Source organism: Amborella trichopoda, chromosome 1, assembly GCF_054954075.1.
Source record: "Amborella trichopoda isolate Santa Cruz 75 chromosome 1, AtrichopodaSantaCruz75HAP2 v2.0, whole genome shotgun sequence".
In the NCBI taxonomy this organism is placed as follows: domain Eukaryota; kingdom Viridiplantae; phylum Streptophyta; class Magnoliopsida; order Amborellales; family Amborellaceae; genus Amborella; species Amborella trichopoda.
The window spans coordinates 55,717,530-55,787,644 of NC_142336.1; the positions used below are offsets into that span (position 1 = coordinate 55,717,530).

The 70,115-nt window shown below is 33.7% G+C and overlaps 1 protein-coding gene, 2 non-coding genes and 1 pseudogene across 3 annotated transcripts; 3 read left to right on the plus strand and 1 right to left on the minus strand.

Annotated features, from left to right (window-relative positions):
• Window positions 1-26,288: 26,288 nt before the first annotated feature.
• Window positions 26,289-27,806, plus strand: LOC18440852 (malonyl-coenzyme:anthocyanin 5-O-glucoside-6'''-O-malonyltransferase). Its single transcript, XM_006850989.4, has one exon. It carries the CDS (start codon window positions 26,328-26,330, stop codon window positions 27,627-27,629), a length of 1,302 nt encoding a protein of 433 aa, XP_006851052.1. The 5' UTR covers window positions 26,289-26,327; the 3' UTR covers window positions 27,630-27,806.
• A 10,281-nt stretch (window positions 27,807-38,087) lies between these two features.
• On the plus strand, window positions 38,088-46,925 carry LOC18440851 (gamma-glutamyl peptidase 3-like; annotated as a pseudogene).
• On the minus strand, window positions 38,850-38,954 carry LOC148783935 (U6 spliceosomal RNA). The gene has a single exon (XR_016047810.1). It is a non-coding gene; the product is annotated as a U6 spliceosomal RNA (small nuclear RNA).
• Window positions 46,926-49,827: 2,902 nt separating the features above from the next.
• On the plus strand, window positions 49,828-51,138 carry LOC110007822 (uncharacterized). Its single transcript, XR_016040078.1, has 2 exons — window positions 49,828-50,305; window positions 50,804-51,138. It is a non-coding gene; the product is annotated as an uncharacterized LOC110007822 (transcript).
• The last annotated feature ends 18,977 nt before the right edge of the window (window positions 51,139-70,115 follow it).

Here is a 70,115-nt window from a genome sequence, read left to right on the forward strand (position 1 = left end):
ACATGCTTAACTTCAAGCCTAATCCATGCTTCATTTATGCCTAATTCATGAAAATTCATTGCTTAAATTTCATACTTTCATGCTTAAGAATCATGCTTCATACTATGAACACATAACAACATAATCTACTTACCTTGTGCTTCAATGGTGATTCCAAATCCTTCACACAGGTCACTCTTCAAGCGTCTCAACAGTGGGCACAAATGGCTATAATTTCTAAGGGTTTAAAGGGGAAAAAACGTGGAGGAGAGAGAGAAGGTTAAAACTCTTGAGAGGGATGGGGTGGGGGTACTTATAAGCAAAAAGGGGAAGTAACATGCAAGTGATAAGTGTCATTCATGCAAGGGCTTAATGGCATGCAACTGCCATGTTGTGCTCATGCTCATGCAGATGTCATGTGATGCTCATGCTCATGCTGGCACAACATAAAATGGTTCTCCCTTGGCATGCACGTATTGCGTTACCCATGCCACGTACGATGATAACTCTCTCTCTACACTGACGACGCTACCCCTCTCTCTTCACAGCTGGCACTGTCTCTCTCTTCACAATCGGCATTGTCTCTCTCTCTCTTCACAGCCATGTAAGTCTTTTCCTTTCTCTGACTCAAAAAAATTTTGGGTCATGACATGGTGAAACTTTCCTTTTTGTGATTTGTGATTTCTATATTTCATGGCACTTAGCAAATTACCCATTTTTGGTATTTGCACAAACATACATTGTGGGATATTTTTACCTTTGATTCACACATAAAAGGGAAGTACATTGCTTCCCAACAATTGGTATCAGAGCATACCAGGTTGGGTTTTTTTTTTTATTCGTGTGTGAATCAAAGATGGATGCAAATACCTCTACACGGATGATTAGTTTGAATGAGGGTAATTGGTCAATTTAGAAGGCCAGGATGGAAGACCTTCTCTATTCAAGAGAACTCTATTTGCCAATTGAGGGGATAAAGAAGAAGCCGGAAACCATCACTGATGATGATTGGAAGAAGTTAGATCGGAAAGCAATTGCTTGCATCCAGCAATAGTTGGATGAGACCGTGTTCCATTATGTATCAACGGAAACTAGTGCAACTTCCTTGTGGAATAAATTGTATGATTTGTATGAGAGAAAGACGGTCAGAAATAAGACATTTTTAATTAGAAAACTTGTAAACATGAAGTTTAAGGAGAACGAATCGATTGCAGAATACTTGAATGAAATGCACAACATTGTAAATCAATTGGCGGCTATGAAAATGGTGCTAGATGATGATCTGCAAGCATTGTTGTTATTGAGCTCATTGCCTTATACTTAGGAGACCCTTGTTGTATCCCTTAGGAACTCGGCACCCAATGGGGTTTCTACCATGAGCCAAGTTACAAGTAGTTTGTTTAATAAAGAAGTGAGAAGAAAATCTTCAGATTTCTCCCACTCACACGCATTAGTTACTGAAGAACGGAGAAGACCGAAAATAGAGAAAATCATAATCGAAGCAAATAAAAAAGGAGATCCAAGTCGAGAAAAGGAGTGACGTGTTACTATTGCAAGAAGCCAGGACATATGAAGAAGGAGAATCAAAAATTCAAAAGAGATCAAAAAGAAAGGAAATGTAGTGATTGAAATAAAGAACATCAGAAAACCACTACAATTGCATCTGGTGATGTTATAATCTTATCGACGTGTGGTGAAGGTTGTGTTAGTGCAGCATATGATGATTCAAATTGGGTGATTTATTCAAGAGCATCCTTCCATGTTACTTCACATAGAGATTTCTTTATCATGTACAAGTCGGGAGACTTTGGTTCATTAAGGATGTGAAATAATGGAGTATCTAAAATTGTTGGAATGGGTGATGTTTGTATTATTACTAATACTGGTTACAACTTGGTCCTCAAGAATGTGAAACATATTCCAGAGCTTAGATTGAATCGCATCTCAACAATAATGCTTGATGATGAAGGATATGAGTCACAGTTTGGCAATGGAGAGTGGAAGTTGAAAAAAGCCTCTCTTGTTGTGGCAAGAAGCAAAAAATGCTGCTCTCACTACAAGACCGAAGCCCAACTATCCAAAGGTGAGGTGAACATTGCCTTTGAAGAATCTCTATCTGACTTGTGGCATCAGCGACTTGGTCACATGAGTGAGAACGGTTTGGAGATTTGGGTGAAGGGAAATTATCTTCTAAGTCTCAAAGGTATGTCCTTAACCCCTTGTGAAGAGAAATTATCATTGTCTAGTAAGAAAACATCATAGAGTTTCTTTTTCACATGCTAAAACTAAACGGGATACTGAAATACTTGATTTAGTTTACTCTAATGTAGGTGTTCCTAAGACTGTGAAAACTCTTAGTGGTGTTTTGCATTTTGTCACCTTTATTGATGATGCATCCAGGAAAGTTTGGAGCTTTGCCACGACGAGAAAAGACCAAGTATTTGAAATTTTTCAAAAGTTCCATGTCATGGTTGAAAGACAAACATCAAGGTCATTGAAATGCCTTTGAGGAAGTTTGAAGACTATTGTGCTAAGCATGGCATACGACTTGAGAAGACTGTTCCCTCGACACCGCAACATAATATTGTTACAGAAAGAATGAATCGTACCATAATGGAAAGGGCTAAAAGAATGCTTTCCTCAGCTAAGTTACCAAAGGAGTTTTGAGGTGAAGCTATGAATACGATATGCTATGTGATAAATTTATCTCCTTCAACTTCATTGGAAGGGGATGTACCAGAAAGAGTGTGGACCGGCAAGGATGTGTCCTACATACACTTGAGAGTCTTTGGATGCAAGGCTTTCATACGTATACCTAAAGAATATCGAAGCAAGTTAGATGACAAAGCAACCCAATGTGTATTTCTGGGTTATAGAGATAATGAATTTGGATATATGTTATGGGATCCCAAGGCCAAGAAGTTGCATAGAAGCCGAAATGTGATCTTTCGTGAAAACCAAACACTTTTTGATTTTGATAAGGAGGAACCGCCAAAGAGGCTTGTAGATGAGCTGCAAGAAGAACAAGCCCTTTACCCATGCATGATGATGATGGGTAGCAAGTTCAAGATGAAGATGACCAAGTTTGGGGTGGTAAGACTCCTCAAATAGATGATGTGCATGGTAATGGTGATGTACATGGTGATGTTGAGCAGGGGGAGCAACCTCCTCAAGAAGAACCACCTCATAAAGGGAACGAAAAGCCTCAACACAATATCTATCATCAGAGTACGTCACACTCACTGAAAGTGGTAAACCAGAAAGTTTTAAAGAAGCTATAGCACATGAGCAAAATGTACAATGGAAGAAAGCCATGCAAGAAGAACTTGAATCCTTGCATAAGAACAAAACCTATGAACTTGTTGAGCTACTAAAAGGATGAAAAGATTTAAAGAATAAGTGGGTATTTAGGTTGAAAAATGAAGATGAAAAGAAGAAAATGAGGTACAAGGAAAGGTTGGTTGTCAAGGGATTCGGGCAGAAAAAAGGTGCTGATTTTGATGAAATCTTTTCTTCGTTGTGGAGATGACATCTATTCGCACTATCCTAGGTCTAATTGCTAGTCAAGACTTGGAGATTGAGTAGTTAGATGTCAAGACAACATTCTTGCATGAAAATCTAAAGGAAAAAATATATATGGAACAACCAGAAGGTTTCATAGTGAAGGACGAGGAGCACATGGTATGCAAGTTGAAGAAGAGCTTGTACAGGTTGAAGCAAGCGCCACAACAATGGTGCAAAAAGTTTGACTCTTTTATGATGAGTCATGGTTTTACTAGAACCACTGCAGACCACTGTGTTTACCTTAGAAGGTATTACGAGTCTTCATTTATTATTCTCATGTTATATGTTGATGATATGCTTATCGTCGGTCAAGATGCTAATTTGATTGGCAGGTTGAAAAAAGAATTGAACAAGGTTTTTGATATGAAGGACCTAAAGGTTACAAAACAAATTTTGGGCATAACAATTAAGCGTGATAGGAAAAACAAAAAGTTGTGGCTATCACAAGAAAAATACATTGAGAAGGTACTTAAAAGATTCAACATGAAGAATGCTAAGGCAGTTAGTACACCCTTAGCTAGTCACTTCAAGTTGAGTGCTAAGTTATCTCCAACTAGTAGTGAAGAGAAGAAGGCAATGGAGAAGATCCCCTATACATCAGCCATAGGGAGTTTGATGTACACTATGGTGTACACAAGACCTGACATAGCACATGCCATCGGTGTAGTCAGCAGATACTTGGCAAATCCAGACAAGCAACGTTGAGAACCTGCAAAATGGATTCTAAGTTATCTAAGAGGCACATCTAAAGTTTGTCTATGTTTTGGAAACTCATCACCCTTGGTAGAAGGCTATACGGATGCAGATATGATAGGAGATCTTGATAGAAGAAAGTTTACTTTGGGTTACTTGTTTACTTTTGCATGATGAGCAATTTCTTGGCAATTAAAGTTGCAAAAATGTGTTGCACTCTCGACTACAGAGGCAGAGTATATTGCTGCCACAGAAGCTTGTAAGGAGATGCTATGATTGAAGCGTTTTCTTATGGAGTTGGATTTGAAGCAAAAGGAGTATGTAGTTAGATGTGACAGTCAAAGCGTCATTGATCTGAGCAAGAATATTACATTGCACTACAGGACTAAGCACATTAAGGTGTGGTACCATTAGATTCGAGATGTCTTAGAAAATGAGTTGATGAAGATTTGCAAAATCCATACTAATCGGAATCCATCAGACAAGATGACGAAGACAGTGACAAAGGGGAAGTATGAGCTATGCAGAGCTTTGGCAGGCATAGGTGCCATGTGAGTATCCAGTATGGGGGAGCCCTTCTCATGGGTCTGGAGGGTGAGTTTCTTACGGTAATTGCCTTGTGGGGTCAAGCCCCATAAGAAGACAAAAAGGGTTAGAGAGAGAAAATGGTTAGAGAGAGATTTTTTTTAGAGAGAGAAAAACAATGGTGTTTTAAGACAAAGAAAAGGGGGTTCGGTTGAGAGACTCTCTTGCAATAACAAAAAATAGGGTTTTTGAAGGCTCTTGGAGAGAAGAAAGTGCAGGGCTGCAGCAAGGTTCCTATCACCATTTTAAGCCATTCTAGAAGCCATTTTTACTATATCTCATACTCAACACTCAGCTGGAAAACCGGAACAGTTGATGTGCTCTTCGATTGCATCTCCTAGCCATCGGAAGACCCTTTTTTTGGGCCTTTTTGAGGTGTGAAAGAAATGATCTTGTTGGTGCTTATGAGGTAATTTTTTTTTTTCTCCAAGTTATTGTTGCTCTTTCATTTGATTGTAAGCTTCAAGTTTTTGGAAAAAACTTGAGAAGAAATTCATATTGTAACCCTCATTTGATTTTAGTGGATTCCTCTCTCGGATTTTCCCCGTGGTTTTTCCTTTCACATTGAAAGGTTTTCTATGTTAAACCTTGCGTTGTGATTGTGTTTAGTGGAACTTTCCTTTTTGTGATTTGTGATTTCTACATTTGTTGGCACTTAGCAAATTGCCCATTTTCGATTTTTGCACAGATATACATTGTGGGATATTTTTACCTTTGATTCACACATAGAAGGGAAGGGCATTGCTTCGCAACCAGTGTTGGCAAAATCGAACCGGAACGGTTAACCGGACATGGGCCTGGAAGCGGTTTAACTGGCATAACCGGTAAACCAACGGTCCAAAAAGTGTTGGAAGAAATACAAAAAAAAATCTACTAAACTATGAAAAGTATATAAAGAATGACTAAAACAAAACACATTCAAATGAAGTTGAAAATTAATGAAAAAAATGGATTTTAACCCATTTTATATGTAAATTGGAGCTTATTCATGCATGCCTTATTTTAAGGCTCCGCGCCAGATCGTTGAGTCAGAATTCGTTGATGAAACGATTCTGCTCCTTCTTGTATAATATAAAGAAAGTAGTTATAGACTGGTTTTCAGGGGGCTAGAGCTTTCAGGCTACAAGTTGACTTTTCTAATGGCTATTTTTAAAATTTTATGAAAAAGATGGAAAAATATAAAAAATGAGTATTAATGACCAAAACAATTTTTAATCTTTACCATAGTGTAAAGAATATTTAAAAATGCATTACAAATCAAATTCCTTATTATTGAGAATTTATATACATTTTTTTTAAAAAAAAAATACCTGTTGATCACCCTAACCGCTTAAAACTGGAACCGGCCACTGGTCGGTTCCGATCTTACGGGGCAGTTAGCGATTAGATCGGGTGATTTTGCGAACAATGTTCCCAACAATGGCCTCATGTCAACCACATAGGATTTCACATATCCTATACAATATGGCTTTTGTATCATTATTAAAAAATAAATTTCCAAGATAAAAGAGCTTGATAGGCCATATTTTCAACAATAACATTCCAAAATGTTAGCATGTTATGAAAAAAGAAGAGATTCACTTGAAAAAGAACATGTTAAAAAAAAAAAAAAAGAAAGAAAGAAAGAAAACTAGTGGAGATCAAATTGTGAACCAAAGTCACCTAACCCATATATGGATTAAGACAAATCAATACATTTACCCAGTGGTTTAAAAAACGGATCGATGCCCTAGATCAGGCACCCTAAAAACCCATCCGGATTGGTGAATCGACGATCTGGATCGGAAATCGGTTTAATTAAGCCTTAAAAAAATCAAAAAAGTTATTAAAATTCATTATAAATGTTGTTTTTTAAGAATCCAATAAAAAATACGGGTATTACGTTATTAACTTTCATTTTTTATCAATTTGCGAATATTGAGATGTTCTTTCCCTGTATGAAATTATGTTAACCATTAAATTTGCATCACATAAAACAAAAAACATAGACTTATCATAGATAAAGTATATAATCATACATAGACTACAATAAATAATAGATTAAATCGATGAAAAAATGGCCACTAAAATATCGAATTGGCGAAAAACCCTAATCCGCTAAAAACAAACCAAAGTATTGCAACCTAACTAATGATAATCCAAAATTATTACGACCTAACTAACTATAAAATTATATATTGAGATTAAAATTGTTGGTTTACATTTTATTAAATAAATAATAACAAATTCAAAATATCTTATAATATCATTTAATTTAAAATGTATTATTGACAACTGTAAGAAAAATAGTACATTACAAAATTTATAATGCAAAAACTAAAAAAAAATAAAATATTTGGTTAATATAGAAATTATTAGAATGCACATTAATTTTTGAAATAACACTTCAATTTTCAAAAACATAATTTTTTAGATTTCGAGAATAAATTTAGTGGAAGAGATTGTTAGAGACGGAGAGATATTTCAACCTTGTATGAATAATATCTTAAAATTAATATTCCTAAATTTATGTTAAGATTATCATATTATAAAAATAAAAATTATAATTAGATCAGTTATTCCTAGTTTATATTAAAAAATATTTGTTGCATTAAGAAATACCTTTTATTGACAAGAAATACTTGTTGTATTACCTTTTTTTTTTTTTTTTTGACGAGAAACTATGATACTTGTTGTATTACCTTTTATTTTTATTTTTTTGACAAGAAAAAAAAAGATATTATAATACCTTTTTTTTTGCTTGTTGTATTACTTTTTATTTTTTTACAAGAAAATAAGAAAACGATGCTGCCAGTACCTTTTATATTTTATGCCTTTTATTTTATTTGTTTGACAAAAAATACTTGTTTTATTACCTTTTTTTTTTTACCTGAAAAAAAGAAGATGTATTGTCTTTTTTGTTTTTTAGCAAGAAATGCTTGTTGTATTACTTTTTTATTTTTGTATTTTTTTGATGATATTCTTTTTTATTTTTTTGAAGACAAAAGTAAAAAATCTATCTTCTTTTTATTTGTTTTTTGTTTTTATGATATTATTTTATTTTTTTATTTGAAGACAAAAGTAAAAACCTATCTTCTTTTTATCTGCCGTTTTTTCTTAATGATATTATTTTTTTTTTCTTTTTTTTTGAGACAAAAATAAAACTGCACAATAGCGTCGTCCCAAGAAGAACTCTAGTTGATAAACACCGCAACCCTTAACACGCTGTTGAACACTTTTTTGTAATAATTGTTTATATTGAATAACTTTTCAACATTATATCACTTGGCGCAAATCTCACATTGAAGAATCAAAAAAAGTTTAAGCGCTATAAATACCTGTACAATAGCATTATTGTTAGTGTGATTGAGAGAAGGGGTACACATGCTGTCTTACCTTTTAAAAGATATTTGCAAAATATCCTCAATTTAAAATACGCCGATTTTTAAAACCCAGCATTTACCCTTTGGAGAAGTTTCCCCTTTTTCCAATAATAATAAATGTTGGAAAATTCTCACCCATGGAATGGACACCCAAAAACCTTTTTCAATAATAATAAATGTTAGAAAATTCTTGTTGGAAAATTCTCACCATGGAATGGATAGCCAAAAACCTTTTCCAATAATAATAGATGTTGGAAAATTCTCACCCATGGAATGGATACCCAAAAACCTTTTCCAATAATAATAAATGTTGGAAAATTCTTGTTGGAAAATTCTCACCCATGGAATGGATAGCCAAATAGAATCGTATGAGATGAATGAACTTCATATCCTGATAAGCCTCGTCCTTCACGCAATTCTTCATTTGTGACAATGAAAGCCATTTCCCTAGTCGGCCATAAGGCAAACCCCCGAGGTCGACATCATTTTCCCTTGAAAAGGATTTGGTGATCCAACAGGACCAAGTTGTAATTTGGTCACCATAACACGGGTTGTTTGCTTAGACTCAAAACTCTAAATCAACTTTCGAGTTACATGGTCACTTTGAGGAAAACAAAAGCTCATTGAAGGTTTCAATTTTCATATCAATTCCCCTCTCATGATCATGATCAGAAAGTTCCAAATCACTTCCCCCTTCAAGTTGTCTCGTGAGCCTGATTGCTAATTACATCTAGTGCTTTGCATCCGCGATGACTTGCTCTCTAGCGCCGGGTGGTTAGTGTAGTGGGATGATGACTTGCTCTCTAGTGCCGAGTGATCAAGGTAGTGGGTATTCAGATATGACGTATTGAGTTCCATTTCTACCAACATCAAGATTAATATTAAAAAAAGATTATCTTTAATCAAATATTTTTAAATACTTTAGAATTGATAATGGATAAATGAATGATGATTTTTAAAAAAGTGCGGTTTCTATAAGGTTGCAACCTTAAACAATCTAATTAAGGCGCACCTCCAAATTATATCACAGCATATAATTTTGCTGTAAAAAAATACTATGATTATCTTAAAATCTATTTTCATATCTAATTAGAAAATTTTAAACTTAAAAAATGGTTAAAATCAAGTAGATCTATAAACATATGAAAATCTTTAAAATGGACGGTCTAGATATGTGTTACAAGATACACTATTTCTGAGACTCCAAAACTTTTTTTTTTTATAGTCATACATCTTGATGTCGAGATGATTAGTTAGAGGGTTTTTCAACATTAAAACAATCTGTCCCATAGATTTTTGATGTGCATATGTGATTCTACATTTTCTTCCTTTAAAAAATTTGAAGTCATAAAAGTCCATTTTAGTGTTTTGCCCGGCGAAACAAGTATGCATTGAACTTGTGGATGACACATTAAAGGAAAACGTTTATAAAAGGATGCAACTTTATTATGTAGAACCACATATGCACTGCAAAAATCCATCGAAAAAGGTAGTTTCAATGTTGAAAAACTGTTTGATTATGTTGTGCTCAAATACAACTTGTAGTACTTTGATACCACTTCTTATACGCGGAAGCTCTTTAAACCCGATGGGTTAATATTTGGCAAATAAATAATGAAAAATAAAGCATAAAACACATACAATAAGAACACAGATATTTATGTGGTTCACCCAAGAGGCCTACATCCACGGGCACGGCAAACTGAAATCCACTGCACTGAAAGTTACATCAAAGATTTTGGAACAAACCTCGACAAAAAACCCTAAGTCGAGCAAACCCATTTAAACAACTCTTCATTCCTTCTCCTAACTTCTGGCCATATCGACAACACCAGATAGAGACATGAGAGCAACGAGAAACTGAATTTTTCTCTAACTAAAAGGGGAACCACCAAAAATCTCAATGGGAACCGCTTCTTTACAAGAAACAAGCCTCTCAATCTTCAGGAGCTCAAAGAGGCACATCACAATGTTTATGTCCAAATAAAGCTCTCTTCTCTAGGAGGAAATCGCATCTTATGCGCAGGAGGCTCTACCTTCCTCTATCTCTAGAGGAATCACCATTCCCATATGGTGACCCAAATTGGGCACACAAAAATTTTCTTCACTTTTATCCCATATATATAATAAGCAATCCACTCAAAATAGGAAACTTCCTATTGAAATAACATATATTTCAAAAGTCCAAGAGATATATTCAACTAAGAGTTCTAATCTTTTTAGATTTTTATTTTCTTTTAGTAAACTTATCAATATCAATCCCACAATATGGGAATATCTCAATCTGAAAAACTCAATCAATCCCATAAAATAGGGGAATATCTCAATCCCACAAAATATGGGAAAATCTCAATCATTCTTACAAAATATGAGATTTCTTTATGTGGGTGATTTTGGATAGCATCAAATCCAACAATCACCACCTTGATATCAAAATCACCTGGTCGCCATGGTAACATCCATTGGATAACTTTATGGATTCTTCATTTTTTGCCAAATAAATTCTTCCATCATTCTTCCAGAAAAATAACGTTTACCATCAAATTTCTCCATATTGAAAACCTCAAACCAGACTCTGATACCACTTGTTGTGCTCTGATACAACTTGTAGTGCTCCAATACCACTTGTTGTGCGTGGAAGCTTTAAACCCAACAAGTTCATTTTTGGCAAATAAAGTACAAGAAAAAAAATTGACAAAAAACAAGCAACAAGTAACAAAAATAAAGCAGGAAATAAATAACAGAAAAATGAACACCAGGAGTTACGTGATTCATTACAGTTGTGACTACATCTACAAGCAAAGACGATCGATGTTTTCACTAAATCAAAGAAATAAAATTACAAAGCAACTTACTTGAGAGAACCAGAGACTTAATCTCTCACAAAGCCTTATTCTCTACAATGTTCTCTCTCTCTGCAAAACTTCCAAAAGTTTTCTTTTATTTTTTCTCTGTACACTTTATCTCTCTATAAGAGAGGACAAATCCATAAGTGCACATATGTATGACCTATTTTCTCCTTGTAGAAATGCATTTTTTTATAGAGAGAGAAGCATGTGTAGAAAAGTGGGTCATACATAGGTGTGCTTTAGGGTTTGTCCTCTTTTGTAGAGAGAAAGTGCATAGAGAAAAATAGAATCAAACTTTTGAGGGTTTTGCAGAGAGAGAAAATTGTAGAGAAGAATGCTTTGTGGGAGATTGAGTCTCTGGTTCTCTCAAATAAGTTGCCTTGTAATTTTCTTTCTTTGATTTAGTGAAAAACATCAATTGTCTTCACCCGTGGATGTAGTCGCAATTGTGACGAACCATGTAAATCATGATATTTCTTTTTTTTTTATTTATTTCCAACTTTATTTTTGTTGCATGTTGCTTGTCGATTATTTTTCTCGTACTTTATTTGACAAAAATCAACTCGTCGGGTTTAGAGCTTCTGCGCACAACAAGTGGTATCAGAGTCTAGTTTGGGGTTTTTGATATGGCAATAAAGGTTTCGAATGCAAAGTTCGAGGTGGAGAAGTTTGATGGCAAACACTATTTTTCAGCAAGAATGATAGAGGAATTTATTTGGTAAAAGATGAAGAATCCATAAAGCTATCCAATGGATGTTGGCATTACGAGCAAGTGATTTTGATATCAAGTTATATTTTGTGGGATTGAGATATTCCTCTATTTTATGGGATTGATTGAGATTTTTTCATATTTTGTGGGATTGAGATATTCCTATATTTTGTGAGATTAATATTGATATTGATAAGTTTCCTAATCGTTGTTGCCTTGTCTACGACCGAAGTAGAATATATGGCTGTTATTAAAGTAGTGAAAGAAGTCATTTGGCTTAAAGGGCTTGTAAGCGATTTGGGCTTACGACATGATGGGAGTGTCATTTATTGTGACAGTCAGAGTGCAATACATTTGGCGAAGAACCATATATATCATGCAAGAACAAAACATATTGATGTCAGATACCATTTTATTCGTACGATCATAGTTAAAGGTGATATCTTGTTACTAAATATTGATACCAAGAAGAATGTTGCAGATATAAGTTCCATTGCATAAGTTCAAGCTATGCTTGGACTTGACTAATATGTTGTCCAAGTAAGCGCCTATGGAGGCATGTGTGGAGAAGACTATCGATTATAATTTCTTTTGGAATACAAGTTAAGATGGAGATTTGTTGATATTTATCTTGAATATATGAATCCCTAATTTTAAGAAATTGGTTTCTTCTAATTTAGGTTTCCTATTTATTTGGCTGGAGCCTATTATTTAGGATCTAAATAAAGCCTTAGGTCCACATGGATAGGGATAAAGTTTCTTATTTATAAAATTATGAAAGTTGAGATTGGTTTGTTCGTACTTATATTTTAGGCTTTATTCTTTCTATAAAAATATGCTTTTTTAGAGAGATAAAACATGGCTAGAAAAGTATGCCATATATAGGTACACTTATGGATTTGTCATCTCTTGTAGAGAGAGAAAGTGTATAGAAAAAAATAAAATGAAATTTTTGGGGGTTTTGCAGAAAGAGAAAATTATAGGCCTTATAATTTTCTTTATTTGATTTAGTGAAAAAAATCGATCGTTTTCGCCCGTGGATGTAGTCACAATTGTGATGAACCATGTAAATCTCGGTGTTCCTTTTTCTGTTATTTATTTCTTGCTTTATTTTTGTTGCTTGTTGCTTGTTACTTGTTTTTTGTCGAATTTTTTGTCGAATTTTCTTTTCCTCATATTTTATTTGCCAAAAATCAACCCGTCAGGTTTAGAGCTGCCGCGCTCAACTGATTAATCATCTTGACATCGAGATATATAACCATAAAAAATAAAAAGATTTTAAGCCTAAAAAATAGTGCATTTTACAACATATTGTCTATACCATACATTTTCAAGATTTTCATATGTTTATAGATCTACTTGATATAAAATAAATTTTGATTAGACATAAATTTTTTATAATTAGATATAAAAATAAATTTTAAGATAACGCTTAAAATATTTTATATCAAAATTATATACCATGAAGGTGCACCTTACCTCTACAGCTACGGATGCATCCTTATGCCAACTGCACCCATCATCAAAACCTTGCCATTTGAGATTGATATTTTACAGGTAAATCGAGAAAGTTTTCGTTTTGAATTTCGTCTTGTTTTTAGATGACGACATTCATGACATATCTCTACGTAATTAAGTACTAAATGGTAATTTTTTATATTCCCATGGGAACTTACTGTATGTTTATTCTGTCAGGTAAAAGAGCTTCTTGGGCCAATTGTTTTGACCTAAAATTTTGGGATCCATAGAATTATTGGTGGACGATTGTTTTTAAAAATTGACTTTTATTTTTTCAAATTAGATTTTGCCCTCCAGAAATTAGACGGTGGCTGTTCAATCTTGGGATATTATTTTCTTTAGGTTCCGATTGGATTTTCTTCCGACGTTAATGACTAGATCCGAGAGGTTACATTTCTAAAACTTGAGGTCCTAAAAACACTCATGAATTGAGTTTTGCCCAAGGGAGTAAACAGCTTTTCAATCTCTCTTTTCGTCTATTTAAGGTGCAACTACCATTCAACTAAGGTTGCAGTTAGCATACGGATGCATCCGTAGCTGTAGACTAAGGGTGCAGTTGGCATATGGATGCATCCGTAGCTATAGAGGTAAGGTGCATTTTCAAATTTTACCATGGTATATAATTTTGATGGAAAATGTTTTTAGGATTATCTAACAATCTATTTTTATATCTAATTATAAAATTTTAAATTTTAAAAATTATTAAAATCAAGTAGATCTATAAACATATGAAAATCTTGAAAATGGATGGTGTAGATAATATGCTGTAAAATGTACTATTTCTGACTTAAATTTTTTTAATTTTTCATGGTCGTACATTTCGATGTCGAGATGATCAATCAAAGGGTTTTTCAACATTAAAACTACCTTTTTCGATGGATTTTTGAGTTACATCCGTAGTTCTACATTATAAGGTTGCATCCTTAAATAAACTTTTTCCTTCAACTAAAGCATTTTCCTATTTCTTACCTTCTTTAGCATCGGCAGAAAATGAAACTCTGTTGGTTGAAAACCGGCCAAAACGCTATGTTTGGCTTATTTTGGTACATAGCTTATTTTGGTCTATCGAACGGGCTGATTATGACCAATCGAACCGGTTAAACAAAGTTTGTCATTTTTCTTTTAAAATTATTCTAACTATTTTTTTTATTTTTTAAAAACTTGGTCTAATTGGTTCAATCCACGAACCAACCGATTTTGAATGAACCAAACCCTTTACTGGTCTAGTGGCTTGCCTGATCCTAATTAGTAACTAGTTTTTGTAATAATTTCTAATAACATATTATTTACAAAGAGACCATTTAAATTTTATACTAGAAGATCACAATCATTCATATCCCGTAGCTTTAAAAATGGGTTGTTGTAAGAGTGCTATTGATTAGACACAAAGTTCCAAAAAAAATTCTTAAACGAGTGACTCACCCCAAACCATTCAACTGTATTCGGGTGAAAGCCCTAAATAGTAAGAATAATCAATTATTTACCGTGGGATTTTCAAGCTATCCTTTGCCTCATGCTTCTTGTAGCCGAAATATCAGGCATAAATGGCAAAGATGCCTATTTTTTTTTGGTGTTTCTATAGTCCAATTTTCTAGAGGGCCCACAACAAAAAGCAGACCGTATATGTGTTCCAACAGTGCTTGTACATGAGTCATGGGCCCAAAACAAAAAGCAGACAGCATGTGTTCCGAAAGTGCTGTTTGGTTGGGATGAGTACTTGAATGTCTTTGTGCATTCACCGCCGCACCCACCTACTTTTCTTTTTGTGCAGTTTTTGTGTAGGACATCTATTTTTGTTAGTATCAAATTTGATTTTTGAGGCTGTCTTCAAAGATGTGTTAAAAATCTACTGGGTTCAATTAAAATAGAATACATCTTAAGATTGAACATAGACCTTCGAATTTTTTAAGGGTTTTAGAAAACTTAATATTAAAAGATATTAAGATATTGAGAGAAGGGGTACACATGCTGTCTTACCTTTTAAAAGATATTTGCAAAATATCCTCAATTTAAAATACGCCGATTTTTAAAACCCAGCATTTACCCTTTGGAGAAGTTTCCCCTTTTTCCAATAATAATAAATGTTGGAAAATTCTCACCCATGGAATGGACACCCAAAAACCTTTTTCAATAATAATAAATGTTAGAAAATTCTTGTTGGAAAATTCTCACCCATGGAATGGATAGCCAAAAACCTTTTCCAATAATAATAGATGTTGGAAAATTCTCACCCATGGAATGGCTACCCAAAAACCTTTTCCAATAATAATAAATGTTGGAAAATTCTTGTTGGAAAATTCTCACCCATGGAATGGATAGCCAAATAGAATCGTATGAGATGAATGAACTTCATATCCTGATAAGCCTCGTCCTTCACGCAATTCTTCATTTGTGACAATGAAAGCCATTTCCCTAGTCGGCCATAAGGCAAACCCCCGAGGTCGACATCATTTTCCCTTGAAAAGGATTCGGTGATCCAACAGGACCAAGTTGTAATTTGGTCACCATAACACGGGTTGTTTGCTTAGACTCAAAACTCTAAATCATCTTTCGAGTTACATGGTCACTTTGAGGAAAACAAAAGCTCATTGAAGGTTTCAATTTTCATATCAATTCCCCTCTCATGATCATGATCAGAAAGTTCCAAATCACTTCCCCCTTCAAGTTGTCTCGTGAGCCTGATTGCTAATTACATCTAGTGCTTTGCATCCGCGATGACTTGCTCTCTAGCGCCGGGTGGTTAGTGTAGTGGGATGATGAGTTGCTCTCTAGTGCCGAGTGATCAAGGTAGTGGGTGTTCAGATATGACGTCTTGAGTTTCATTTCTACCGGCATCAAGATTAATATTAAAAAAAGATTATCTTTAATCAAATATTTTTAAATACTTTAGAATTGATAATGGATAAATGAATGATGATTTTTAAAAAAGTGCGGTTTCTATAAGGTTGCAACCTTAAACAATCTAATTAAGGCGCACCTCCAAATTATATCACAGCATATAATTTTTCTGTAATAAAATACTATGATTATCTTAAAATCTATTTTCATATCTAATTAGAAAATTTTAAACTTAAAAAATGGTTAAAATCAAGTAGATCTATAAACATATGAAAATCTTTAAATGGACGGTCTAGATATGTGTTGCAAGATACACTATTTCTGAGACTCCAAAACTTTTTTTTTTTATAGTCATACATCTTGATGTCGAGATGATTAGTTAGAGGGTTTTTCAACAGTAAAACAATCTTTCTGATAGATTTTTGATGTGCATATGTGATTCTACATTTTCTTCCTTTAAAAAATTTTAAGTCATAAAAGTCCATTTTAGTGTTTTGCCCGGTAAAACAAGTATGCATTGAACTTGTGGACGAAACATTAAAGGAAAAAGTTTATAAAAGGATGCAACTTTATTATGTAGAACCACATATGCACCGCAAAAATCCATCGAAAAAGGTATTTTCAATTTTGAAAAACCGTTTGATTATGTTGTGCTCTAATACCACTTGTAGTACTTTGATACCACTTGTTATACGCGGAAGCTCTTAAAACCCGATGGGTTAATATTTGGCAAATAAATAATGAGAAACAAAGCATAAAACACATACAATAAGAACACAAATATTTATGTGGTTCACCCAAGAGGCCTACATCCACGGGCACGGCAAACTGAAATCCACTGCATTGAAAGTTACATCAAAGATTTTGGAACAAACCTCGACAAAAAACCCTAAGTCGAGCAAACCCCTTTAAACAACTCTCCATTCCTTCTCCTAACTTCTGTCCATATCGACAACACCAGATAGAGACATGAGAGCAACGAGAAACTGAATTTTTCTCTAACTAAAAGGGGAACCATCAAAAATCTCAATGGGAACCGCTTCTTTACAAGAAACAAGCCTCTCAATCTTCGGGAGCCCAAAGAGACACATCACAATGTTTATGTCCAAATAAAGCTCTCTTCTCTAGGAGGAAATCGCATCTTATGCGCAGGAGGCTCTACCTTCCTTTATCTCTAGAAGAATCACCATTCCCATATGGTGACCCAAATTGGGCACACAAAAATTTTCTTCACTTTCATCTTATATATATAATAAGCAATCCACCCAAAATAGGAAACTTCCTATTGATATAACATATATTTCAAAAGTCCAAGAGATATATTCAACTAAGAGTTCTAATCTTTTTAGATTTTTATTTTCCTTTAGTAAACTTATCAATATCAATACCACAATATGAGAATATCTCAATCTGAAAATCTCAATCAATCCCATAAAATAGGGGAATATCTCATTCCCACAAAATATGGGAAAATCTCAATCATTCTTACAAAATATGAGATTTCTTTATGTGGGTGATTTTGGATATCATCAAATCCAACAATCACCACCTTGATATCAAAATCACCTGGTCGCCATAGTAACATCCATTGGATAACTTTATGGATTCTTCATCTTTTGCCAAATAAATTCTTCCATCATTCCTGTTGAAAAATAATGTTTACCATCAAATTTCTCCATATTGAAAACCTCAAACCAGACTCTGATACCACTTGTTGTGCTCTGATACAACTTGTAGTGCTCCAATACCACTTGTTGTGCGTGGAAGCTTTAAACCTAACAGGTTCATTTTTGACAAATAAAGTACAATAAAAAAAATTGATAAAAAACAAGCAACAAGTAACAAAAATAAAGCAGGAAATAAATAACAGAAAAATGAACACGAGGAGTTACGTGATTCATTACAGTTGTGACTACATCCACAGGCGAAGACGATCGATGTTTTTCAATAAATCAAAGAAATAAAATTACAAAGCAACTTACTTGAGAGAACCAGAGACTTAATCTCTCACAAAGCCTTATTCTCTACAATGTTCTCTCTCTCTGCAAAACTCCCAAAAGTTTTCTTCTATTTTTCTCTATACACTTTATCTCTCTACAAGAGAGGACAAATCCAAAAGTGCACATATGTATGACCTATTTTCTCCTTGTAGAAATACATTTTTTTATAGAGAGAGAAATCATGTGTAGAAAAGTGGGTCATACATAGGTGTGCTTTTGGGTTTGTCCTCTTTTGTAGAGAGAAACTGCATAGAGAAAAATAGAATCAAACTTTTGGGGGTTTTGCAGAGAGAGAAAATTGTAGAGAAGAATGCTTTGTGGGAGATTGAGTCTCTGGTTCTCTCAAATAAGTTGCCTTGTAATTTTCTTTCTTTGATTTAGTGAAAAACATCAATTGTCTTCATCCGTGGATGTAGTCGAAATTGTGACGAACCATGTAAATCATGATATTTCTTTTTTTGTTATTTATTTCCAACTTTATTTTTGTTGCATATTGCTTGTCGATTATTTTTCTCGTACTTTATTTGCCAAAAATCAACTCGTCGGGTTTAGAGCTTCTGCGCACAACAAGTGGTATCTGAGTCTAGTTTGGGGTTTTCGATTTGGCAATAAAGGTTTCGAATGCAAAGTTCGAGGTGGAGAAGTTTGATGGAAAACACTATTTTTCAGCAAGAATGATAGAGGAATTTATTTGGTAAAAGATGAAGAATCCATGAAGCTATCCAATGGATGTTGGCATTACGAGCAAGTGATTTTGATATCAAGTTATATTTTGTGGGATTGAGATATTCCTCTATTTTATGGGATTGATCGAGATTTTTTCATATTTTGTGGGATTGAGATATTCTTATATTTTGTGAGATTGATATTGATATTGATAAGTTTCCTAATCGTTGTTGCCTTGTCTACGACCGAAATAGAATATATAGCTGTTATTAAGGTAGTGAAAGAAGTCATTTGGCTTAAAGGGCTTGTAAGCGATTTGGGCTTACGACATGATGGGAGTGTCATTTATTGTGACAGTCAGAGTGCAATACATTTGGCGAAAAACCATATATATCATGCAAGAACAAAACATATTGATGTCAGATACCATTTTATTCGTACGATCATAGCTAAAGGTGATATATTGTTACTAAATATTGATATCATGAAGAATGTTGCAGATATAAGTTCCATTGCTTAAGTTCAAGCTATGCTTGGACTTGACTAATATGTTGCCCAAGTAAGCGCCTATGGAGGCGCGTGTGGAGAAGACTATCGATTATAATTTCTTTTGGAATACAAGTTAAGATGGAGATTTGTTGATATTTATCTTGAATATATGAATCCTTAATTTTAGGAAATTGGTTTCTTCTAATTTAGGTTTCCTATTTATTTGGCTGGAGCCTATTATTTAGGATCTAAATAAAGCCTTAGGTCCACATGGATAGGGATAAAGTTTCTTATTTATAAAGTTATGAAAGTTGAGATTGGTTTGATCGTACTTATATTTTAGGCTTTATTCTCTCTATAAAAATATGCTTTTCTAGAGAGATAAAACATGTGTAGAAAAGTATGCCATATATAGGTACACTTTTGGATTTGTCATCTCTTGTAGAGAGAGAAAGTATATAGAAAAAAATAAAATGAAATTTTTGGGGGTTTTGCAGAGAGCGAAAATTATAGGCCTTATAATTTTCTTTATTTGATTTAGTGAAAAAAATCGATCGTCTTCGCCTGTGGATGTAGTCACAATTGTGACGAACCACGTAAATCTCGGTGTTCCTTTTTTCTGTTATTTATTTCTTGCTTTATTTTTGTTGCTTGGTACTTGTTTTTTGTCGAATTTTTTGTCGAATTTTTTTTTCCTCGTATTTTATTTGCCAAAAATCAACCCGTCAGGTTTAGAGCTGCCGCGCTCAACTGATTAATCATCTTGACATCGAGATATATAACCATAAAAAATAAAAAGATTTTAAGCCTAAAAAATAGTGCATTTTACAGCGTATTGTCTATACCATACATTTTCAAGATTTTCATATGTTTATAGATCTACTTGATATAAAATAAATTTTAATTAGATATAAATTTTTTGTAATTAGATATAAAAATAAATTTTAAGATAATACTTAAAATATTTTATATCAAAATTATATACCATGACGGTGCACCTTACCTCTACAGCTACCGATGCAACCTTATGCCAGCTGCACCCATCATTAAAACCTTGCCATTTGAGATTGATATTTTACAGGTAAATCGAGAAAGTTTTCGTTTTGAATTTCGTCTTGTTTTTAGATGACGACATTCGTGACATATCTCTACGTAATTAAGTACTAAATGGTAATTTTTTATATTCCCATGGGAACTTACTGTATGTTTATTCTGTCAGGTAAAAGAGCTTCTTGGGCCAATTGTTTTGATCTAAAATTTTGGGATCCATAGAATTATTGGTGGACGATTGTTTTTAAAAATTGACTTTGATTTTTTCAAATTAGATTTTGCCCTCCAGAAATTAGACGGTGGCTGTTCAATCTTGGGATATTATTTTCTTTAGGTTCCGATTGGATTTTCTTCCGACGTTAATGACTAGATCCGAGAGGTTACATTTCTAAAACTTGAGGTCCTAAAAACACTCATGAATTGAGTTTTGCCCAAGGGAGTAAACAGCTTTTCAATCTCTCTTTTCGTCTATTTAAGGTGCAACTACCATTCAACTAAGGGTGCAGTTAGCATACGGATGCATCCGTAGCTGTAGACTAAGGGTGCAGTTGGCATATGGATGCATCCGTAGCTATAGAGGTAAGGTGCATTTTCAAATTTTACCATGGTATATAATTTTGATGGAAAATGTTTTTAGGATTATCTAACAATCTATTTTTATATCTAATTATAAAATTTTAAATTTTAAAAATTATTAAAATCAAGTAGATCTATAAACATATGAAAATCTTGAAAATGGATGGTGTAGATAATATGCTGTAAAATGTACTATTTCTGACTTAAATTTTTTTAATTTTTCATGGTCGTACATTTCGATGTCGAGATGATCAATCAAAGGGTTTTTCAACATTAAAACTACCTTTTTCGATGGATTTTTGAGTTGCATCCGTAGTTCTACATTATAAGGTTGCATCCTTAAATAAACTTTTTCCTTCAACTAAGCATTTTCCTATTTCTTACCTTCTTTAGCATCGGTAGAAAATGAAACTTTATTGGTTGAAAACCGGCCAAAACGCTATGTTTGGCTTATTTTGGTACATAGCTTATTTTGGTCTATCGAACGGGCTGATTATGACCAATCGAACCGGTTAAACAAAGTTTGTCATTTTTCTTTTAAAATTATTCTAACTATTTTTTTTATTTTTTAAAAACTTGATCTAATTGGTTCAATCCACGAACCAACCGATTTTGAATGAACCAAACCCTTTACTGGTCTAGTGGCTTGCCTGATCCTAATTAGTAACTAGTTTTTGTAATAATTTCTCATAACAGATTATTTACAAAGAGACTATTTAAATTTTATACGAGAAGATCACAATCATTCATGTCCCGTAGCTTTCAAAATGGGTTGTTGTAAGAGTGCTATTGATTAGACACAAAGTTCCAAAAAAAAATTTTGGACGAGTGACTCACCTCAAACCATTCAATTTCACATCTTTGTGACCTCCTCATACAAAAAGTTAATGGTCTCTTTGTAGACAATACCAAACCCTATTTAAGACCATTTGTAGGTGGCAGGCTTTATATGTTTTTTTTACATAATAAAAATTATATACTTCCTCTTATCCAACAGTCTATTTTAAATAGAGGGCTAAAAACCTTAACTTTGGGGGTTTTTAGAGTGCTAGGTTGAGCGGTTTGGCTAGGACTTCAAACCCCCATAATTTGGTTTCCTACAAATACTCCTAAATAACGTGTTAGCACATAGTAATTCTAAAAATAATTCATGAGGGAGCATTGATTCTTTCAACACATTAAAACTAATTTCTATAAAAAAAAACCCAGCATGGATGAGGTATGAAAATTGAAGGAGACGTTTGCGAAAAGTCTTAAAACGTGGCAAGGGCGCAAGGCTAAGCCCACGTGGTCTTGAAGAAAGTAGTGAGGAAAGTTCAATTTGCCTTGTTTACTTCTAAGCGAAGTAACATATTTTTTTATTATTTTTGCTTGAATTACAGTATTTTTTGTCTTTTTATATTTTTGTTTGTTTTACCACTGCACTTACCTCTGTTTTCAGTGTTTTTATTTTTTTAACAGTTACCTGAAATTCATTGAATAATAATCCCATTAATGTATTTTTTATTTCAATAATACCCTTTACTGAAAATTCATTAAAGAATGATCCCATTTTTTGTTTTATGTTAATTTTATCATACAATAATTTTGTTTCTATTTCAATAATGTCTTCCTGGCATAAGAGGCATGCATTTCTTCACGAAATTTATGGATATTTAAGTTATCTATTAAGTGAAAATGGATAGTAGTTAATAAGGCCAGTTGGAAGGCTGTTTTTGCCACGATGTCAGTCATAAATATTTCGAATCTTACTAGTCCTCTTAGTTTAATATATATTCATCTAATATTTTGTAGGCAAGATTACACAAAAAAAAAAAAAAAAGGATTGGCTTAGTTTTCACCATGACCGCACCTGTTAGAAATCTTGATGTTTTTAATTTATCACTACCACCATTTTGCGTACCCAAAGAGCCCCAACAACTCACATTCCTAGATGTGTTTTGGTTTCCCGTATCCCTTGTTCAAAGGGTCATCTTCTACAATCCCTTTGAGCAGGTAACCAACTTCTCAGACTTGGTAGACAAGCTCAAAAATTCTTTTTTTTTTTATACTAATATGATGCAACAATCTTAAAAAATTATCTTATGGCCATTTGTTTGATCTAAATTGTTATCATCATTAAATTTGACATAGATCTCTAGAAAAGTTATCACATGAGTGTGAGACTTGATTTTTCTAGATATCTGTGCCAAATTAATGATGATCCTTTGGGGTCTTATATACATGGGTGTAGGAGGGTCTCACAAAGTCGTTTTCCATTTTGAAATATACACTCTTTTTATTCTTATGAACAATTATGAAAAAAAAAATTGTAAACACAACCTAAAAAGTAATTTATTAGCCCCCATTAACATAAGCTGTTCATTTTTGTGAGATGCTTAGATCTAGACATTAAGAGGATTTTTTCATTTTCAATTTTTTTGGATAACTTTATTATCATTAGATGAACAATGTTAAAAAAGAAAAGAATGATTTTGAATTTATAAGGGCTAAGATCATGAAATTCACAAAATGAATGGTCTAAATTTGTTTTTGAAGGCATTCATATGAACCTATGGTCAACGGGCTCATAAAAACCCCATTGAAGCTTGCTATCCTATGTAAAGTATTCAAATGAATGGAGATCAAAAGGCATGGAGTTGGGGCATCGATCGTTAGGGTGCCTGATACCTGAACATAACGTCCCACCCTCCATTCCTATTGCTACCATCTTACTAAACAAAAGAAGAGATTCACTTAAAAAAGAACATGTTAAAAAAAAAAAAAAAAATAGTGGAGATCAAATTGTGAACTAAAGTCACCTGACCCATAAATGGATTAAGACAAGTCAATACAGTACCCTTTGGAGAAGTTTCCCCTTTTTCCAATAATAATAAATGTTGGAAAATTCTCACCTAAGGAATGGATAGCCAATAGAATCGTATGAGATGAATGAACTTCATATCCTAATAAGCCTGGTCCTTTACGTACTTCTTTACAAAAACGTTTTCCTTTAAAAAATTTAAAGTCATAAAAGTCCATTTTCGTGTTTTGAACATGGAAACAAGTATGCATTGAACTTGTAGACGAAACATTAAGCCGTATTTGAGATTGATATTTTACCACGTGACTCGAGAAAGTTTTCGTCTTGAATTTCGTCTTGTTTTTAGATGACGACATTCGTGACATATCTGTACGCAATTAAATACTAAATGGTAGTTTTTATATTCCCATGGGAACTTACTGTATGTTTATTCTATCAGGTAAAAGAGCTTCTTGGACCAATTGTTTTAACCTAAAATTTTGGGATCCATAGAATTATTGATGGACGATTGTTTTTAAAAATTAACTTTTATTTGTTCAAATTAGATCTTGCCCTCTAGAAATTAGACAGTGGCTGTTCAATCTTGGGATATTACTTTCTTTAGGTTCGATTGAATTTTCTTCCGAGGTTAATGACTAGATCTGAGAGGTTACATTTTTAAAACTTGAGGTCCTAAAAATATTCCTTATCTGAAACAGCTTTTCAATCTCTCTTTTCGTCTATTTAAGGTGCAACTACCATTCAACTAAGGGAGCAGTTGTCATACGGATGCATCCGTAGCTGTAGAGTAAGGGTGCAGTTGGCATACGGATGCATCCGCAGCCGTAGAGGTAAGGAGCATCTTCAAATTTTACCATGGTATATAATTTTGATGTAAAATGTTTTTAGGATTATCTCACAATCTATTTTTATATCTAATTATAAAATTTTAAATTTCAAAAATTGTTAAAATCAAGTAGATCTATAAACATATGAAAATCTTGAAAATGGATGGTGTAGATAATATGCTGTAAAATGCACTATTTCTGAGACTTAAATTTTTTTTATTTTTCATGGTCATACATCTCGATGTCGAGATGATCAATCAAAGGGTTTTTCAACATTAAAACTATCTTTTCCGATGGGTTTTTGAGGTGCATCTGTAGTTCTACATTATAAGGTTGCATCATTAAATAAACTTTTTCCTTCAACTAAAGCATTTTCCTATTTCTTACCTTCTTTGGCATCGGTAGAAAATGATACTTTGATTGGTTGAAAACCGGCCAAAACGCTATGTTTGGCTTATTTTGGTACATAGCTTATTTTGGTTGATCGAACGGGCTGATTTTGACCAATCGAACCGGTTAAAAAAAGTTGGTCATTTTTCTTTTAAAATTATTCTACCTATTTTTTTATTTTTTAAAAACTTGATCTAATTGGTTCAATTCACGAACCAACCGATTTTGAATGAACCAAACCCTTCACTGGTCTAGTGCCCTGCCTAATCCTAATTAGTCACTATTTTTTGTAATAAATTCTAATAACAAAAGATTATGGGATTATTTACAAAATAGACCATTTAAATTTTATACAAGAAGATCACAATTATTCATGTCCCGTAGATTTCAAAATGGGTTGATGTAAATGTGCTATTGATTAGACACAAAGTTCCAAAAAAAAATTCTTGGACGATTGACTCACCCCAAACCATTCAATTTGACACCTTGAAAATAGTTGTGACGTCTTTATATAAAATGTCAAATGATCTCTTTTATAGACAATACGAAACCCTATTTAGGAGTATTTGTAGAGCAAGTTTTCTATGCTTCTCTTATTGAATAAAATTAATATAGTTCCCCTTATCCATCATCTATTCTGAATGGAGGGCTAAGAACCCAAATTTTGGGGCTTTTAAGAGTGCCATTAGTACGTTGAGGGGTTTGGTAAGGACTTCAAACATCCAAATTTTGGTTTCCTACAAATACTCGTAAATAAAATACTTATCACAGTGTAATTCTAGATAGAGGTCCCGAGGGAGCATCGATTCTTTTAAAACAATAAAACTAATTTCTATAAAAGAAAACCGTCGGTATGAAAATTCTTTTGGAAGAGTCTTAAAACGTGGCACGGGCGCAAGGATAAGCCCACGTGGTCTTGAAGAAATAATTTGCCTTGTTTACTTAACCGAAGTAACACATTTTTTATTATTTTTGCTTGAATTACAGTATTTTTGTCTTTTTATAGTTTTGTTTGTTTTACCACTGCACTTACCTCTGTTTTCATTTTTTTTTTTTTCAACAGTTACATGAAATTCATTGAATAATAATCCCATTAATTTATTTTTTATTTCAACAATACCCTTTACTGAAAATTCATTAAAGAATGATCCCAATTTTCTCATACAATAATTTTGTTTCTATTTCAATAATGTCTTCCTGGCATAAGAGGCACGCATTTCTTCACGAAATTTATGGATATTTAAGTTATCTATTAAGTGAAAATGGATAGTAGTTAATAAGGCCAGTTGGAAGGCTGTTTTTGCCACGAAGTCGGTCATAAATATTTCCAATCTTACTAGTCCTCTTAGTTTAATATATATTTAAAGACAGTAACTCATATTTTGCAGGCGAAATTGCAAAAAACAAAAGCATTGGCTTAGTATTCACCATGACTACAGCTGTTAGAGTTCTTGATGTTTTTAATGTATCGCCACCACCATTTTGCGTACCCAAAGAGCCCCAACAACTCACATTCCTAGATGTGTTTTGGTTTCCTATATCCCCTGTTCAAAGGATCTTCTTCTACAATCCCCTTGAGCAGGAAAGCAACTTCTCAGACTTGGTAGACAAGCTAAAAAATTCCCTTTCCTTGGTCCTCGAGTACTTCTACCCACTTGCCGGAAAAATCGCACTATCGGCCGATTCCGAACACTTGGAGATTCATTACAAAGAAGGAGATGGGGTCGCATTCTATGTGGCTGAAACCGAAGTCGATTATGAAGCTCTCGTGACGAGCCGTGCCCATGACACAACCATTTTCAAGTTGCTAGTCCCACCTCTGTCAGCGCGTTTCCCGGCGCCCATGGTGTCTGTACAGGCGACAGGGTTTCCTAATGGTGGTCTCTGCATAGGAGTGTCATTCAACCATGGAGCAGCGGATGGCCGAGGTTTCATCAGTTTTGTTAAGGCGTGGGCGGAGGTTTGTAGGTCCGGGGGCCTCTCCTCCCACCCGAACCATGACCGCTCTGTGCTCAGGGATCCTGGCAGACTCAGTAAATGGTATGTTGATTGGTACAAGATATCAAAGGAAGGAGTCGGATTATTCCCAGAGTTCCCAAAGCTGAATGATCTAGTGAGCGCCACTTTCCTCATCGGTAAAGATGGCATTGCAAGGCTAAAGAGACAGGCTACAAGCAGCGGCTCAGCCGTGCCCTCGACTTTTGCAGCCGTATCGGCCCACATTTGGGTGTGTACCGCGAGAGCGAGGAACCTGGGAGACGACTCGATGCTGGTGTACGCATTTCCTGCTGATGGTCGTTCTCAGCTGAAGCCCAAGGTAACAGACCAATACTTCGGAAACTGCGTGTACAGCTGTATTGCTAAAGGGACTGGTCGGGAACTCAAAGGGAAGGAGCCATTGGTTTGGGCCGCAGAGGCCATAGGAAGTGTGATTCGCGAAGGGAGGGCCGATCCGTTCGGGGGTGCCAAGACATGGCTGAGCCAGTTTACAGAGCTTGTGGGCACTGGGTTCCTGTCAGTGGCCGGATCCCCGAGGTTCGGTGTTTACGAGACGGATTTTGGATGGGGAAGGCCGAGGAGAGTGGAGGTGGTATCCATTGATAAGGAAGGAGGGATCGCTCTTTCAGAAGCAAGAGATGAAGAAGGTGGAGTTCAAGTTTCTCTCTCACTTCGTTCTTCAGAAATGCATCAGTTTGAGTCTCTCTTCTTCAAGGGCCTTAATGACGCATAAGATTCTCTCATTTTCTTTTTCTTTTCAGGTTTGACTCATAATCTCTAAGTTATTCTACCTATTGCTCACTTCTAATGTGCTCAAACCCTTGATGATTTAGTTGCATTTGAGTGAAAGCTCTAAAGGGAAAAGTTTATATAGAGGCTCTAAACAATCAAATTTGAGCCTACTTAAAAATTTTCACGTTGTTTTGATGTTCAAATATCTTCAAATTGATTATTTTGATATCGATAAGTACGGACACGAGAAAAAAATAGATTTCAAGTTTTGAAAATAGTTTATTTTGCATTGCATTTTCGATCTACACTATTTTTTAAGCTTTAAATTTTATAAATAAATATAAAGTGCTGTTTGTGGAGTGTCCTTGTTTTACACTCACAAACAGAGTACGCACGCACGGCTGCACCCACATAATTTTCTTTTTGTGCAGTGTATGTAAGGTAGCCGCCATACTTATAGAAGTAATGTTGAAGCTATCTGCACCCTCTACTTTAGTTGGGTGGTGCAGAACGTGTATTCTAATGTGTACCCAAACTAGTGGTCTAAAAAACGGATCGGTGAATCGGCGATTCGGATCGAAAATCAGATGAATCGGTCGGATTATACTGTAAAAAAATCTAAAAAAAATATTGAAATTCATTATAGATGTTGTTTTTTAATAATCCAATAAGAAATCGAGTACTACATTATTAATTTTCATATTTTTCATCAATATGTGAATATTGAGTTTTTTTTTCTCTGTATGAACTTATTTTGATAAAATTATTTGTAGTATTTTTGACAAAAATAAGAAATGAGTTTTTTTGACAAAAATATGAATTTATTTTATCAAAAATAAGAAATGACTTTTTTTGACAAAAAATACTTGTATTTTTTTTTATAAGAACTTTTTATTTTTTTGACAATAACTTTTTATTTTTTTGACAATAACGTTTTATTTTTTATTTTTTTGACAAAAACCATTTATTTTTTTGACAAGAAAAAGAATTGATAAGAACCTTTCATTTCTTTATGCGAAACTTTTTATTTTGTAGATAAGAAAAAAATCAATATTTATTTTCAAATTCATCATAAATGTGGTCGAGATTGTCAATCTTAATGTATCTATCACACAACTACCATACCCAATTCTCTTTTAGTTGACTCGGGACTTCGTGAAAATGAAATTTTAAACCTCAAGTTGTGGCACCGGCCACTCCCATTTATCTCCGCATACGTGTTCTCTACTACACCAACGAACTTGGGGCAACACACAAGATGACTAGGTCTTTTCACGCAAAATATCAAACGATTGTTGTCGTTCGTTCCCAAGAGGTCACGATCCTTAATACTGCTCTTGCCCAGGTACACCTAACTTTGGAGCTTGTGACAATGAAATTTTTTGTTTTGCTAAAGTGAAAATACGTCCATCTTTCTTTTTTACTGAAGTGAAAATATGTCTTACTGAAGAGAGTAGATGGGGCCCGAGATCAACATCCATAAATGCCAGGTTACATATAATATTCTAGGCACAATAGCACACAACACCATTAACTAGCTTTGGAGAGAAGTTCTAAAACAAATGAACTGCAAGAGCTTAGAAAGGTTAAAGGGATTTATTGGAAACAAAGATATCGAATAAAATGGTTGAAGGAGGGGAATCTAAATACCAAGTTTTTCATTCCACAACAAATGTGCGAATATGTCATAATGATGTTTCTGGCCTTTTGATCCATGAAATGGACTTGATGACTACTTTGGGATGTCTAACGCCATCATCAATCATTTCCAAAAAGCTTTCTCCTCATAGGTGAAATGTACCCCTCGGTTGATTAGAGTGGAATTTAATATCTTACCGTAAGATTTATTGCCTTTTTTGAAAAGAGATGTCTCAATGGATGAATTATAAAAAGCAGTATTTTCTCTTCTAGGTGATAAAGCACTTGGTCATGATGGCTTTCCTTTATGATTTTTTCATAAGTTTAGAAATTTGATTAGTGAAAAGCTATTGGAAATGACTAAAGGGTTCTTTAGGAGGGGAGAATTTTTAGATGGGTCAATTCCACCTTTATTGCACGGATTCCTAAAAAGTCAGTCATTGCTGATCTTAGAGACATTAGACCTATTAGTCTTTTGACAAGTCTTTACAAAATTGCGGCGAAGGTCTTTGCGGAACAACTAAAGGTGATGCTATCTTATATTATCTCAGGTCCACAGTCAGCTTTCATCAAAGATAGGTTGATTTTTTATAGTGTCATAGTGGTACAGGAGTGTATAAATTCAAAAGTTCTTAGCGGTAGTGCTGGGGTGATCATTAATTGGATATAAAAAAGGCATATGACAGGGTTAAATGGAGTATTCTGTTAGAAATTATGAATAACATGGGTTTTAGTGAAAAGTGGAGAAAATGGGTTTTTGGATGTATTTCTTTCGCACATTTTACCATTATGTATTAAGGAAGTCTAACTGGTTTCTTTAAGGCATCTTGAGGTCTTCTTCAAGGTGACATTATCTCCCCTTTTCTTTTCACTATTATGCATAATGCTTTAGTTTGCTTCTGAGAAATGTTGAAAGGATGGGGTATTTTTCAAGCTTCCAAATGTCAAATGAGAGACATTGCATATCTCATTTGCAATATGCAGATGATACCTTATTGTTCTGTGAGGCTGATCAGATTATCAACATTGTCATTCTCTTGAGATGTTGTGAGGTTGCATTAGGTCTTAAGGTTAATTTTGAGAAAAGTGCGGTAGTTGGCATTAATTGTAGTGATGATGCGGTTCGGGCAATTGCAGAAGTGATGGGAGTAATGTGCAGAAATTTTCAATCATGTATTTGGGATGCCAATCTCGGATGGTCGACTCCCGTTAGCGGTTTGGGATAAAATTATCTAAAGAATCTAAGTAAAACTTGATTTGTGGAAATTTAAATACCTTTATTTGGGGGGAAGAATAACTTTGGTAAATGCACGTTTGTCGAATTTACCAATATACTAAATATCTATTATCCAAATCCCTTTATTGGTGGCCAGGAAAATCGAAACTTTAATAAAAAACTTTCTATGGGGTTCATGGGTGGATACTAAAAAGTATCATCTTCTTAAATGAGATAGGGTGTGCACACCTAAAAGAGAGGGAGGTTTAGGTGCAAGCTTTTTTACGGTTGGCAGTACAAAATAAGGCGTTAACTGTTGATAATCTCATCAAGGTAAGATCTTGCTAAATATCTATCTATTGTGTAGGGAGGATGTGAAACAGATGCTCAACTTTTTTTTCTATTCTCCATTTACTTATTGCATATGGAGTTGGTTTTTTGCTTAGTTTGGGATTGCAATGGTAATGTCGTCAAAAGTTGAGGGAATTTTCTTAAATCTGTCACTTGCTTTTTACCGCGAATAGGTTTGGTACTCTGGCAAATCATGAGAGGTAGGATTTTATGGGAGGTATGGAAGCAAAGGAATAGGTGACTGTTTTATGGGATAAACTTGCCATTTGAGAGAATTTTAGAGAAGATTTTGCACACAATTTGGCCTTATCTTTCGGTTACAAAAGTTGGACAAGATATATCGGAAGTGGATGTTAAGAGAAACCTACCGAATCTTTTCCAGATGGGTTTTATTAAATGTAGATCTAAAGGTAGGTCGGTAGCCCATTATTAGTACATTAGGGAACCTGGTTGAGCGGGCTTTGGAGGAGTGGTTAGAGACTAGTTTGGAAATATTATTTTTACTTATGCAATCCCTCTTGGGAAGAGAACTGCAAATTATGAAGAATTCTATGCACTTCTTTGTGGCCTGCAATTTTTCATGGCTAGAAATTTGGGAATTTACTGTATTATTAAAAGTGATTCCTTGAATGTCATTAACTGGTGTAAAGGGGAGTGGAAGTCACCTTGGGAGTTGAGATCTGTGTTGGTATAGATTTGGACCTTTTTAGACCTTTTAACTTCTCTTTTGCGTATGTTAACCGAGAAGCCAACGTTTTGGTTGGTTTTCTTTGAATCTGTAATTTCTTTTTAGTTTTAATATAATATTTAAATTCTTATATAAAAAAAATGCATCAATGCATCGAAAGAATTTCTCATAATTATGGAACATTCACCAGAAAAGTACTCTTTCTTTCTCTTTTTAAGTTTTGAAATAATATTATTCAAGTGAAATCATATATATGAACATTTCCTAGTGCAGGAAAAATATTCCGGCCAACGTAAAATCGGCCGAGTTAATCGGAACCAAGGACGGACCGAGCCTGGTTTTATTGGAAACTGGCCGGTATAAGCCCGATTTTGTCTTTTTATTTTTTTCTAAACGTCTCTCTATCATATCCTCTCCCCCTCACTCTTTTATTTTCTCTTCCCTCTCTCTCTCCCTATCTATTTCTCTGGCAATAGGATACATGCCCTTCTCTCTCTTAAGGGCAAGTGGGCACTTTCCCTTCTCTCTCCTTTTCTTTATAGAGAGAGAAAGAAGGAGAAGAAGTTAGAGAGAGATAGAAAGAGAACAGAGAGAAGGGGCAAGGTGCCTTCTCTCTAACTTCCCTCTCTGGCTTGCTTTATCTCTTTCTAATTTTTACACTTAAAATGCTGTGGTCCACATGGGCTCACACTTTTTACGCTTTTTGGGATAGTTAGTTGGAGGGGCTATTCATTTATTTCTCACATTTTTCCTATTTGCCTAAATTCAAAATTATAATATCACATATTCCTACATTATCCTACCTCACACATGACTCATCCGATCTGACCTTATCCCCAAAATGAGGGCCTCACTTTTTTTTCAAATCTTAACTCTCAACCCCACTAGTGGGTACAGTGGGCCACCACATCTTCTTTCAACTCTTCATTTTTTCTCTTTTTATTAGTTTTATTTTTTTAAGATAATTGTAGGTAATAATAAAATATAAATAAAATTACATTTTCTATATATTTTTAAAGATAATTGTAAGTAATAATAAAATATAAATAAAACCTACATTTTTTATTTTTTTTGGATTTGTTTTGGGTTTTTAGACCCATTATATATTTTTTTTTATTTGACCGGCTCGGACCAATTAACCAGTCTGGTTTCAAATTACTTGGAATTGGACCATGACCGGTTGATCGGTCCAGTTCGATTTTTCCTACACTAGTATTTTCTTAAGGTACTTCACATTTTTGGACATTCTTTGTCCCTATTCAAATTTATCAGCCTTTAAAATTCCAATATTCAAATGGCCCTATTTCAAGAAGTTGTTTTTCATTCCTTAAAATAAAAAAGCAAGATATTATTCTTTGAGGGATTGTGCTTGAGCTTGAGTGGTTAATTGTCCATTACTGGAATATTACTCGTGAACTTAGTAACCTCAAAAAAAGGAATTTCCAAATCGCGATAATAAAAAATAACTTCCCAAGAATAAACAGGGACCATCCAATTTTTGAAGGGACAGATTCAAGTGGTTATGGGCTGAATTTTCTTTTTTGAAATAAGCATATGGTGATTCTTATATGGAATCCAAAGTTGTAGAAGCCTGAATCGGTCCTGTCCAATATGTAAAAGCCCAAAACGGTCAGGTGAGCTGGCCATCCAGAAAATCGGTTTTGATCAGCCAATTGTCAATTTGGATTGGCAGTCCAGTCCGGCCAAGACAGTTGGTCAATGATACCAAATAAAAAATTAAAAATTACAATTAAAATCTAAAAAACAAATAAAAAAATGTGGGAACTAGGAATTGCGATTGAGTATAAGTGGTTAGCATTTGATGTTAGTAATACTACCTCTCAAGTTCAATTCCTACCTCCGAACTAGCCAAAAAAAAAAAAACAGCAGCAATTAATCGCCTAGTTCCCTAGCAGACCTGGCCACTTCTATAGAGAACCGACGGATTATCATTTCTGACTAGAAACTGGACCAATTTCTTCAAATTCTCATTTCAGATCAGTCGATTCTTATTCACATTTACACTTCTTCAAATTTTTTTCATGTCTATAGCTCTTTTCCCTTCAAAATTTATTGCAGTAGAAGTCATATAGGGTAAGGATTGAAAGAAAGATATATAATCTTTTACCGGGGAATACATTTTTTTTTTTTCACCTCTTTCTTTTGACAAAAGATCACTTACAGGTAGTCTTTATTATAATAAGATAAATTTCAAAATAAAATCAACATAACAATAAAACCAAGACCTTAACAACTTGATGCCATTGAAACATGCACTATGCTTGAAAATAAAAGATAAGATTGCAAGAAATAAAAAAAGAAGAGCACCGGAGATTACCTCAACCGGGCTTATTACACCCCACACCGAGTCACCACCATCCGATGACGCGTGATCAAAGGTCTAGCTTCAATCTCGAACTGGGAAAGCAAATTTCGGCCAAGCCACACCAATGGAATATGAACCCCTTTGATCACAAACTAAAACCCTAGGTGAATTCTCTTAGCAACCTAGTTTGAAAGAGATGGATTCTCTTTTTGCTAAACCCTAAAACCCTTAGCCGTAAATTCATATTTGAGATATATGAGAGAAGAACTCCATAACCTAAACCCTTAGGTTCTTTCACAATGTGGGAGAGAGAGATCAAACATGAGAGAGTGGTGTGTGCCCCTTTTTGGGATATGAGAGAGAAAAATGAGAATTAGGTACAAGAGAGTAGAGATTTTTGGGGAGAGACAATTTTTTTTTATAGGATTTGAATAAGATTAGGGTTTCTTAGGGTTTTCCTTAGCTTGCCTTTTCTTGTAAGATTGAACATTGACCGTCGTTCAAGTGTGACTTGTGCGGTGAGAGATTTGAGCTATCTATTTCATAAATGGGCCATCATCAGAGTTATTTGGAGATTGAAGGCTCGGGTTCACAAAACCAGGTAAGAAGTTTGGGTTTTTTTTTTTCCGCCATATGATTAATTTCATTACATATTTTGAAGATAATGAGTTCAATTTGTAGGATTTTTAATCTTTATTGTGTCTATTATGATTTAACATATTCAATTTTATTTAATATGGTCAATTACAGCATGATTTTTTAGATGAACACAGTGATGTCTGTGAAAAAACATTTCTACTGTTTTTTTTTTTTTTTTCCGCCTTTTGATTTTTTGTTCATGATATATTACAATAATGTGTTAGATTTCTAGCGTTTTTAATCGTTATAGTATTGTTTATAATTAGATGTATTCAATTTGATCTAATTTATTCAATTTGAGCTTCATTTTTTAGATTCAATGACTGTTGTATGTGAAGAATTGCGGTTTTTTTATTTGCTCAATTTAATCGATTTGATTTGATTTATTGATGATAATGTGTTCAAAATTTAGGGTTTTGATTCCTTATATTGTTGTTTATCATAAAATGTACTCAATTGGATGTAATTTATTCGCTTAGAGGTGGATTTTTTAGTTAAAATGGATTATGTAAGATGACTCCATGAAGAACAGATTTTTTTTTTTTTTTTTGTAATCCATGATCGAATTTTTTGTAATACATGAGCGAATTTTTTGTAATCCATGATGGAATTGTTTTTTTTTTTTTTTTGTAATCCATGAGCGAATTTTTTGTTTTTTGTTTTTTTTGTAACCCATGATAGAATTTTTTGTAATCCATGATCGAATTTTTTGTAACCCATGATCAAATTTTTTGTTTTTTGTTTTTTTTGTAACCCATGATAGAGTTTTTTGTAATCCATGATCGAATTTTTTGTAATCCATGATCGAATTGTTTTTTTTTTTTTTTGTAATTTATGATCGAATTTTTTTTTTTTTCTATTCCATGATCGAATTTTATGTAATCCATGATCGAATTTTTTGTAATCCATGATCGAATTTTTTGTAATCCATTGTCGAATTTTTTGTAATCCATGATTGAATTTTTTGAAAATTTGTGATTTTTTTTTTTTAATCCATGATTGAATTTTTTTTGTAATTCATGATTGAATTTTTTTTGTAATTCATGATTGAATTTTTTGAAAATTTGTGATTTTTTTTTTTTTAATCCATGATTGAATTTTTTAAAAATTTGTGATTTTTTTTTTTAATCCATGACCAAATTTTTTGAAAATTTGTTAAATTTTTTTTTTAATCCATGATCGATTTTTTTTTTTTGTAATCCATGATCGAATTTTTTGAAAATTTGCGGTACTTTTTTTTTTTTTTTATCCATGATCGAATTTTTTGAAAAATGATGATTTTCAAAAAAGATGTGAAAATCGTGATAAGGTTTTGATTATCATGATGTATTAAACCGAATTTTTAATTTTTATTGTTTGAGTTTGCTATAGGATTTTTTTTTCCATGATCGAATTTTTTGAAAAATGATGATTTTTCGAAAAGATGTGAAAATCGTGACAAGGTTTTAATTATCATGAGGTATTAAACCAGATTTTAAATTTTTATTGTTAAAGTTTTTGTTGAAAAAATTATATGTTGATAGATTATTTATGCAAAAAAATGCATGTTATTATATTTTTAATGCAAAACTGTATTTATTTAATCTGTTGTTAATGCATTTTTTAGTTGGAATGACTGATCTTAGGTGGCTCTGTGAAAAATTGTTTTTATTGTTAATTTTTTAATGCAAAAAATGTATGTTCTTGATAATTGAGTTGTAGCCATGTTTGGAGCTTGCATTTTGTATTATATTATCCTGAATGTTTGTAATTGATATGTATGAAAATGTTATTGTCAATAGAGGTATTTTGTAATTGGGTATAATCAGACGCCTGCTAATATCGATGATTCGTTTTTAGATCGAATCAATGAATTGTCAAACGAATTCAATGAATGGCACCAGCGTGACCAAGAAAAACAACAACGTCGTCTGTCATTTTATTTTTAGATCGTATGTTATTAATTATATGCTTTATTGTAGTCCATGTATGTTGATATACTTATTCCATGATAATTCTATATTTATCCTTTTGTGTGATGTAAATTAAATGCTGAATAGTAGTTCATGCAGGGAAAGAACATATCAACATTCGTAAATTCATGCAAAAACATGAAAATTCTTAATGGAGTACCCTCATTTCTTATTGAATTCCTAAAAAATAATATTTATAATGAATTTTAATAATTTTTTCGAATTTTTTTGAAGCTTTATTCTGACCGATTCACTCGATTTCATATCCAGATCGTCGATTCGTCGATCCGAATCGATTTTTGAGGTACCCGATCGGGGTCATCGATCCGCTTTTTAAACCATTGATTCTAGCTGATCTAAAAATAATTAATAATCATAAAAATTGAAGATTTAGATATTAAATATATGATATACTATTTTCAAGATTTGAAATCTATATTGTTTACGTCCATGTATCTCAAGATCAAGATGATTGGATTTGAGGTTTGTTTCAGCATCAAACCAACTTATTCTAGTGAATTTTCGAAAACGGACTTCTATTCAACATTCAATTATCGTTGTTGGAATAATATTGGTGGCGTAGCTTTATGGGGACAACATCGTATAATCATTTTTGTTGGAATATTATTGGTGGGGTAGCTTTATGGGGACAACATCCTACAATTATTCCTGTTGGAATATTGTTGTGGGGTCGCTTTATGGGATACCATCGTGTTTTTTTGACAAGGGTTCCCACATAAAAAACGGTGTCCCTTGATAAGCAACGATTTAACATGCCAAGATTTATAAATGAAAGAACTTGGAAGCTCGAGAGAGAATAGTGGTCTAATATGTTTGTTCGAGAAAAGAGATGTTCAGTGTGTGTATGCGAGAGAGATGCCCAATGTCTTTGTATATGTGTAAAAGGAATCCAATATGTTTATATATTTCCATGTTAGTCATAGTGTGTATATGGGAGAGGAAGAGGTCGAATGTGTATGCGGGAGAAAATCACAAACAAAAATGAGAACTAATATAAAAAAAAATTACAAAAGTCATTTTCTCCCTTATTTCACTAAACAGCACAAAATAAGTATCAAACATTTTGTAAAAGTATTGTACCAAATTAGTATAAAAAGTTACTATCAAATTTAATATTAATATTCATTCAAACAAGAAATGAGGTCTTAGTATTCACAAACTTATCCAAAATATAATGCAATACACTCATTGTTTTTGGAAACTCGAAAAAAAAAATATCCATAACAATTTTTTATAGTTTTTGAGATTTTTTTTATGGTCAAATCAGTCCATTTCGGCCGATCCACCGATCTGGACCACCAAGCCATTGATTTGAACCGTTTCTCAGGATGGGCGATCCATATCACCAATCTGTTTTTTTTTTTTTAAAAAAATGGATTATATTGAAAATTTTGATCTCTCCATTATTTTTCATTTCCTCTTATTTTATTCTCTTTTTCTGTATTTTATCTCATTAGATGAACGCCAATTCCCTTCATAGCGTCCATTGGTATTAAACCAAATCGGATCAGGTCGCTCATTCCATAATAACGTTTCTTCAACCCAGATTCTGTCTATCAACGTGGTACATGATCACCGATCCAATTTTCAATCATTGCTGTACATCAATTCAAGGAGATCAAGCAAATAATTAACTATTCGCCCACCTGGAATCATGGAATCTAGGAAATATTGGGCTCGCGTTGATATCTACATTAATCCTTTGTTCATGTACTAATAATTAATGGGGGGATTTGTTCATGTACTAATAATTAATGGGGGGATTTACCATGTAAGGAGGCATGGCTGTCAATCAATATGAAGCGTCAACCATGCGTTGTTACATGTTACATGGTAAATCCCCCCATTAATTATTAATACAAGAACAAAGGATTAAAATAAATTCCAACTACATCAACGTGAACCCAATATTTCCTAGATTCGATAATTCCCGGTGGGCGCAATAGTAAATTATTTGCTTAATCTCCTTGAATTGATGTACAGCAATGATTGAAAATTGGATCGGTGATCCAAACTGCCCATCCCGGAAATCAGTCTAAATCTTGGTCAAATCCACCTTAAACAAGAAAAAAAAAAACACTAAAATTTTTAAAAATTTGACAAGGGGATGTGGATGGAAAGCCATCAATTATGGAAGGATTAGCCTGGTGAAGTATGGGTGAGCTTTCTCGTAGGCAATGGAGATTTCTCCTTCATGGATAGCATTGATGAGTACACAGGCTTTGTGACCACAGGCAGTAAATTTGATGCTCATGCCGACGATCCATGGATCCTTCAACTTTGCCAAGCCCTCAAAACATTTGCACCTTATGAACAAGAAGATTCTGGGCATATGCCTCGGCCACCAGGTTCATATTGCTATTTGCATCTCTCTTTCTTTTGACGAGAAAAAAAAATTGGACCATTTCTCGATTTGTGAGTCTCATCCTTGTGCAGGTCGATGCCAATCTACTATGTGTCGTTCCAATTTTATCCGATGCCTCCAAAAAGATAACTCTCTCTCTCTCTCTCTAAAAAAAGCACATCTATGTCACTATGAACTCGATGGGTGACCACGTCTGGAAACTGAGACTTAGGTATGATTTTTCCAATCTATTATAAATAAAACGTGAATGTATCAGGATACGCAGTCCAATAACTATTCACTCATTAAACAACTTGCATTTCAGTTTCATCACCGTCTTCGCTCATACGTGATATGCAGTCACAAAGACACTTTTTGTAGATATATCGCCCTATACGCTCGGGGTGAGAAGGAAGGGCCATGGCCTTCTTTTTCTCTCTCTAAAAGAGACTAGAATAGCTGACCATATAAGATTAAGGTAATCTTATCCAAGGATTTTTTTTTTCTTCTTTTCACCCTCTTTTTTTTTCTTTGGACAAAGATCACTTACAAGTAATCTTATTACAATAATTTTTGCTTCAAAAAAAATAAAACTAACAAATCCAAAATGTTAAAAACTTTTATGGCACTAAACCAATTTTCTTTAAACAAAGAAAATATCCATAATTTTTGTGTTTAAAAATATAAAGACAAAATAATTTAATATGGCAAGCAACAAAAAAATAGAGTTCTAGAGATTACCTCAATCGGACTTATTACACCCCACACCGAGTCACCACCATCCTATAGTGCGAGATCATGATCAACCTTCAATCTCATACGAAAAAACAAGTTTAGGCTAAGCCCTTTAATGGAACTATGAATTCCATTATCACAAATCTCAAACACTTAGGTGAATCTCCTTAACAACCTAGTTTGAGAGAAATACTTCTTTTCTCTACCACAACCCTATAGTCTAAAACCCCCATGAGATATGAGAGATCATGAAAGAGTTGAGAGGACCACTATAAGAAAGATAACAAATATGACAGAGTAGGGCACCCCCCTATGGGTCTCTTGAGACAGAAAGTAAAATTGTCTTAAGAGAGAGATAATTTAAGTGAGGCGTGCCCCCTTTGTGGGATATGAGAGAGATGGGAATTAGACGTAAAAATTTGGGTATAGATCAATCCCATTTTTATAGTGCTTGAACAAGATTAACGTTTCTTAAGTTTTCTTTAGCTTTGACTCTTCTTTTGATATTAAATATGAACCATTGATCTTGGGTGACTTGTGAGGTGAGAGATTTGAGTCATCCATTTCATAAATGGGCCATCAACATTATAGAAGGTGGTAGAACATTTATCCCCCATTACTAAACTATTTTCCCATAAATAAAAATTAAATAAAATAATTTCATTCATAATATAGTACTTACCAAAATTATGCGCATGCCTTCTCATGCGTTACAAAAATCCTTTGAAAGCTTTCTCAAGGCAAAATCTTTCCAAATATTTCAAAGCTAAATATTTCAAAGCTTTCTCTTCAAGTCAAATCTTGAACTAACACAATGAAAGTTTCATTAGGATTGGGTGTGCCACCTTAGGTGGTACTTCATGGTCCCCACTCACATGCATTGGTGGGCCCATGAACATATTGGGCCTCCTATGCAATATTAAAATTAATTATATGATTTTTAGAAATCCATAAAATCAAATTTGAATATTTAAATCAATCTAAAGTCAATATCTCTATTTTTATAAATCCAAATTTGATAAATAAAATATCCAGAGATCTAGAAAAATTCAAATAATAATTCTAAAAACCATATATCATTAAAATAAACATAATTAAATTCATTAGATAGGAAAATGATTCATATGGTCTACAAATTAAACAAATAAACGTTAAAGCACTCCACGTTCAATTATAGATTATGGCGACGCATAGTCCATGCATGGCTCATTAGTGGGTTACCAAAGTCTGGCCGATAAGCCAAAGGTCGTAATCAGTGAATTTCAGGTTTTCTCCTAGAGACGTATCGAGGTCACCTAGACCTGATACCACCACAGCTTCTATGACGCACAGGAATATCTGTCGCACATGCATGAGCTTCACATTAAAAGATGGTCCCTTTCCCAAAACGACTATCATTATGTATGTCGTGCGATGGCTCGCAGATGAGGCTTTTGCTCCCATCTCTGACGGCCACCATCACACACAAAGGTCACACAGTCCTTCAGCTCGTTCATTTGGACATACTCCGAACTCATCAAGAAATAACCTATTAGAATCTTTATCAAATAGTTTTTTATGCCCAGGTAATATAGGGTTTTCCCAAGCGACTGGCTTAGCTCGTCAAGCTCAGTCCAATATCAATAAATATCATTTGTTTAGTATAATCTCAAAAAAACCACACTCCTACTAAATTCATGTTCCACTATATCATTTCATTTTAGTTTTTATAGACCACCCAATACCCAACATAACCGTAGTACATTTTGTGTCTTGTGGTATAACGGTCTAAACATATATAAAATCAAAGGTGGGGAAAAATGTAAGGTCGTCAGCAAGATGGTGGAAGAGTGAGAGGATGTGCGTTAATGAGTGTGTGTCGCGTGAGTGGTGACTTGGTGCGAGAGGTGTGGAGAGGGAAGTGAGTTGTAGGAAGGGAAATTTGAGAGAGAGAGTGAGAGATATATTGTTAGAGAAAGGTGGATGCATAGTAGGTGAATACAATTTTTATTTTCTATCTAAAAGTTGTTTGTTGCGAGCGAAACTTTTTCGGTTGGGCGACTCTACTAGATTCACTCCCTCGGGTAAAGGCGTTCTAAGTAGCATATCGAAGATCACTTTCCCATATAAAGGCCTACTTGAGAGTATTCTTACAGCCCTGAAATTTTGGGTATCGGTTCTCTCACCCTAATTACCAACATCTAAGAAGAAGGAAAAAAAACATAATGTGCTTTGGAGTAGTTATACTGTGTACTCCTACGAGAAGATAACCTACTCCGACAATTAATTGCAATCGTATGTAACCTCCATAAAAACGTAAGTTAGTGGATATACAGTGAAAATGGAGTTAGAGACTTCATCATGGTCAATTTCACATATTTTTCGTAAGGCTAACAAGGTAGCTGATGTACTTATCAAAAAAGCATCATTCAGTTCTGGTGCTATTATTTGGTGCTCTAGACCGCCATATTTTATTTCAATGCCTTTACTTCATGACTTGGCACGGCTGCTCTATTATAGTATTGTAAAATGGCGAATTGTTATTTTTTTCTTATTATTTTAATAAAAAACGGGTAGTGAGCCTTCACTTACCCTAAAAAAAAAAGATATTAACCTTGCAATATTGAAGGCGCACCTTAAAATTATGTCCAAAGGTGTAGTTTTGGTCCACTGACTTACCCAAAAAAAAATAAGATATCAACCTTGCAATATTGAAGGCACACCTTAAAATTCTTCCTAAAGGTGTAGTTTTGATGCTGTTGTCACCTCTAATTATAAAATATTAGCACTATGCAAGAATACATAGGCCTCCATACTGGTATTTTGAAAATTAATCGAGTAGTCGAAGCAATCAGGACTTTTGTGTCTTCTTCTACAAAAAAATTAAAAGAATAAAAAATCAAAATCTCTAAGAACTAGCAACAGGGAAAATTTGGAGGGTCTCATGCACGAACCGGTACCCAACTGTTCTGAGCCAGTTTGGAGATTTTCGAAACCATGCTCCATTGAATAATGCGAACATGTCGAATAATTTTGATGATGCAAAGTCCACACCTGCCATTTCGATTCGTTTTTTGTTAGATTAATCCAATGGCAAAGTTATCCTTGTAACTTTTTTCTGCTTTTAAGAAAGTATTAGTTCCACTTGCTTTTAGTAATGCATTTTTGCAGAATGGTTGTGATGATTTTGGCTGCCAATGGATCGGGTTCATGCTAGGTCTGATCCGGCTTAGGCTTGGACTTTGCCAAATTACATTGTTAAGGCTTGAAATTGGCCTAGTAAATCAAAATATAATTTTTTGGATAAATGCTTAATTTTTTGGGTAAATTGGCCTAGTAAATCAAAACCAACAAAAAGTTGGTAAAACAAGAAAAAAATTTGGGTAAATCAAAATATAATTTTTTGGGTAAATTGGCCTAGTAAATCAAAACCAACAAAAAGTTAGTAAAACAAGAAAAAATTTTAAAATTTGTTGTATAATATATAACTCATCATCATTATTAAAACCTTTTCTCAACTATTTGGGTAAGCTAGGTATAATATCTAACTAGTATTAAAAAAAAGGTACAGTTTGTATAAAGCTGTGGCTCTAAACAATAAAATTAGAGCCCACTTTCAAATAGTGTCTGGTTTCAATATTGAAAATATTTGTGATGGCTTTAAAATATATGTTCATCTTTAATTATAAAATTTAAATTTTCAAAAATAGTGTAGATCAAGCAGATATATGAAAATCTTGAAAATTGCGGTTCAAAAATACATTATAATATGCACTATTTCCAAAACTTGAAGTCCATTTTTTTTTTCATGTCTATGCATCTTGATGTCAAGATGATCAATTTGATGATATTGGAGCATCCAAACAACCTCTTCTAGTGAAAATTTTGAGGTAAGCTCTAACATCCACACATCTTATGATCGGGATGATCGAATTTGAGGGTTGTCCAGCATTGAAACAACCTCTTCTAGTAAAATTTTGAGGTATGCCTTAATTTGATTGTTTAGGATCTCACCTTTATATATAAACATTTTCATTAAAAAATTAAACATTGTATTTAAAAATTGAATAAACTATCATAACGCTACAACCAAGATACTTCCCCAACCTCTAAAACCACCATTTACCAATTATTATTATCCATGCTCGCCAAACATACAATAGAACATGAATTTTTTGCCACATGCCCTAATGCACAATTTGGTCCCACTAGAGCACTAAATTTCTTCCAAATAAAATAGATTCAAGCCCACGATAACTCAATGGGGAGGAGGGCTCTGCAAAATAAGGAGAGATGGGGAATAAAATACAATAAAAAAGAGCAACGGCCAGTGTGGTATTTAAGTAACATGGGAACTAACAAAAATTGAAATAAAAGTAATCTACGTATTTTAAAAGTAAATCTTTATTCTGATTTTGAGATATGAAAAAAATCATTTTAAACCTTTTTTTTATTGAGCCAAACGCTATTTTAAGTCAAAACTAAGTTTTGTAAAAACTCGCATTGAGCTATACACGGTTCTCAAACGACCCATCATATGGGTCATTTAAAATTAAGTTAGCCCTGGATCACTGACATGGTGAGTGAAAATCCTTCTCTCTCTCTCTTTCTCTCTCTCTATTTTGACATTCAAAGGGAAAAAATCCATGCATCATACACAGGGTGATAGAGTTTAGTTATATCACAAACTAAATATTTAGTTCTATAGTTTGTGACATGGCAACAGGTTTTGGCTCGTACATTAGGAGGTTCAACAGGAAGAGCTCCAATTGGATTTAACCTTGGTTTAACCATTGCTAACCTCAACACTAAGAAAATCAAGGAACTTTTTGGGCTGGAACTAACTTCACAAGTAAACGTCATTAAGATACATCAAGATCAGGTATCAATTTATTTATGAACATAAATATGTCATCAGTAAATTATTGTTTGCATATTATGTGAAAATATTTGGGTATGGTCTTTGCCACAAGATTATAAGCTCCTGCACGTATGTACTCCCTTGGGTAAAACTTGAAGTATTCTTACGATTGTAATTTGGGGATGACCTCCAACCTAGTGACCAATTTAATGTACACATGAATGAATTTCTAGAGAAATTTACTCATAGCTCATCATCATCTAAAATCTATCATAGGGTTAAGGTTGTATAATTAAATTTGAATTTTAATAATTTATTTACAAATCAAGTTCATTTGAAATTAAGGACGTCTTACATTAAACTAACTCGCACCTAAAAAAAAATTGTTAAAATTAATAATAATAAATAAAATGATAAAAATACCCTTAAAATTTGTATGTGTGTTGTGGGTGGGGAGGGGGTGTAATGTTTTCGAATTCAATAGAGTTGTGCCATACTTGAATAATCATATCTAACTATTTAGAAGCTCGAAATCCAATTTCTTATTTTTGAAGATACGCATCTGGTAATTCTTAAGTAGACCCCAAATTTATCGTGAATGTCTTTGGCCTTAAAAATAAGTACAGAATATGCCAGGAGGTTGCCATACACACTCCTTTAATATACTTTTAAAATATTTGAACAATCTTACTCATAAAAAAAAAAATTGCATCTTGCAAAGTACATGTGTACTCCTAAAATCACAAATATTTTACTTGATTCCTATTAATTTAACGTTGGGTATAGTATATACTAATTATGCATTTGTCTCGTAGGCCATAAGATCTGTCTATGCAAATTATCCATATAATATCTTTGTGATCCTAAAAGTTTGCAAATTTTGCCTTTCAGGTCATGCGCCTTCCTCCGGATGCTTTGATTCTTGGGTCTTCAAAGAAAACCGGAGTAGAAATGTTTTCAATTGGAAAAAATATTCTTGGCATCCAGTTCCATCCTGAGTTTACAAAGGATTTTGCAAGAGAAATCACAAATTATCTCCTTATGCACAGCAAAATTAGTGTACACCATCATCAAAACTCTCTTTTTTCTCTCTCTTTTTCTTCTAACTTTTACAGTCTAACCAAGTGGTCTGCTTCTGTGCCAATATTAGGACAAGAACCATCAGTTTACTTGATTATTAGGATTTCGAAGTTGTCCTTATGACCAAAAAATTAAATATAGGAAAATTTATACACATACCCTATGACCAAAACACACATAGGTGATAGGACCCTCATTTACACCAAATACCTGCATTATTTTTCTCTTGTATTTATCCCAAGTAAGATTTGTATGAAATCTAGAACAACAAAAACCTTCCACAACCAAACATGACCAAAAAAAAGGAGAATTAACCGAGGTTGCTTCCTCACTTGGAGCCTAGACGCGAATGAAGCTAGTTCCGCACAAGAGTGCCGAATTTAGTTTGGTTCTTTTTTTTCTTTCTTTTTTTTTTACCTCAGGTCGGTTTGGTACTTTGAGAGTTGAACCGCCATATCACTTTCTTTTTTCCTAAGTTGTTTCGATACTTCAAGTGCCAAACTTAATTGGTTCATTTCTACTTCTTCTTCCTGTTTTACTTCACCCAATACTATTGAGGCAATCCAATGAATAAGGCATTCTTGTCCTAGAATCCACACAAGTTTCACACTGGTGTTCTTTTACTTTATATATATATATATATATAACTGACGGGATCCATAGGTATCTTATAGACCCGATGGTGTATACGGGATCATATAAAAGTTTTACATCTTTTTCCCGAGAAATTTTATAGAGTCCTATGTAGAATTTTCCCTTTTTCATACAAACTTTATAATATTAAATATTAATCAGGTCGATTTATCCCCGTTGCTACCTAGCTGGGCTTGGACTCGGTCCAAACGGCCTTGGCTCGGTCTTGGCCATGGCCATGGCCCTGTCCAAGCTGCCTATGCCGAGACTAATAAAGGTAAAACCCAAACAAAAAGGGTCGCACCACGCCAGCACAATCATGGCCCGAGCCCCACCATACTTAGCTCTCAGCCCACATTTTTTATAAAGCCTCAAATTTTTTTGAAGAGAACTCTCGGTATATATATTGATGCATGGAGTGAATTTACAAATTATACACATGACAAAAAATAGGAAGATATTATTGACACCAATAGTACATCCTATCTTACCATAAATACAAGCATATCAATAATATACACTTTCTACAACAATATTGTAGCCCAAACCCCAATTTTCAGGGCTGGGCCGGGCCAGGCCGAGCCTAGCCGCTAGGCCTACATTTGAGTTACTAAGCGTGATGCTTCTTTTCTGTCTCTCTTCAATAAATGCTGTGGCTCTTCCGATCACTTGTCTACGACACTGGTGCAGGCTGAGATTGCAAGGGACAGCATCCAAAGTCTTGAACAAGCTGAAATGGACCAATTTGTCATAAACAAGTTGTGCAAGACCTTCTTGAAAGGCCATCCCAAAAGTTCTCTCACCACGGCATTCACTTCGGAGCATGAAGCCTAAGGAGTGAGACTATGTGGAGGCCCACGGCCCGGCCTTTTTTCTTTCTTGTTTTTTTATAATTATTTTTTTTCATTTATTTTTGGCCCAGCCCGGGGTCACCCTTATACATATATACACATAAGTCGTAGTGTACCCTCTTTCCATCATGGTTGACCTTATTTATTGATCGGGCCGTAATGATCCTTATAACCACAGATATCTTGTACCGACGAGGACTACAGTATTCTTTTCTGTAGCAAGTAATTGGCCATAGAATTCCGTCCAACGTTTTAAAGGAATAGAGGCTGTTATATCCCTAAAGCCCCTACCGGTGATATCATGTAAATGTAATAGGTGGGGAAGATAAAAACAGTTTGTACGGTAAAATAAACACCGGTTATTGAAGTTAGAATAATTGTTATATGATGTATTAATGCCCATTATAGCAAGATTTCAGTTAATGATGATCAGATTATGTGAGAAAAGAAAAAAAAAATTCACAGCCGTTATTTTTAAAATAACCAAAATAATTCGTATTGAAAGAAAATGATCGTTGGAAATGGTGATTATCTAAAATCATCCAACACAAGCAAATCTCAGGATTGAGATTGATATTGATAAGTTTCCTAAAAAAAATAAAAATTCAAAAAGATTAAGACTCTGGGATATATCTCTTGGTTGTTGAGATATAAGTAACATCTATAAGAAGTTTTCTATTTGATGTGGATTCCTAACCTTTTATATATATATATATATATATATATATGGAAAGGTTTCGGTACTTTTCCTACATCATAGAAGAACTATCCTCCCCCTACCATCCAGCCATCCAATTTTGATCGAGAGAGCCACTCACCGTTTGATCTTAGATCCGATGTCTCAAAGTATTTTAGTTTTAGTTTTTTTTATACAAATTGTATGAATATAAAATTTGGTACGTGTCATCTTCTCATTGGGATGCAACTATAAAAAATATTAAAAATAAGTTTTCAATAAAATATAATGACCAAAATACCCCTTGAAACTTTCTAATGTATTTTGGTCATTTTATTTTATTGGAAATATTGCTTTTATATTTTTCACTAGTGCGAGTTTAATAGAGGATTGGACGTCCAAAATTTGGTGTCAAAATAGTTTATAAAAAAAAATTAAAAAAAAATAATGTAGAGACGTGACATTGTGATTGGAGAAATCTTAGCCCTCCATTCAAAATGGAAGGTTAGATAAAGGGAAGTATATAAGTTTTATGTTGTAGAAGAAGCATAGAAAGTGCAAAGAATTTGTGTGCCCTATTTGGATCACCATATGAGAAATATGGCTTCCTAATTGAATCACCATATGGGAAATGTGGCTTTCTCTAAAGAGAAAGATTGTGCCTCCTTTGCTCCAGAGGCAAGGCTTCCCCTTAGAGAAAAAAGAACTTCCTACATAAAGAAACACCATGGATATGCCTCCTGTAGATTGAGATGATGGTTTCCTATAAATAAGCGATTTTCATGAAGATTTTGGGTGGTTTTTCTTTTCAATGAGAAAAAGTCTCGGTTGCTCTTAAGGTTGTCTTTTTGGACAGTGGTTTAGTTGTGGAATGGAGATGGTTTCTTCCTAGACAGTGGTTTAGCTGTCTGTAGAATAGAGATAAGAAAGTGGTTTAACTGTGGAGATAGTGGTTTAACTGTGGAATAGAAATGAGAGATCGGCGGTTCGTGCCAATCAAGAGAGCAAGTCTAAAATGGTTTTCTCGACTAGGTTTTGTCAAGGAGTAAAGAAGTAACTCTATGTCCCAAAATCTATTATGTAACTTTTATTGGTGTGTGGATTTCAGTTTGTCGTGCCCATAGATGTAGCCCTCTTGGGGTGAACCACATAAATCTTTATGTTTTTGTGGTGTGTGTGTGTTTTATGCTTTATTTTTCGTACTGTGACTCATGCTCTCCTCTATTTTGTTACTATCTGGATGAGAACACGATCTTCGTGGGATCCAATTTTTGGTTTCATGTTTCCACGTCTAAGAAGACTATTAAATCCTAATAGTGATATCCCCCCATTGTTTTCCATGTCCTGTTGATTTCTCCCCTTTTCCCATTTTTGACCTCATTTTTAGATGTCCTCTTTTCCCATTTTTCACCTCATTTTTAGATGAATGCCATTTTACTTTTATTGCACCGGTTGGTATAAATTGAAACCGGATTAGGTCATTCCCTCCATAATAATGTGTTTTCAACCTAGATTCTAATATCCTCAAGCATGGGTTAAGGCTGGCTGTGGGCTGGGTGGTTAGGCCAGGTACAAGCAAACCCTATAAGGTTTTGGACCTTGCTTGGGCCAGGGCAGGCCTGGCCTTAGGGGTGGAATTTTCTTGATCGGGGTTTGAATCCACCCATATCCGGATCCGAACTGAAAGTATACATGGGGATCTAGATCCAAATTCGGATCCAAAAACTATATAAAAATCTAGAACCGATTCGGATCCAAAATCTATACATGGATTTGTTAGGTCTTCCAAAAGTTAAAAAATTATATATATATTATATATAAATTAATAATTATATAACTATATATAGTAATATATGTTATTTTAAAAATTGGTTAGGATCCAATGGTACCCGGATCTTATCCGAATTACTATTTGGATCTAAATTTTGAATCCGTATCTAAATATTGGATCCATACTCAGATCCAAATAGGATCCAAAATTCGAGTTTCAAATCCAAATTGGGTAAATTCTCAACCTTACCCTGCCTATTGCTAGCCCTATCGCGGGTCAACATGGAGTAGGTCACGTGGTTACATGGTAAATCCCCAATTGGTTATGGGTTAATCCCCCGAATAATGCACGAACAAAGGATTAATCGATATTCCACTACTCAAGGTGGGCCCAATATTTCCTAGCTACTTGCTCTCCTAGTCTACTAGAAATGTTTTCTATACAACAATAGAATCATTCTCCCTCAAGTTTGGAACCTCTGATTCTAGCTCTAATGTTGGCATCCTTTTCAATCTTGGAACCCAAATTTAATCCGAATGCCCGGTTCTATATTTCTGGTGTCTACAATTTCATTGAGGAGTTTGGCTTTGTAGAAGGAATGAGCGATCCATGCCCTATGAAATTTGGGTTGCTAGTCCCCGGGCTTCTAAACTCCCATTTTGCCGACCGCCATGGAACCTCTATCGAAATATTTAAAAGGTTTTTAAAGGAGGCTGCTGAAGTGTGGGACAGCTTTCTCGTAGTTAATGGAGATTTCTGCTTCTTTGACAGCATTGATGAGTGCACAGGCTTTGTGATCACAGGCAATGCATCAGATGCTCACTGCAACGATTCATGGAACCTTCAAATTTGCCAAGCCCTCAAACATTTGCACCATTTGGAGAAAATGATTCTTGGCATATGTTTTGGCCACCAGGTTATTTTCTCTCTCTCTCAAGAAGCTTGCTTGATTAAATAAAAAAAATATATTATATTTCGGTACGATTTTTATTTTTTATTGTAAATGAATAGTAGATGCTTTAAAGGATGCAGTCTAATAACTCTCAACACAGTGAATACTTGACCTTTCAGTTTCACACAGTGATTAAAAAATTGGCCAAGTAGTTTTTCTTTGCCCAGTTTCAGTTGTATGGAGTTGGGCGTTCAATTTGGAGATATTAAAAAAAGTATTAAAAATTTTAAAAATAAATAATTTATTTGAGATATATTTTTTTATGTTTTCTATTATTTTTCCAAAGATTGGAAAGCATTAATACTTGTTTTTATAGTTTCTCTTCTTTTAAAATTATTTTAAAAATACCCCTAGTTTTTTAAAATTTATGTTTTTAAAATCTTACTTTAAACATATATTTCTCAATTTTTTAGATTTTTTATATGTTTTAAAAAAATTTATCTTTTTTTTTTTCTGCTACAGTACTCAACACTAATCAAGCCGAATTATTCAAACTCAGCGCGAGGCGACCGATTACCCGGCCCGAGTCGCTCTTTCTGACACCGGTTCGACGTGTTTCACGCTAAAAAGGCCCTTGTTGAATAGGACCTCCATACATGCATGTAATTCCAAATCATTTTTAGTAGATGGTGACGCGTGAAAGGCCCTCTTAGGGCGGCTAGCACTTACTTTTTTAACGATTTTATGCTCCTATGGGAGTATATTGTTCATTTACTCCCTCGAGTAAAAACTAATATCGAAGTAATTTTTAAGACCGTAAGTTGTTAAGATTGAATATCAAGCATCCAATTGTTGAAGGCCGGAATTAAAAATTTTAAATTAAAATTTTCCCTTAGGAGATTGATTATCATTTATGTGGGAGATGGTTATCTCTAGTATTTGTACGATATTTGCGATATCAGCATTCCATTCACACACACGAGCCATCGATGCAAAGTGTAGAGCTTGAAGCGGGGTGTTAGAGATTTAAATAAATTTATTATTAATGTGGGGAGTGTATACAGATCATTTACGTTTGATATAAAGAGGTCACAATTATTTGTAACTATATGATGTAAAATCTAATAGCTAGGGTGTCACAAAATTTGAAAAAATTTCTTTTGAAGTTTAAGCTTGATCAATGGAATAAATACAGCTATCCAATTTCACATCCAATGGTCAAGACTAATTGTGACCACCTTGTACTAAAAAGGTCAATATACGAGATATGTTAGAGTACTTATACATATGAGTATTCATTAAAGTACTTGGATACTTGATACTCTTGCCTCACTGTATAATAACTTTTTTGTTTATAAGTATTTTAGCTAATTAATCACAAATAAAATATACATGTTTTATAGAAAAAAATGTTTATTAACTATAATAAATGATGACATCATCTATATGAGATGTGATATTGCCTAATTGAAGTTATGATTTCTTTTTAACCACAAATAAAATGTTGTTGATTTCTCTCTAAAAAAAACCAAAGAAATAAGTTAGTGCGGAACCATCGGTACCCCTATAAGCAATGGATATTAGTGGGTCAGTCCGTGAACCTTTGAGGCTTCTGAATGTATGCAGAAAGATAGATGGATGGACACATAAACTGATGAATTTCGCAAACTATTATATCTCAAAAATCTGTCTCGTCTCTAGTAAACTTTTTCTTTATAGACACAACTGGTAGATTATCCACAGACGGCCTTGCTTGTTGAAGAAGAGTATAAATATTATAGCTTTGGAATTTACAAAAGGTAATAAACATAAAGGAAATTTATCGAAATACCCATAAGAAATGAACTATTCAACATTTTTCATTTGCTATTATTCCAACTCAGGATCATATATAAAATTAAATCAAAAGATATAGATAAAATGATAAATAATTAATCTCTAACAGTTTTCTTGGATAAAATTCCCTAAACACAAATATAAAAAGTTACTCTTATATTGACTTGAAAAGGACAATTATCTTTGAAAGGGTTCAACCTTTCGTTTAGACCATTAGCCAAGTTCCTTGGTGACCCACTATTAAGATCCATTCCCTCGCTCTCATGTACAATTTTTTGGGGACAGCAGCTTTATTATTTCATTTTGTGTTCTCACTTTATTGGGTTGCACATCACACCTATTGGTAGTGCTAAATAGTTATCTTTTGATATGACTTTCTACACTCTTTTATTTTTATTTTAGAATCACGATTATGCGGAACACTGTTGACGTTCTGCTCTTCTGGAGCTGATATTTTGCCACAATCTTTTCATACTCGTCTCGGGCTTGGGATTTGTTCCAAACCCAATGCGAGTTACTATGCCGAGTCTATCTATCTGGCCGAATGGATTCGTTACCTCATATAATGCATATTTTAAATTAAAAAAAAAAGTAAAAATGAAAAGACGAAGATGGTACATCACCAAATGAAAAGAAAGTCCTATCCAACGTGTCTCCCCCTCTCTCTCGCGATAGATATATAGATATATATATATATATATATATATATAAAAGTCACATGTTTCACTCTCTCCCACTAAAACCCAGACATGTCTGGTTTTGATGGAATCTACGCGCCTTCTGCTCCTTCCCTAATAAAAAGATTATCACGGGCTTTCAAATGAAGAGAGAATGGAAGAAAGGGGCTCCCAACGAGACATACTAGCCTCAGCCAAGCCTGTTGGACTCAGCCGAGTCTTAAAACTTTTTTTTTTTTTTTTTTGCGTATTATTTTTAAAATGTTTTCTTTTACCATAAAGGGGGTATATCGCTTAGGTTAGGTGTATTATTACTAGCATTAAACAAAACTAAGAATCAAAACAACTTTTTAAAATTAATTTTTTATAAAATGAAGTGCGCATTTATAGGATGGTGTGCTCTATATGACCATTCATTCATTTTTGGAAATCGTTTGCTCCGATTGCAGCCTTGTCAAAAAAGCAAAGCCTCACCTCATAACTCATCAAAAATTACAACTCAAGCATTGGAAAACCTTTACATCGATTATCTATGCTTGAACATTATGGTTGTGAAAAAAATTAGGATTTCAAGCAATAAAAATACTGTATATTATTACAAATCATCTAGACTGTCCATTTCGCCCTAAAAATAAGTATTCATAGATTCTCAGGATCTGTACATTTTTTTAATTTTAAATTTTATTATCAATATTGGAAATTGATTTTAGAGCCATCATAGAGATTTTTGTTGCCAAAAGTTCTTTCTGGACAAAGATTTGCGGTGAGGCTTTATTTTGTTATCCATAAAGCCTAGGCCTCATAGAAATTTCATCCTTCACTTTTGAATATAAGGAGATCGCAATCACTATTAGCTATTGGATATGAAAATTAACAACTACAGATGATTCACAAAGTTCAAGAAATTTTGTTTTGAACTATGTGCCATGTCAATGGCATACCCCAAATACTCAATTTCACATCTAATAGTCAAGTGTGGTGGTGACGTCCGTATACTACATAAATTAGATACGAAAATTAAGAACTTGAGATGCTTTACAAAGTTTAATAAATTTTATTTTGGACTTTGTGCTAAATCAATAGCATACTCCATATTCCTAACTTCACATCTATGGTTGTAACGTTTTATACTAAAAATAAATGATCTTAGTGCATACTTTTCTTTCTTATAATTAGTAATGACAGTTTTAAAATAAGTATCGTTTAAAATGTAATACACTTATCATTACTGGGGTATTATCGGGTGCGGAGTGTCATCGAGTTAGTATCGGGTTAGTTAGGAATTTAATGTATATTTATTGGACTCTAATACAATAGATTCATATGCTATTTACTTTGGACTAAATGATTATTGAGATTAGTAAATATGGATTCAAACTAGGAAAAGGTTAAAATAACCTTAGCCTTTATGAAAAAAGTAAACTTACATCTCAAAAGTCACCAAAATTTGCAGCTTTGATGTTGTAAAACCTCATCTGTACTCGACTATTATGAATGAGAAAAAACAAGGATTTCAAGTGATAAAAGTAGTGTATCTTGTAATGCATTATCTAGACCACCTATTCTTTTTGTCCAAATATCTGCAAGATATGTATCTTTTTTTAGCATCAAATTTCACAATCAGAGGTGGATCATAGAGGCTTGCATGTCAAAACTGCATTTTCTGGTGAGGAGTTGAAGTGAGGCATTATTTTCTTCCATAAGACCTAGACCTCATAGAAACATCTTTTGTATTATACACATTAGGGGAAAGTATCATGTATACATAGTGTACATCTATTCCATCAGTTAGAAAACCCACTCAGGAGGATTTTTTAAATCTATAAATCATATTTCATAAAAAAAAATTGAATTTGAATTTTCCAACACTTAGATCTCCCCCTCCATAAATTAAAAGCCTATGTACAACAAACATTTATTTTACAAGGCCATAGAGATCAAAATTTGAAGAAAAAATTTCAATTTGATATTTGAAATTAATTCTAGATTGGGTTTTACATGAGGGAGTCAATAGGCAGATACTCATGCGAGAGCACAATATCTTTTGGCTTATTATGAAGGGCAACTATTTTTATAATAACATAAGGCAACCACCTTAAACAATCAAAGTAAGCACCTTCAACTCTTTCAAAATAATGTAGTTCCGGCGCTAGAAACTCCTACAATGCCTAAATTTTTGTTTCAACCCCTAATTGTGAAATTCAATTCTTTAAAACTGGTGCAGTTCAAGCAAGTCTATAAAGACTTAGAAATCTTGAAAAAGCACGGTCCAAATATTGTGTTACAAAATGCACTATTTTTCAAACTTCAAATCTTTTTTTTCCCAAATCTATACATCTTGAGTTTGAGATGATCAATTAGATAGTTTTTAAGCATCGAAACAACCATTTTGAGTAGCTTTTTTCTTTCATTATCTTATAATTTCAATCAAGGGCTCAAAAGATCCATTTTTTCATAGAGCATTCACTTTTAAGTTTTCATTTCATGGAAGTACCTCCCTAGAATGTTGAGGATTGATGTATTGTATTCTGAGGAAATTGATCTGCCAAGGTGGAGTCAAAGGGACGACTCCGGAGAAGGGGTTCTTTTTAGGGTTAGAAGGAAAAACGGAGATTTCTTTATAATACGAAAACAGAGAGGGGTGTGAGGAAGAGAGTCATTGTAACCATATTCTCCAATGTCAGTAACGAAGCTATCATATCCCCGTGGACGTAGGCACATTGCCGAACCACATATATCTTTGTGTTGTGATTGGCTGTCTCTTTCTTTTGTATCTGGTTCTTCTTTTTTATTTCGTGGATTGTTTTTTCGTTTCTACAAATTGGTATAAAAGCCAGGTTATTCCGCTCTCTGGGGTTTGCTACCACGATGACAAGAAAGGGATCAAACGTCAAGTATGACATTGAGAAGTTCAATGGAAAGAACAACTTTACTCTTTGGCGACGAAGGATGAAGGATCTTCTGATAAAGCAAGGTCTGGCTAAGGTTTTGCTAGGGAAATCGAAGAAACCAGCAAAGATAGACGATGAAGAGTGGCAAGAGATTGAGGAAGAGGCGGTAAGTATGATTGATCTAAATCGATCAGATGACGCCTTGCGTTATGTGGTGGACCTCGAAACTGCTCCGGAGGTTTAGACAAAACTCGAGAGTATTTACATGATGAAATCTCTGACGAACAAGTTGTTGAAGAAGCAGTTGTATTCTCTTCAGATAGAAGAAAGCACGGATCTGCTTGAACATCTCAGCGAGTTCAACTAGATCATAAGCCAGTTAGCAAGCGTTGAGGTCGAAATCGAAGATGAAGACAATGCCCTACTTCTGCTAGCTTCGCTACCAGGATTATACGATCACCTGGTTACGACTCTGCTATACGGGAAGGAGACTCTTGAGACGGACGAAATCATTGTAATTCTTTTGTCAAACGAGACAAGGAAGAAGACTAGCAGCATTAAATCTCATAGAAAATGTTTCTTTGGAAAACACAAAAAAAGTCATGAAAGAGATAGATCAAATCAAAAGAGGACTAGAAGCAGAAGTCGGTCAAAATCAAAGGGGAATGGCAAGTTTACTTGTTATTACTGCAAAAATGAAGGTCATATGAAGAGAGACTGCACAAAAAGAAAAGAGGATATAAAGAGAAAAGAAACAGGAAAAGCAGCTGATAAAGCTAACGTGGCTGAGAGCTCTGACAGAGATGATGGAGATCTTTTCTCTATATCTTCAAGTAAAAATCAATTTACTGATTCTTGGATTTTAGATTTTGGATGTTCTTTTCATATGTATTCAAATAGAAACTGATTCGAAACCTACAAATCATATAATGGTGGATCTGTTCTAATGAGGAATTATGTGGTATGCAAGACCATTGGAATAGAAACTATCAAAATCAAGATGTTTGATGGGATAGTACGAATCTTATCAGATGTGAGGCATGTCCCACAATTAAAGAAAAACTTAATATCTTTGGGGGCCCTTAATTCGAATGGTTGCAAGTATACAGCACCAGGTGGAGTCCTCAAAGTTAATAAGGGAACTATGGTTGTCATTAAACGTCAAATGACTGGGAACTTATACATGTTGACAGGGAATACAATTACAGGTAAAGCTTCTATAACCACAGATGTAGAATCCAGCACATATGATACAAAATTGTACCATATTTGTTTAGGACATATGAGTGAATGAAGTATGATGAAACTTCATAAAAGGAAATTATTGAAGGTTGTTAGAGCTTATAAACTGGATTTCTATAAGTACTGTTGTCACACCCCAAGAATTTACAATACTATTATTCCTGAGATGTGACGGACAAAACATATATACATCTATTGATAGGACAAATTTACAGTGGCGAGGTCTTACATAGTAAATAAAGAAAGCTAGCACAACAACAGTATCTTCCAAGGTTGATCTTGACTAGCACTCAAAATGAATCCGTAGTTATCCTGAAAAAATGTTTACCATAATTTGATGAGTTTGGCTACTCAGTAAGTGATCATCATATTCCTAAAAATAATCATGATTGAAAGATATCAATATTTTCCAAAATGAGATCTATTAACAGAAATCCATCAACAGTTTCACTTTCAATAAATGCATAATTAAGTATAATCCGAGTAATTGAAATGCTTATAACACTTTTAACGGCAGTACATAATTCAAAGGATTTCACAAAATACCCTACTGGCGTCCCAAGTAGGTCACCTATATACCCCATCAGCGTCATGATGGGTCCACTTAATCCATATCGGCATCCCAGATAGGTCCACTTAATCCCTGCAGGTCCACTTATACCTCACCGGCGTACCGGATGAGTCCACTTAATCCCTACCGGCGTCCCAGATAGGTCCACTTATACCTCACCGGCGAACCGGATGAGTCCACTTGCATACTTAAATTATTTCTAAATCTCTTTAAACATTCGAAAGCAGCTATATCATGTACTCAACATATCACTGAAACCATTAATATGAATTTCACTTAAACCATTAATAACAGTCACTTTCTATAATATTTCAAAAATAACCAATCAAATATTTTGGGCTCAAATTTAGAAAGGTAGCAGTTTGTAAAGGCATTCTAGCATAATTGCCAATTTAATATGTATAGAAAAAAAAACTCTTATAAAAATTCAAGAATACGGAATTTTCACAATTTATGGAATATCAATTCACAAATAAACATTTCACAACAATACTATAATCAATTGCAAAAATGTCAATTTTTAAATAATAAGGCAGTCATTTGCACATGAATTTTACAATGTCTAAATATTCAAAACAGTAGAAAGAAATATCACAATTTTACTAAAAGCAGAAATATCATATTTATTTCTAACAATAGACAAGAAAAATGAATAAATTTATTTTTCTAATTTACAGCATTCAAAATTTCTAACATAGATAAAATATCACAATTTTTATTAAAAAGATTATTTTTCAAGATAATGAGGTCACGTGCGCATAAAATTTATCGCGCCTAAAATTCATGATAATAAGCAGAAATAATTATTTCATTTAATTTTTAAAAAGAATGGATTATTTTTTGAGACAATGAGGTCACTTACACACAAAACTGATAAAATAAAGATCCTAGACGGAAATATCACTATTTATTAAAAATAGACTATTTTTCAGAAAGACGATGTCACTTACCCACAATTATTTTAGAGGGAGCTTTCGATAAAAATTTCGGTTCGAGAGAGAAGTTCACTGTGTTTCGACCAGAGAGAGAGATCTCAAAATTTTGTTTTAGGGTGGGAGTGCTCACATCCCCTATTTAAATTCTTATAACGTATTATTATATTGTTTTATTACGCTCTACCTCATACCTGAGGTGTCGCGTTAAAAGCAGACTTTTATCGTACGAAAACCACGTCCGCTAAAGGACGTTGCCAGCTGCAAGCAGCAGGAGGCAAAAGCAGGCAAAAGAAAAAAAGTAAAGGCAAAGGCAAATCTTTTGAAAATAGTGATGGTCCTCAAGGACCATCATATTCAAACAGAACATCACCTATTTAAAAGCATATTTTCTCCTTCTTTTTTTTTTTGAAATTTTAGGATTGTTACAACTGTGTTTTCGATAACCAATGAAAGATTAGATTAAGAATTGCAAATCATACGAGCAAGGATATACTAGACTATCTACACACTGATGTATGGGGGCCTTCACCAATCAAATCCAAGGGTGGGGCAGAATACTTTATTACCTACATTGACTATTACTCAAGGTTTAGGTCTACTTCATGAAACACAAAAGTGAAGCATTCACGAAGTTTAAACAATGAAAAGCAGTGGTAGAAAGGAAGACATGAAAGAAACTGACATGCGTTAGATCAGATAATTGAGGGAAGTAAAATTCTAGAGAATTTCAAGAATTTTGTAAAGAAAAGGGGATTGTATATCACTTTACCGCACTAGAAACTCCTTAGCAAAATGGTGTAGCTGAGAGGATGAACAGAACTCTTTTAGAAAGAGCTCGTAGTATGAGATTGAATACAGATTTGAAGAAAAGTTTCTAGGCAGACACAGTTAAGATGGCCTGTTTCATCATTAACAGGTCACCATCTACAGCAATTGATTGTAAAATTTCAGAGGAGGTGTGGACAAGCAAGCCTGTAGATTATTCTATGTTGAAGATCTTCAGATGTCCAACCTATGTCCATGTGCAAAGTGGGCAATGTTCCAAATTAGACTTTAAGTATAAGCAGTGCATCTTTTTCAGTTATGAGAAGGGAGTAAAGGGATTCAAGCTTTAGGATCCTACTTCACATAAAGTTGTGCTTAGCAGAGATGTTGTGTCTGATGAATCTCACGTGGCAAAGTCAATCAACATGCAAGATAACATAGTACAAGTAGATGAAAGTGATGAAGAAAGATCGACAATCCAAGTGGAGTTAGAAGAGTCTGAAACACCAGAAAAAGAAGAATCATCTAGCAGCATACTAGAACAACAGCAACCACATGGTGAACCCTACAATCTGGCAAAAGGCAGAAAAAAATGTATTCACAAAGCCCCTATGAGATACGGCTTTGAGACATAGTAGCTTTTGCTCTAAACGTTGGTACTGGGGATATCTCTTCTTTCGAAAATGCTCTAAGTGATGTATAGAGTGATAAATGGATGACAGCCATGATGGAGGAGATGGAGTCTTTGCAAAAGAACAAGACTTGAGAGCTTGTCAAGAGGCTCAAGGAAGGAAAGTGATTGGGTGCACGTGATCTTTCGAAAGAAAAAGGCAGCAACAGAAAAGGCATGTGAAATATTCAAGACTATGATCGTAGCAAATGACTACACTCAGAATGAGGGATTGGACTACAATGAAATATTCTCTCCAGTTGTCAAACACACTTCAATAAGGGTAATACTTGTTTTAGTAGACATGTTTGATTTGGAGCTAGAACAGCTTGATGTGAAGACAATGTTTCTTCATGGTGATCTGGAGGAACAAATCTTTATGGAACAACCTGAAGGCTCCAAGGTACATGGAAAGGAAGATCAAGTTTGCTTACTCAAGAGATCGCTTTATGATTTTAAGCGATCTCCCAAGCAGTGGTACAAGTGCTTCGACTCTTTCTTAGTACGGATTAACTATTCAAGAAGTGAGTATGATTGTTGTGTTTATTTTAAACTTTTCGATGATAATTTTTTATTCTCTTGATGTTTTATGTTGATGACATGCTCATCGCTGCCAAGAATGCATACGACATAGCCTCTCTCAAGTCTATGTTAAATTCTAAGTTGGATATGAAGGATTTAGAGGCTGCTAATAAGATCTTTGGTATGGAGATTCATAGAGATCGAAATGCAGGTAAACTCTAGGTAGCTCAGAAATGGATGTTGAAAAGGTGCTAGAGTGTTTCAACATGGAAAAGTCCAGGCCAGTTAGCACTCCATTAGCGAGTCATTTCAAGTTATCTGAACAGCAGTGTCCCACTACAAATGAGGAGATAGAGCAGATGTCTTTGGTGCCCTATGTATGCTATGGTTTGTAGCAGACCGGATTTATCTTATACTGTCAGTGTTGTTAGTCGATACATGAGTAATCCTGATAAGGAGCATTGGAATGCAATCTAGTGGATTTTCAGATATCTGAGCAAGACGTCAGATCTCATAATTATGTTTAGCAGGAAGAGAAGCTTTACAGAACTAGTGGGATATGTCGATTCCGACAATATTGGTGATTTAGACAAGAGAAGGTCTACTACAGGGATGTATTCACACTAGCGAGTGGACCTATTTCATGGAAGGCAATGCTTCAATCCACGGTTGCTTTGTCTATGATAGAGGCAGAGTACATGACAGCAGCTGAGGCCGCAAAGGAGGATATCTGATTGAATGGTTTGGTTCGTGAGTTAGGGTTAGAGCAAAAAGGTATTGTGTTGTATTGTGATAATCAGAGTGTTATAAATCTTGCAAAGAATCAAGTGTTTCATGCAAGGACAAAGCACATTGATGTGGGGTTTCACAATATCAGGGAGCATGTATCGAAAAGAATCACGTATTGATAACTGATGGTTGGTGTATCTGTTGTCTGTGTTCTCAATTTCTTATTTGGTTGTGACATTTTTTTCTAATTTATTTTTTTATTTGTTATAAGTTATCTATCATTTGTTGCAACTTCATACTCCTAAAATCTGTTTATTAGCCTCTATGAAGAAAAGAGGTAGAAACTAAAATGTGTTTTACTCATATTTCCACAAGCTAAAATGGTAAAAAGTTAACCTGTTTTTTTTAAATATGCATCTTAATTCTACATTTTAAAGTTGTGATTTTATATAAAAAAAAATTTCATGTTAAAACCCAACTCAAAAGGTTACTAAGTAAATGAGTTTTGGCCATTTGAAAATTGATTTGACCATTTGAAAATCGATTTGGACATATTTTTTTAAAATATGCGATTTAGCCAAGCAGCACCTAACCTGTATTTGACCCACACCCTGCATTTGATAACCAAGTTACTAACTAAATGAGGTGCTCTCTCTTATTACCTTGACTCACAACCCTCGAAAAACTGGGAACATCATGCTATAAAAAAAATTTCTCTCAAACCCAATTGTAAACCGTATTAAAGGGTTTTTCAACATTAAAACAACTTTTTTCGACATCAACATTAAAACAGTATAGAAGTATATATTGTTGCATCATCCATAATTTACTTTTTCTTTTATTATTATCTTTTATGGCCCATAAAGAAGTACATATAAATAGTTTAATTTTAAAAATGAAATTTTGTATGCACTTCATTTATTTGTTTCTGTATTTTGTGTGTTTACTTGTGTGCTTAATTACCTTGAATTGCATTATGCAAAGAGGGATGGATCAATTTGTAACACTTTATTTCGTTCTGGGGTCATCAAAAATGCAAAGAGCACCTTGTTTAGAAAAATTTACAAGAAAATAATAAGATAAGACGGGGAAATGTGATATCGCGGTATGACACAAAAGTGAACAATAAAGGAAGAGTGCAATGTAATTTTTGTAACAAGGAAATGGGTACTATTATCCCCTTCGCCACGCTCATTACTACTAGCCATTCTTAGTTGGACTTTGTAACTTCATTAATTGAATTAATGTCAAATTATAAATTGTCTTGCATATCTCCATAGTATTTAAATATTAATTTATATAAAAAGTTGTTTCAATTTTTTTTGTAAGATAAATGCATGTAATATGATAGTATACACTTAAACTAAGTTTTTTTATTTTTTTGTTTATTTTTTTAAATTTTTTTGGAGGTTTTTTACCCTTTTTTTTAAAAAAAATCTACTTGACCGGTTAGTCCAGTTAATCGCCTTGATTAGTCTGGTTCTGGTTCAGACCGCTCCCAGTCCCTTGACCGGTTAACAGTTCCGGTTCAATTTTGCGAACACCGTCCAAATGCTCCTTTTCATGATTTAGGTAAGAATATATAATTCTTTTCTTTCTTTTCTCAATAACAATGGTGAGTATGGGAACCAATTTCAGATGCAAAATAGTGAATTTTGTTGCAATCTTGAATAAGTTTACTCTTGTGGTCCATTGGGTCAAATTATTATGAGTGATTTAGGTATGGACCCTAAAATTTCTCCTAAAATATGAAATTTCTCTTAAATATGATACAAAGAAGGTCGGTCAACTTATTTTTTTAATTTTTTCAAAAGTGTCCCTTAGTCTGAGGACATCTTCGAACCAAATTTTATTTTATTTTATTTTTTAGTTTTTTTAATAGCTGGGCACTACCCTAAAGCTTGGAGCACTGCCCTATTAACGAAAAAATTGGAAAAATAAAAATTTAAAAATTTAAAAAAAAATGAAATTTGGACTAAGGATTCCATCCTCAGACCAAAAGGTAATTTTGAAAAAAAAAAATGCAAGTTGACCGACGTTCTTTGTAATTTCTGCGTATAAGTGGAGCACTTTGTATTTTAGAATAACTTTATGGCCTGTGTGTAAATCACTAAATTATTATTCTTAGTTAGCAGAGAACATTTTGACAATCACATTCTTCTTGGAGAAATATTTTATGGAACAACCTTAGTAATATCAAATAGTATAACGTGTGATTAAGACAAGGTTTAAAAAATCGGATCGATGAATCGATTCGGCCTCACCCATACCCGTGTCGGGTCCCATGTTCGCAGAAGCACCCGGTCTGAACCGAAACCGGCCGATTAAATTGATACCGACTCCGGTTAAGACCAGTTTTGCGGTACTACTCAATAGACACCCCTTTCCAAAAAAAACCTGCCAAAATCAGTTGGTTCAATGTTGAACCAGAGGCATTTTCTCAAAACCGACCGGTTTTTAGTTTACCGGACCAGTTCGTCGATATAAAAGCGTTTTAGAGTAAACAACAATAATTCATAGATAACGGCGTTATTTTTAAATATAGACCGTTATATGTAGCAGGAAAACTGTGAATCCAATTTTTCACCCTTTTTTTTTTGATTTGCGACCATTTTTTGGTTTTTTTTTTAGTTTTAATGATTTAAATCACTATATAATGAATATAAAACAAGTAATTTGGATTTAAACATTGAAAGAAAAAAAAAAAGGGTTTCTTGGATTGAAATGGCGGATTTTTTATGTTTTTGAAAATTTCCACCATTCTTTCAATAATCTCCTCAATACCTAACGATTCTTGAAGAAATTTGGGGGTTTGATTGCTATTTGAAGCATTTACTAGATTCAAATTTAATTTGTTAAAAAAACAAAAATTCAAGGGTTTATTTTTTCCCGAAAAGTTGCTACTCCGAGAACCTGTGTTCTACCCAAAAACGCAAATTTTTTGTCCATTTATTGGTTGTTTTTTATCAAATTAAGTTGTGGATTTCGATCATTGGGGTTTCATATCTCAAATAGAATTGGCATGTTTATTTATGATCAAGTAAATTTTTTTATATGAATTTTTTCGTTGCACCAGATCATGAAAATTTCATAGATCTGAAATTTCCGCCTTTTCTTTAATTAAATTAAAAATACCAAATATTTTTTTGTGATATTTGGTGTGTTTGAAAGATGATCAAAGCCTTTACAATGTATGTATGTTCATTGTTTCGATTATCCAAACATTGAGGGTCATTTCTTGCTTGAAATGTTGCTTCATTTTTTGGGTTTTTGAAAAGTCGATTTTTACTAAAAAAAAGATATTTTGTTTAAGAAAATTATGTTTTTTGATGAAATTGATGTTCTTAATAAAATTATTTTTAATAGAATTATGATTTTTTAATAAGATTACGTTTTTTGATGAATATGGGAATTGTTTTTCTATTTTGCTTAATAAAATTATTCTTTTGATAAAATTATTATTTTGATGAAATTGATTCTTCTTTTTGATAAGTGCATGATAATGTCGCTCGATTTTTTTAATTATGTTTTTTTAAGTTGATATAGTTATATTTGTAATGATGGAAATGGGATATTTTGTTTTTTTAAATGCATGTAAAAAATTTTGTTGCCTTATATTCAATGAAACACTACACCTTCTTGTATGTGTTTGGTTCTTCTCTTTTTCTTATCTTTTTTTTCATTTTCTATCAAGGTTTTTGGAATGTTATGGAAAGAGCCTTTAAAAGATCAGCCAATTTTTAAAAAATCGGCGGACTAACTCGATATCGGCCACTGGTCGATCCCGGTCTGGCCCAATTCTAGAGAGAGAGAGAGAGAGAGAGAGTTTTACAAAGGTGATCTTAATTTCAAATCATCCCTCACTTGAGAAATTGATTTTTCTAAAAAAAAATCATTTTACTTAGAAAAATTATGTTTTTTTATCAATATGGGTAGTTTTTTTCTATATTACTTAATAAAATTATCTTTCAAACAAATTATGTTTTTAATAAAAAATTATGTTTTTTGATGAATATGGGAACTGTTTTTCTATTTTGCTTAACAAAATTATTTTTTTGATAAAATTATGGTTGTTTAATAAAATTATGTTTTACGAAGAATATGGGAAGTGATTTTTCATTTTGCTTACTAAATTATTTTTTGATAAAATTATGGTTTTTTTAATAAAATTATGTTTTATGATAAATATGGGAAGTGTTTTTCTATTTTGCTTAATAAAATTATTTTTTAATCAAATTATTTGTTTTACTGTTCTTATTTCTTGATAAAATCAATGCACAACACACTGATATGGACATGGTAGATACATATAAGAACATATAAGAACAGTAGAACATATCAGTGTGTTGTGCATTGATTTTTCGTTTTGTTGCATGAGATGTACTTTTTGTGAAATGTGCCTTATTCTTCATCGAAAAAATAGTATAAGAACTATGCTCTATCTAACTATATGGAAGATGTCTTTTCTATTTTTTGTCTTAATTAATTGAAATTTTAATTTGATTTAATAGCATCAAGCTACTTTTGTTATTTGCAAAAAAAGTGCATAAACTTTCATTCCTACTGTGAGCGATTTTTGTAATAAAAAAAAAAAAAAAAAATTTCATGAAAGGTTTGTGATAAATATGTTAATTCTTGGAAGAAAATGTTAAATGGCAAAAACATCTTCAAAAAATATCATAAGATATTTTCATGTACAGGACAATAGTATTCCATTATTAATTTATAAAAAGTTGTTTCAATTTTTTTTTGTAAGATAAATATATGCAATAAGATATTATACACTTAATCTAAGCATTTCGATTTTTTAAAAAAAATTCCGTAGTATTTTACCTTTTTTTAAAAAAAAAATCTACCTGACCGGTTAGTCCAGTTAACTATGAAAGAAAGACCTATATGATCTTTTACCGGGGAATACATTTTTTATTTTTATTTTTTTCACCCCTTTCTTTTGGCATAAGATCACTTACATGTGGTCTCTATTATAATAAGATAAATTTCAAAATAAAATCAACATAATAATAAAACCAAGATCTTAACAACCTGATGCCATTGAAACAACTATGCACTATGCTTGAGAATAAAAATAAAATTGCGAGAAACAAAAGGAAGAGTGCCGGAGATTACCCCAACCGAGCTTATTACATCTCACACCGAGTCACTACCATCTGATGCCGCGGGATCAACGGTCTAGCTTCAATCTCTAACAGTGAAAGCAAATTTCGGCCAAGCTGCACCAATGGAACATGAGCCCCTTTTATCACAAACTCAAACCCTAGGTGAATTCTCTTAGCAACCTAGTTTGAGAGACATTGAATCTCTTTTTGCTAAACCCTAAACCCTTAGCCATAAATCTATATTTGAGAGATATGAGAGATAAGAACTTCATAACCTAAACCATTAGGTTCTGTCACAATGTAGGAGAGAGATATCAAACATGAAAGAGATAAATTTTCTTTGAATGAGATTAGGGTTTCTTAGGGTTTTCTTTGGCTTGCATCTTCTTGTGATATTGAACATAGACCGTCGATCAAGAGTGACTTGTGGGATGAGAGATCTGAGCCATCCATTTTATAGATGGGTCATCAACATTATGGAAGGTGCACGAACTACTATCCCCCGTTCCTAAACTATTTTCTCATCAATAGAAATTAAATATATTAAATATCATAAAATAGCTCAACTCTACTCAATCTTTCCACAAAATCTTTCAAAGATATATCAAGTCAATATTGAATCAATAGCTTCCCACCATATGGCCACATGCCATATCACCAAAAAATAGGAAAGAGAATAAAGGTGGGGCGCGCCACACAAAGGAGGCACTCATGGGCCCCTTCTAAAAATATGGCGGGCCTATGTGCACAATGGGCCCCCATGATATTTTTATATATTTAAACTTAATAAAAAGATATTAAAATATTATTTAAATATTTAAACAATTATAAAATCAATATCTTTAATTTTATAAATCTAAAAATTATAAATAAAATATCCAATGGTACATAAAAATTGAAATAATAATCTTAAAATAATTTTCATCTTAAAACAAACACAATTAAATTAATTTAGGAATCCATATGATTTAGGAATATTGAAAAAGATCCATATGATTTAGGAATCAACAATCATGGGGCACTCCACCTTCAACTGTGGACTACAGACCACACTCGCTTTATCAAACCGACCGAGTGTTTTTCATGACCCACAGTCCAAGCAGGAGCTCATTAACGAGTCACCAAAGTCTGACAGATGAGCCAAGGGGTTACAATCTCAGTCTGTGGATTACAGGTCCTCTCTTAAAGACAAGTCGAGGTCACTAAGAACTTATGCGACTACAGCTCTATGGCGCATAGGGGTATCTCTCACACAATCATACGCTTCACCCTAAAAGGTGGATTTCTAGCTTTCCTAAACTATCTATCGATATGCATGCTATGTGATGGTACATAGATGAGGTTTTATCCCTTGTCTCTGTAGGCCACCATTATACATAAGTGTCACACAGTCCCTCGGCTCACTCATCCGGGCATGTTCTTCGACCTCCTTAAGGGCTAACCCATAAACCCTCATCGGTTTGTTCTTCATGCCCAGGTAACATGGGTTTTTCTCAACAGACTGGCCTAGATCGTCAAACACACTTAATATGGCCTATGAGGGACCACACTCTCACTGAGTTCGTGTTCCATTATATCATTTCATTTTACAAGCACTAATAAGGTCTTTAAAGGTCACATGAACCCAACATCTCCCACTTGGCCTTTAAAGGCCGTATATTTTTTCTTTCTCACTTTCTCTCATTCCCATCTCTCTCTCCCAATTACAATCTCTCTCAAGTATTTTTACTTATTCTCTCAATACATTAATCATGGCTTTCGCCATCAATCCTTTCACAAAATGATTTATATAGGCAACACATTTTTCTCTTTACTACTCGGATCTCATCCCAAATGTAGTCTTAGCTCATCTTTTACATCGCATCGTGAATCATGGACCTGTTTTCGCAATAGTCCATCATGGCTTATCGCATGGGGTTGTATGTTCATGAGCTCAAAAAGAGTTCTTCAAATAAGCTGCTCCCTTTTGTAGCCATACAACCAGCACCAAATATTTGGGTTCCATGGATGAACAACATTATAGTCTGTTGTTCCATTTGGCATGTCAAATACTAACAGGTGCTCCCACTAAAATATTTAGTTTATCTGGATCTCGATCTTTCTCAATCTCACCTCATTCATCAAGTGATAAAAACATGGTTTTATATACTTGGAGTTCTTATGAAATTGTAGCTCCTTTGACATGCATATCGTCACCGTGTTGTCGCAGAAAATTCTTACTGCCTCACAACGCACGAGGTGAAAGTCAATTTGATTGAGAAATTTCTTAATCTATACCTCGATCACCAAACAGCATGTCACGTACTCTGCCTTCATGGTGGACAATTTCGTCACATCCTGTTTCTTTGATTTTCAAGAAATTGCACCCCCTCCAAGCATGAATATATATCCAGATGTAAACTTCGCATCATCTGAATCTGTGAGATAGCTTGCACATATATATCTGAATATCCAAGCAGCTAAAAAACTGTGGAACTGTAGCAGCTCCCACTCAATTATTGCACATACAACATATACATTCTCAACATTCTTATGCATATATCATGAGGTAGCATATCAAATCTCATGCAATACGTAATTCAATACCCGTTGGTTTCACAATATGTAAAAACCTTCATGAATCACAAAGGTTCAACCACACTAGACATTTTGGTAGTAAATACATACAAACCAAGTTATCTAATCAACACAATATGTGTCAGGGAAGCCCAGCATGATGGCATTTCTACAACATTCCATATGGTTCAAAGTCTTAGGTAATTGATTCTAAATAGCTATAAACATGGGTCAAGGCACATATGTATTAAAAAAAAAAAAAAACTGTGCATGATAGTTTTTCTTTGACTTTTATAAATACCTTCAAGACAAAATGTTTTTCTTTTTAATAAAAAAATTGACTTGGTATATATATATACATTCACAAGCAATATGTATATAACAGTATAACAGTCTAAAATGATTTTCATAAAGACTTAGTGGACCTTGCAAGACTATGGGATTTTCTCAAAACCATATTCATAGACTTAGGTTTTATTCAAATCATCTAATTTAATTATAAAATACATGCTTAGCTTTCATAAATCATTTCACCGCATTCACCTTGAATTTCCTACCAAGTCAAGTTCATAGCCATAAAAACAAATCATATATACCATCTTATAATTTTATCCAAAATAAAGCATGACTAAATAATGTCTACTAAAGCCTTGACAAAATACTTATTTTTTGGCAATAATGGAGAATTTATCAAGAGATTATCATCACATGAAATATATCATATTATAGACATTATTGAGAGGATGGTCACTAAAACCCAGTTCCATCATAACACTCCCTTTGTGCTTACATATTTGAATGAGTCACACACATCTCTCATGTTTCATCCTTAAGGCTCAAAGCCCTTGATCAAATCACATCTCCATGTGTATTACTACCTTAAGTAGTTCACACTCAAGCACAGGGAGACACAAAAACACAAGGTATTCAAAACCGGCACTTTCAAATTTGTTAGCACTTATCACTTAATGTCCATATACTCCATACATATTCATAAAATAATTAGCCAAAATACAACCAAAACACATTAAACAAAGTTATTGAATCGTCTTTCTCTATATGACATTTCCCTATATGACATTACCATATGATATGGGAGAGATTTCATACCTCAAAACCATGTAATGTGGCACCTGGGCTTTCTTGATTCATCGTTTTTACCTGTTTGGCAAGCTTTTGTGATCTTGAAAGTGTACGCAATTGATGGATAATATATTGGTCATTGGTTTCACATGTTACGAAGTGTCCATCAATTCGGTACTTGGATTCTCCTATCTTACACTATGAAGAAAATATTTTCTTCATCCCATTATTTCAAATATC

Coding starts and splice junctions, on each gene's coding strand:
- LOC18440852 (XM_006850989.4), top strand. CDS start 26,328: ATGACTACAGCTGTTAGAGTTCTTGATGTTTTTAATGTATCGCCACCA.